The following is a 71,929-nucleotide window of genomic DNA, read 5'->3' on the forward strand; positions in this document are numbered from 1 at the left end:
CTGTTGACGCCAACTTCCATCATTTGCTGATGATCAAAAGTAAGATTGATGGGGCAGTAATTGGCAGCTTGGATTTGTCCTGCCTTGTGTAGACAGGAAATAACAGGACAATTTTCTGCTTTGCCAAGTAGATACCAGTTTCGTAGCTGTACTGGAACAGCTTGGCTAGTGGGCACAGCTAATTCTGGGGTACAAGTCTTCAGTACTGTTAGCCAGCATGTTGTCAGGGTCCAAAATCTTTGCAGCATCCAATGTCTTCAGCTGTATCTTAATATCATGTGGAGTGAATCAAATTGGTTGGAGACTGGCTTTTGTGACGGCTGGGGGGGGATCATTCACTCGGCACTTCTGGTTGCAAATGTTTAGTCCTTGTCTTTTGCACTGATATGCTGGGCTCCCCCATCATTGAGGATGGGAATATTTGTGAAGATTCCTCTTCCGGTTAAACTGTTCACCACCATTCATAAGTAGATGTGATAGGACTGCAGAGGTTAGATCTAATCTGTTCGTTGTAGGGTCACTTCACTCTATCACAGTGTTTTTCAAACATTTATGTCCGGGATCTATTTTTACCAACCACCTATCCTTCGTGACCCATGCTGCCTGAACTTCACGACCCACCATTTTCACTTAGCTTTAATATGACAGGTGAGCCTTCTTGGTCCTCACGATCTCACTTGTTTCGTTATTCAATTGTCCATCACCAAGTAACGCCACTAAAGATCGAGCTGGCCGAGTCCCAAAAGGCATAACTTCTAGACTGGATCTGTGACAGGTGGTGAGGGAACCAACAAGAGGGTAAAACCTACTTGACCTCACCCTCATTTTAAAAGGTATTTAAAAGTGGGTGTGGAATCATATGTCGGTCCGGCCAGGTTGAGAGGTTGCTTCTCCTTGTGGGGGAGTCTAGGACCAAAGGGCATAATCTCAGAGTAAGGGGGTCGCCAATTTAAAACAGAGATGAGGAGGAATTTCTTCTCTCAGAGGGTAGTGAATCTGTGGAATTCTTTACCACAGAGGGCTATAGAGGTTGTGTCATCAAGTATGTTCTCGGCTAAGACAGGCAGATTTTTTAATCAGTAAGGAATCAAGGGTTATGGGGATACGGCATGAAGTGGAATTGAGGGTTACCACATCAGATCAATTGTGATCTCATTGAATGGCAGGGCAGGTTCAATGGACCAAATGGCCTATTTCTGCTCCTTCACCTTAAGGTCTTATAAGGTTGCCATCCTGAAAATGTCCCTCTTATCCCAACTCTCTGTCTTCTATCAGTTATTCAATCCTCGATCCATTCTAATATACTATCCCCCACACCATGGGCTTTTATCCTATTAAGTAGCCATTTGTGCGACACCTCATGTTTTAAAAACATTTTTTATCCCATCCTTAAAGTTACAAAGCCAATGCACAGAGTGCCAGGACAAACCCTTAATTCATCTCATTGTTTGCTTCAAAAAACAATTCAAATTCAAATTGAAGCTAATTCATGAACTCCACAAGAGAGATTTACAAGATCTAAGCTGACAAGAAAAGGCATTGCACCTTATTTTGGGCTAGATCTGATGCTTGATCTTAGCCAAAAGGCCGAGTACTGATTGTGTAGTACCTTGTTGAACACTTTTTTGGAAATCCAAGTATATTACATCTATTGGTTCCCTTTTATCTATCCTACGCATTACCATCTCAAAACGTTCTAATAATTTATTAGGCATAATTTCCCCTTCATGAAGTCATGCTGACTCACTTGATTATATTATGTATTTCTAAATGCTCTGCTATTACATCTTCTATAATGGACTCTAACACTCACCCATTGATCGAGATTAAGCTAATTGGTCTATAAGCTAACTGGTCTGTGAAACAAAGGGAAAATAATCCCTTTAAAGTTGTGGAAAACTTTGAAGTAGATTTCTCACAGTCAGTTTCATTGGCCATTAAACTATGGAGGCATGTGAATATGCCTAGAATCCTAAAAGCTTTGAACTGCATTGTTTACATTCAATTTCATGCCCTAATGCCTTCTAAAAGCTTTCTGTCTGACAGGTTGAGGTAGTTTCAAAGTGAAGATTTAAATGGTTTATTTATATAGCTCTGCAGGGATCCATTACCTCAGGTGAACAGGTGTGCTCCTAACCATGTTTTTTTTATGGGGCTGCCTTTTTGTTCTCAAGTTTGCTAAAAAGAGCAGGGTCTGTCCCCACAGCTGCCCCCACCCCTCAGTGAAATGTTGACTCTGCCAAGGGGCAGAGTCAGCTGGAGCGAATGGGAGGCTGGAAGCATGGACTTGTAAGGTGAGGTAGGGGAATTAGAGGGGACTGAGGGAGGGCCTTGCCAGTGATTAGGATAGGGGGAGGTTGCCCTGCCAGCAATCCAGGGTGCTGCAGCACCATTTTGAGATCAGCAAACCTTTTAAGCATGATACCCTCGCCTCTGAGGTGCAGGGCCTGTCAGAGAGATTTGGCACTAGAGCTTGAGGCACTAGAGCTGTGGCCTAGCTGCTGTTTCATACCCAGCTCTTACATTCTGTGTCAGTTAGGGCAAGCATCCTGGGCGGGATTTTCTGTCGGTGGGATTCTCCGTTCTGCCAGTAATGCACCCAAGGATTCCCTGGCGGCGTGAGGTGGCCGGAACGGAGAATCCCGCAGACGGTGAGGACACACCGCCAAGGAACACACGGCTGGCAGACCGGAGAACCTCGCAGCCTGTATGCTTTCCTGACCATCTTATTGACCTGTCCAGCCACCTTCAGGGGTTTCTGAAGTCCAAGTCTTTATGCTTCTCAGTATCTGCCCATGTATTGTGTATTGTTCCTTTGCTATGTTAGTCTTCCCCAAATCCATTACTTCTCACTTCTCTGGGTTGAAATCCCTTTCCCACTGTTCAACCCACCTGACTAACACATTTGTGACCCCATACAGTCTACATTAGTCTTCTTCATTATGAACTACAAGGCTAATTTCTGTAATGTCTGCACAGATCTTCATCATCTGCCCACCTAGCAAGTCCAAATCATTGATCTGCACCACAAAAAGTAAGTGACTGAGTACTCAATCCTCTGCAACCCCCATGGAAACAGCTCTGCAATCAAAAAAACCCACAAACCAAACATTACCATTTGCTGTCGGTTTAGCTCAGTTGGCTGGGCAGCTGGTCCGTGGTGCAGAGCGAGGTCAACAGCATGGGTTCAACTCCTGTCCTGGCTGAGGTTATTCATGAAGGCACCGCCTTCTCAACCTTGCCCCTCGCCTGAGGTGTGGTGATCCTCAGGTTAAACCCACCACCAGTCAGCTCTCCCCCTCAAAGGGGAAAGCAGCCTATGGTCAGATGGGACTCTGGCAACTTTACTTTAACCACATGTCTGTCCTTGGCCTGCTGCACATTGCAATGAAGTCAAATGCAAACTGGAGGAACAGTACCTCATCTTCCAATTAGGCATGTTACAGCTTTCCGGACTTAACATTGAGTTCATCAACTTCAGACGGTAAAATCCACCCACACTCATTTTCATTTCTATCAAATTATTTTCATTTCTTCCATCGATCTGTCCTTTCCTTACCGCCATGCCTCTCTCTCCCCCACCCCACTCCACTAGGACCATTTGCTCCTTGTTCTAGTTGTCCTTTAACGCACTTTTTTTTCTGCCAATAACACATTCAAATCTCTTATTGTGCCGCTATCATATCAGCACCCTTCCTCGCCTTGATCACCACTATTTAAATGAAAGCATTTCACAATAACACTGTTTGCATCATTACATCAGTGTAGATTGGACAATAGGGTCCCATTGAAAATCTAGAAAGGTTGGCGTGCATGATTATTGAAGATTTATCATTTAGAGATTGTAGGTCAGGAGATATTTTAAAAATGGCGTGATGGTCTCTGCTATTTCCCGACGGGACTGAGTGACGAAAAGCACAGGGATGGTGCTTCTTCATGAAACGACCATCCCATTGAACGTTTCACCCTGCTGTGTTACAAATGACACACATAGTAAATTATTCAGAGGAACAGTTCAGGTCAATTTCAAACAGTTTCTTCACATTCAGCAGCTACTGGTGTCCCCAGTTAGGCTTCTGGACTCTCCTGTTAAGGCAGCAGTCTCTTTGGGCACTGAGTGGAGCAGCAACTGGGGAGGGGACAGAAAAACATAATGTCATCAATAGAAAGGATGACTATCTGTGTTTTTTACTTGGTGTTTCTTGTAGCAATCGATACATCAATGGAGTAGCTTTTCATTGAAGACTTCTTATCCTTAAATCATCCTACTGTTTCATGTTCTTGCTTTCATTTATAAATTACATTGTTCATCAACTTTTTAAAAGAACATCAGAGATTTTAATCAGGTTTTGGAGGCACTGAGATACTCAATTAAGATAAATGCAGTTACATTGGGAAAATCTTACATTTCAAAACTGTGGAACGTGTGAAACTGAAAATGGGAAATCCAAAGACAAAGGGATTTCCCTCTCACCGTGTACTCAGTTGCAACATGTGCCTGTGCAGGAGGGAATCTGCTGCAACATCCTAGTTTTAGGCAATTTACCCGGGTGCCTTCTTGGCACAGGAATCTCCACTTGGTCGGAACATTGTGCTGAGGTCATTAGGCCTTAATACAGATGGGTTCATCATGAAAATGTAGAAGTGACAGTAATATACAATACAACAAATACTTGTTCCTTCTGTAAAGCTTGGCACAAGCAGCATTTGTCTGTTCCTCGTCCTTAAGGGGGTTATGAGGTTTGGGTTGGGGACAGGTGTTGTTGTGGCTGACTGTTAAAGAAATTGATCACCAAACAATGCATCGCAATAGACGAGGATTTTTTTTAAAAAATCGCTCAAATGAAATGTTGCGATGTGCATGAGGTTGAGTAATCCTCTTTTCCACCCTCCAATATCTGGGCTGGGATGTTCCAAAAACGCGGATGTGTTGACGCCGGCGTAAACACTGGAGTGTTTCACGCCCGCGTCAACGGGCCCGAAAGCGCAGCGATGCTGCACGCCACAAGGGGCCAGCACGGGCGTGACGGGAAGCGTGGGGGCGCGGCCCCAGGCCGCAGCGCACACAAATAGATGCGACCCCCCACACACAGCCGACAAATGAAGATGTCCGGCCGCCGAGCAACGCCCCGGTTCATGGTCCGCGATATAGAAACGCTCCTGGATGCCGTCCAGGAGATGAGGGGGGTCATGTACCCCAGACTCGGCCGAAGGGTCGCAGCAAACGTCGCCCGGAATATGTGGAGGGAGGTGGGCCAGGCCATCAGCGCAGTCGGGGTGACACCCAGGACAGGTGAGCAGTGTCGTAAGAAGCTCAATGACCTACTCAGGGCAGCCAGGGTGCGAACCCAGCTCTGTGCCCATGGCACCAACCCCCCTACCCCCCCACACATGTGACACCGCCCTCCCATCCCCAGGGGACGCTACAACCCCAGCCGTGACCCACATGGCTGCACCCACCCATGCCAGCCGCATTGGCTGGGTGCCCTGTGCGCCTATGCCAACATAGACCCAACCGCCGTGCTGCATGCATCGGACCTCCTAACAATGCTGATGTTTGTGTGCCCCCCCACAGGAAAAGAGCACCCATAACCGGCGAGAGCGGGACAAAACCGGAGGGGATGCACCAGAATTGCAACCCCTCATCGTGCACAAACAGAGGGCACTGGAAGTAGCTGGCGGACCTGAGGAGCGGATGGTTGTCCATGCCAAGATCGGGGGCGCGCCATCAAATGAGACCCCACTGCCTGGCCCGGAACCTCACCCCTCACCTCACCCCAAACCTCAACCCACACCTCACCCCACCCCTGACCCCTCCCCCGTCTGCCTGTCTAACCATGCATGGTGTATTGTGTCTTGCAGGACCACCCGGCCCATCACGCGAACACCACCCCCGGCCAGTGCCAGCACAGCCACCCTCCAGGGACTCCAGCAGCGACGGGGAGGTCAGCCGCAACAACAGCCACGTCACCATGACTAAGGGGACCAACACGGAGGACACAGACACCACAACACAGAACACCAGCACACAGGGAACAGACACACATGACACCACAGGGAGGAGGAGGCGATGCGACCCATTCCGAGTCCCCTGGCAGGGGGGGTTCCGGAATACCGCGGCACCTCGGACTCCCCCCTACCGTCCCTGGTGCATCTGGTGTTAGTGGGCAGAACAGGTTGGCCGCACGCCATCCCAGTCGCCCGAGGCGCAGCCTGGCCCATCTAGGATGGGAAGCCCGAGGAAACGACTGCCAAAGTCACAGGGCAGGAGTCATAGCAGCCCACTTCCACTTCTGCTATATCGTCTGGGGAAACACCGAGACGTAGTCACAAGGTCCGTAAGGCCAGAAAGCTAGATGCTGAGTAAGTTGGCACGGGTGCAGGGCACAGATTAGTTATAGGGGCTGGGACACATGTACAGAGTGCCCATTATTAAACACACTGTTACACCTATGAACGCTGCCTCTGTGCTCTGTCCGATGCGAGCGGGGGTGGGGCGGGAACTGAGCCACTGTGGGTGAGGGGCAATGGAATGCTGACTTCCGGTGAGTGTGACGTACAGGCCAAGACCCCCCCCCCCCCCCTCCCCCCCAGGTGGAGGGTGCTACTGTGGCCATGAGTCAGACATTCTCTAATGATGTAGAGCCCAGAGCTCATCGCAGAGCGGGCTGTCATCATCCTCCATGCCAGGGACCAGACTCGCTTTCACCGGCAACCGTGTGAGCCCAGCTCATTGTGCCACAGGTGGATATGTAACGGAGGGGCGGTGATGCTCCTGTTGGAACAGACCTAGAGCTGGGTTTCCGATATTGAAGTGAACTTACTCTGAACTTGGAAAAGAACAAAGGTATCTCTACAGAAGATCTTCATTTAAGTACAAATGAGCCTTGGACTTTATTTCAAAGGAGAGCTGGGAATTCTTCCCAGTGATCTGGTCAATATTTGTTCCAAAATCAACATCAACAAGTCTGTTCAGTATCAATTGCTGATTGTGGGAGATCATTTCCAACAATTTACTACATTACAATGTCGGTTTGTAATGATGAAGGTGGGGCAGTGTCTCAGTCTAGACCGTGGCCAGGTAATAACTATTGTAAAGCCAACTGAATAAATACTGAAATATTTATTTTAAGTGATTGCACTGAAGGCTGCATTGATTTCGCTGGGTTAATTGTTGATTGCTGTTGGGTTAACTGTTGTGTTAACTGTTGATTCCTGTTGTATCATTTTTGGTTCCTGTTACCATTGAATACGATATCAGTGTAATAACTAATGTAAAACCAACTGAATAAATGCTGTAATCTTTATTTTAAGTGATTGCACTGAAGGCTGCGTTGATTTCGCTGCTGCAGAGCCGGTTTCTAACTTCATGCCTGGGTATGATCCCATTCAAATGCTGACTGCAAACTTTACCTTCATCAAAAAATAACATGAAAGAAAATTATTTGGGATGCTGGAATTTGAAACAAAAGCAAAAAATGCTGGACAATCTGAGCAGGTCTGACAGCATCTGCGGAGAGAGAAGGGAGCTATCATCTCGATTCTGAATGACTGTCAAATTACCAAACGCTTTTTGGAAATTGTGCTACTTTCACCGATCATTCAAAAAATGACATTGAATATTTATTACTGTTTTCATAGACATTGATTTTTCTGTAGGTTCAGACACACTTTGTGTCTTCCCAAAGCACTTTAAAGCTAATTAAGTATCTTGGACATGTTGGAATGGAGAAAACGCACCATGCAATTTCTGTATATGTATTAAAAAATTAAACCTCTCAACCCACCCACTGCTGCTCCTAAAGTAGGCGGGATAGGGAGCAGGTGACCGACTTAGAGGCGGGTCAGTTACTGGGATCTTTAAAAGGACCTGTGTGCCACCTGGCAGGTTACAGAAGACGGGAAGGACTGGATCAGCAGATTAGAGTCTCTACAGCATTGAGGTGAGGTGAGATTTCTTCACTCAAAGTCTTGTGAATCTTTGGCGTTCTCTACCCCTGAGGGTGGTGGATAATACACCAGTGAATATATTTCAAGCTGGGTTACACAGACTCTCAGGATTTAAGGGATTTGGGGAATGGATTTAAAAAATGGAGATAGAAGATTAGCTTTGTACGAAATGACGGAGTAAACTCAAGGAACAATATGGACCCTGGTAGCTCCTATCCCTTATGTCCTTGTGATGGGCTGGGAGGGGCAGAGATTTTCCTCCAGGCACCAAGTCAGCCTGAGAATCCCCTCCTGATATCTCTGTAGTCTTTCCAAACTCCCCATCGCTGACCCAACATCAATCTGCCTCTGACCACAATCCTCCCTCCATCCCCCGACCCCCATAATCTCCCTGCTCCTCAGCTACAGCTTTTGCCAGAGACTTTACCAGTCTAAAAATGTGCATTATAGGTGGATTGGTCATGCTAAATTGATTATTAGTATCCAAAGATGTCCAGGTTGGGTGGGGTTACAGGGATAGGGCGGGGAAATGGAACTCGGTAGGATGCTCTTTCGGAGGGTCAGTACAGAATCGACGGACTGAATGGCCTCCTTCTGCACTGTGGCGATACTATGGATTCTCCAGCAGCAGAAAAACGGAGATATGCAGAAACAGACAATATCATCGAGGTGTCAACAGTCAGTCTGAGTGTCAATGTTGGGTATGTGGTTGAAACCTCACCTCAATGTGGAGTGTGCAGGTTGCAAACAGTGTGGTTCAGCTTCAGGCAGTTGAGGGGGAGAGTGATTCATCACTTTAATCATTTTCCCGATAGTTGCGCTCTCTTTCCTACAAGGACAGCAGAGGAGTGAGTGTTCCAAATGTCTCGTGTGGAGAGGTGGGAGGGACAATATTAGTGGAGGGTGACTGTGAGGAATGGGAGTGAAAGGGGACAGGATGGTATCGGCTGTTCAGATGGGAATGTGAGGTGTCAGCAGACAGGGAGATGAGTGGATCTACAAGGTGTGTTTAGCTGAGGAGTTCTGGGCAGGAGACTCTGCCAGTCCGAGTGTGGGGGTTTGACACCTGAAAGTGTTTCTGTCACTCGCCCGTCAGCCCTCCAGAGTTCCTGGATCCTCTCAACTCTTCAGGTTGGAGGAACCTCACTCCTGCTGCTGACCTCCTCGGCCACTTCCATCCACAACTGCTCGGTTGGAGAGTTTGATTTCTCCCTCATGGCCATGTCAAACATCACCTCACTGCAGCCCCTCAGATCCTGCAGCAGGAACTCCGGGTGAGACTGAGAAACCCCGGGGAGCAGCTGTTCCCAGGACTCCTCTCCATTCCTGTGTTGCTGCAGCTGAAAGTTTCAATTGCTGCTGACCTAATGTAACCCATTGGTGACCTAATGTAACACATCAGGTGACCCATTGTAACCCATCTGGTGGTCCCAAAGTTAGAAATCCTTCCTTTGGCAGAATGGAGATGTCATCCCGCCAATCCTCCCTGAGTTATAATAATCTTTATTTGTGTCATAAGTAGGCTTACATTAACACTGAAATGAAGTTACTGTGAAAATCCCCTAGTCGCCACAGCGCTATCAAGCGGCACTTACTCGGCAATAACCTGCTCACGGACGCTCAGTTTGGGGTCCGCCAGGGTCACTCAGCTCCTAAGTATTAGCGAGAGGCAGCACGGTTTTGTGAAGGGGAGGTCGTGTCTCACTAACTTGATAGAGTTTTTCGAGGAGGTCACAAAGATGATTGATGCAGGTAGGACAGTGGATGTTGTCTATATGGACTTCAGTAAGGCCTTTGACAAGGTCCCTCATGGCAGGCTGGTACAAAAGGTGAAGTCACATGGAATCGGAGTGAGCTGGCATGGTGGATACAGAACAGGCCAGGTCATAGAAGGCAGAGAGTAGCAAGAGAAGGATGCTTTTCTGATTGGAGGGCTGTGACTAGTGGTGTCCGCAGGGATCAGTGCTGGGACCTTTGCTGTTCGTAGTATATAAAAATGATCTGGAGGAAAATGTAACTGGTCTGATTAGTAAGTTTGCAGATGACACAAAGGTTGGTGGAATTGTGGATAGTGATGAGGACTGTCAGAGGACACAGCAGGACTTAGATCGTTTGGAGACTTGGGCGGAGAGATGGCAGATGGAGTTTAATCCGGACAAATGTGAGGTAATGCATTTTGGAAGGCCTAATGCAGGTAGGGTATATACAGTGAATGGTAGAACCCTCAAGAGTATTGACAGTCAGGGACATCTAGGCGTACAAGTCCACAGGTCACTGAAAGGAGCAACACAGGTGGAGAAGGTAGTCAAGAAGGCATACGGCATGCTTGCCTTCATTGGCCGGGGCATTGAGTATACAAATTGGCAAGTTATGTTGCAGCTGTACAGAACCTTAGTTAGGCCACACTTGGAGTATAGTGTTCAATTCTGGTCGCTACACTACAAGAAGGATGTGGAGGCTTTAGAGAGGGTGCAGAAGAGATTTATCAGGATGTTGCCTGGTATGGAGGATATTAGCTATGAGGAGACATTGAATAAACTTGGTTTGTTCTCACTGGAACGACGGAGGTTGAGGGGTGACCTGTTCGAGGTCTACAAAATTATGAGGGGCATAGACAGAGTGGATAGTCAGAGGCTTTTTCCCAGGGTAGAGGGGTCAGTTACTAGGGGGCATAGGTTTAAAGTGCGAGGGGCAAGGTTTAGACCATAAGACCATAAGACATAGGAGTGGAAGTAAGGCCATTTGGCCCATCGAGTCCACTCCACCATTCAATCATGGCTGATTTCAACTCCATTTATCTGCTCTCTCTCCATAGCCCTTAATTCCTCGAGAAATCAAGAATTTATCAACTTCTGTCTTAAAGACACTCAACGCCCCGGCCTCCACCGCCCTCTGTGTCAATGAATTCCACAGACCCACCACTCTCTGGCTGAAGAAATTTCTCCTCATCTCTGTTCTAAAGTGACTCCCTTTTATTCTAAGGCAGTGCCCCCAGGTCCTAGTCTCCCCTGCTAATGGAAACAACTTCCCTACGTCCACCCTATCTAAGCCATTCATTATCTTGTAAGTTTCTATTAGATCTCCCCTCAACCTCCTAAACTCCAATGAATATAATCCCAGGATCCTCAGACGCTCATCATATGTTAGGCCTACCATTCCTGGGATCATCCGTGTGAATCTCCGCTGGACCCGCTCCAGTGCCAGTATGTCCTGCCTTTAGAGAATCCTGGACTGGGACTCCCAAGTCCCTTTGCACTTCAGCATTATGAATTTTGTCACCATTTAGAAAATAGTCCATGCCTCTATTCTTTTTTCCAAAGTGCAGACCTCGCACTTGCCCACGTTGAATTTCATCAGCCATTTCTTGGACCACTCTCCTTAACTGTCTGAACCTTTCTGCAGCCTCCCCACCTCCTCAATACTACCTGCCCCATCACCTATCTTTGTATCATCGGCAAACTTAGCCAGAATGCCCCCAGTCCCGTCATCTAGATCGTTAATATATAAAGAGAACAGCTGTGGCCCCAACACTGAACCCTGCGGGACACCACTCGCCACCGGTTGCCATTCCGAAAAAGAACCTTTTATCCCAACTCTCTGCCTTCTGCCTGACAGCCAATCGTCAATCCATGTTAGTACCTTGCCTCGAATGGGCCCTTATTTTACTCAGCAGTCTCATGTGAGGCACCTTATCAAAGGCCTTTTGGAAGTCAAGATAGATAACATCCATTGGCTCTCCTTGGTCTAACCTATTTGTTATCTCTTCAAAGAACTCTAACAGGTTTGTCAGGCACGACCTCCCCTTACTAAATCCATGCTTACTTGTCCTAATCCGACCCTGCACTTCCAAGAATTTAGAAATCTCATCCTTAACGATGGATTCTGGAATCTTGCCAACAACTGAGGTTAGGCTAATTGGCCTATAATTTTCCATCTTTTTTCTTGTTCCCTTCTTGAACAGGGGGGTTACAACAGCGATTTTCCAATCCTCTGGGACTTTCTCTGACTCCAGTGACTTTTGAAAGATCATAACTAACGTCTCCACTATTTCTTCAGCTATCTCCTTCAGAACTCTAGGATGTAGCCCATCTGGGCCCAGAGATTTATCAATTTTTAGACCTCTTAGTTTCTCTAGCACTTTCTCCTTTGTGATGGCTACCATATTCAACTCTGCCTCCTGACTCTCCTGAATTGTTGGGATATTACTCATGTCTTCTACTGTGAAGACTGACGCAAAGTACTTATTTAGTTCCTCAGCTATTTCCTTGTCTCCCATCACTAGATTACCAGCGTCATTTTGGAGCGGCCCAATGTCTACTTTTGCCTCCCGTTTGTTTTTAATGTATTTAAAGAAACTTTTACTATCATTCCTAATGTTACTGGCTAGTCTACCTTCATAATTGATCCTCTCTTTCCTTATTTCTCTCTTTGTTATCCTGTTTGTTTTTGTAGCCTTCCCAATCTTCTGACTTCTGACTCTTTGCCACATTATAGGCTTTCTCTTTTGCTTTGATGCATTCCCTAACTTCTTTTGTCAGCCATGGCTGCCTAATCCCCCCTCTGATAACCTTTCTTTTCTTTGGGATGAACCTCTGTACTGTGTCCTCAATTACTCCCAGAAACTCCTGCCATTGCTGTTCTACTGTCTTTCCCACTAGGCTCTGCTCCCAGTCGATTTTCTTCAGTTCCTCCCTCATGCCCCTGTAGTCACCTTTATTTAACTGTAACACCTTTACATCTGATTCTACCTTCTTTCTTTCAAATTGGAGATTGAATTCTACCATATTATGATCACTGCCTCCTAAGTGTTCCCTTACTTTAAGATCTTTGATCAAGTCTGGCTCATTACATAACACTAAGTCCAGAATGGCCTGTCCCCTCGTGGGCTCCATCACAAGCTGTTCCAAAAAGCCCTCCTGTAAACATTCAATGAATTCCCTTTCCTTGGGTCCACTGGCAGCATTATTTACCCAGTCCACCTGCATATTGAAGTCTCCCATGATCACTGTGACCTTGCCTTTCTGACATGCACTTTCAATTTTGTGGTACATTTTGTGCCCCTGGTCCTGACCACTGTTAGGAGGCCTGTACATAACTCCCATTATGGTATTTTTGCCCTTGTGGTTCCTCAACTCTATCCAAACAGACTCCACATCATCTGATCCTATGTCGTTTAGTGCTATTGATTTAATTTAATTCCTAATTAACAAGGCAACCCCGCCCCCTCTGCCCACCTCTCTGTCTTTTCGATAGGTTGTGAATCCCTGGGTGTTTAAATGCCAGTCCTGAACCCCCTGCAACCACATCTCTGTGATGCCCACCACATCATACCTGCCAGTCACAATCTGGGCCACAAGCTCATCTACCTTGTTCCGTACACTGCGCGCATTTAAATATAGCACCTGTAATTCTCTATTGACCGTCCCTTTTTGCTTTCTAAGTGTGGTGGACCTTGGTTCACTGAGCCTTTCCATACACTGTGTCATATTTTGTGAGATGGGAACTATCGTAACCTCTCCTGAGTTCTGTCTTTTCGTGCTTTTTTGTATTCCTAAGCAGCTACGCTTCCCACTGATTACTTCACCTCTTGGTTCCCTGACTTTCCCTTCCCCCCCAGTCTCTAGTTGAAAGTCCTATTGACCACCCTATTTACTCTTTTTGCCAGAACACTGGTCCCAGCTCGGTTCAGGTGGAGACCATCCCAACGGTATAGGTCCCCACTGCCCCAAAACTGATGCCAGTGTCCCATGAAAAAGGAACCCCTCTTTCCCACACCACTCTTTCAGCCGTGTGATAACTTCCCTTATTCTTGCCTCCCTATGCCAATTTGCATGTGGCTCGGGCAGTAATCCAGAGATTATGACCCTTGAGGACCTGTTTTTTAATTTGAATCCTAGCTCTTTATAATCTCTAAACAGGTCCTCTTTCCTAGACTTGCCTATGTTGTTGGTACCGACATGGACCACAACAACTGGATCCTCCCCCTCCCTCTCCAGTATCCTTTCAAGCCGGTCAGAGATGTCCCACACCCTAGCACCGGGCAGGCAACATATCATGCGGGACTCTTTATCCTGCTCACAAAGGCTACTATCTATCCTCCTGATAATAGGATCCCCTACAACTACAACTTGCCTATTTACTCCCTCCCCTTGAATGGCCTGCTGAACCATGGTGCCTTGGTCAGCTGACTCATCCTTCCTGCAGCCCTGTTCGCCATCCACACAGGGAGCAAGTGCCTCGTACCTGTTGGACAGGGTCAAGGGCTGAGGCTCCTGAGTTCCTGACTGCTGGTTCTCTTTACCTGCCTGACTTGCAGTCACACCCTGCTGTCCCTGGCCACTGGCAGGATTTAAACTACTTACTCTGACAGGTGTGACTGCCTCTTGAAACACAGTGTCCAGGTAAGTCTCCCCCTCCCAGATGTGCCTCAGTGTTTGAAGCTCAGACTCCAGCTCATCAACTCTGAGCCGGAGCTCTTCGAGCAGCCAACGCTTACTGCAGATGTGGTCGCTGCAGCTCGCAATGGGATCTGCCAGCTCCCACATCAAGCAGCTCAAGCACATCACCTGACCAGCCATCTCGAATTAATTACTTTGTTTAATTTAAGTTTACGAGTTTAGCTGTGTTTTTTTTAAAATTTGCGGCAGATTTGCTATCAACCAATCAGATCACAACTTCCCTCTGACATCACTTTGGGGAAAAAAAAGTGGAAAACAGGAAGTTATCGTTGGGTTTTTATACTCACACAGAGACTGCTCCTCCTCCTCCGAATGGCTCCCGAAACTAGGCCGCGATCCCCGGATTATAGTAGGCTTTTATACTCACACAGAGACTGCTCCTCCTCCGCCGAACGGCTCCCGAAACTAGGGAGCTTAGAGGAAATGTACGAGGCAAGTTTTTTACACAGAGGGTAGTGGGTGACTGGAATTCGCTGCTGGACGAGGTGGTGGAAGCAGGGACGATAGTGACATTTAAGGGGCATCTTGACAGATACATGAATAGGGTGGGAATAGACGGATACGGACCCCGGACGTGCAGAAGATTTTAGTTTAGATGGGCAGCATGGTCGGCACAGGCTTGGAGGGCCAAAGGGCCTGTTCCTGTGTTGTACTATTCTTTGTTCTTTGTTCTTTGGCCTCCTTACAGCCTTGGTTCAAACATGGACAAAAGCTGAATGCCAGAGGTGAGGTGAGAGTGACTGCCCTTGACATCAAGGCAGCATTTGACCGAGTATGACATCAAGGAGCCTCAGCTAAACTGGAGTCAATGGGAATCAGGGGGAAAGCTCTCCGCTGGTTGGAGTCATACCTGGCACAGAGTAAGATGGTTGTGGTGGTTGGAGGTCAATCATCTCAGTTCCAGGATATCACTGCAGGAGTTCCTCAGGATAGTGTCCTAGGCCCAACCATCTTCAGCTACTTCATCAATGACCTTCCTTCCATCATAAGGTCAGAAGTGGGGATGTTTATGGATGACTGCACAATGATCAGGACCATTCGCAGCTCCTCAGATAATGAAGCAGGCCATGTCTCAATGCAGCAAGCCCTGGACAATATCCATGCTTGGGCTGACCCTTCGAAAGAGCACTCTATGTAGCCACCTCCCCCCCCCCCCCCCCCCCCACCCCGTGCAATCCCACAACCCCACCTAACCCTTGCACACTAAGGGACAATTTAGCATGGCCAATCCACCTAACCTGCACATCTTTGGACTGTGGAAGGAAACCGGAGGAAACCTGCTTTATACTGGCGACGAGGGTGGGATTGGCCCGGCCGACCGTGGTCCAACTCAACATGGATTTCACGGGACCTTTCCAAAGAGCCATGTACTTGTCGTAGACGCTCATTCAAAGTGAATGGAGGTTCACCGCATGTAACAATAATAATAACCTTTTATTGTCACAAGTAGGCTCACATTAACACTGAAATGAAGTTACTGTGAAAATCCCTTAGTCGCCACATTGCGGTGCCTGTTCGGGTACACAGAGGGAGAATTCAGAATGTCCAATTCACCTAACAGCATGTCTTTCGGGACTTGTGGGAAGAAACGGGAGGAAACCCATGCAGACATGGGGAGAATGTGCAGACTCCGCACAGACAGTGCCCCACTCGGGAAATGAACCTGGGACCCTGGCATGGTGAAGCAACAGTGCTGACCACTGTGCTACCGTGCTGATAAAGAACCAGAGCTAAACACACACATTAATAGCTGGAGTTCCCGACCTGAACATTGTCTCCTCATTCCAGCAGGGAGGAAGTTGCCAAGTTTCCACCTGAATATCCCACAGGCTGGAGTTAAAACTCAAAGACAGTCAAAGAAATCCGCACATTCTGCATTCCAGACCATAACTCCGCCCCTTGCTCCCAAACCCCGTCTCATGACCCCCAAGCCACGCCCATTCTCCAAACCCCAGGACACTACACCAGGACATGAAGTTTGGAAAAGTTGTTCCCAGTTTTGGGTTGAGAGCAGCTCAGTCACAGGGGGCCGCTGAGACACTGGGCTGGATTGTCCGATTTGCAGACTAAGTGCTGACCCCAGTGTGGGAACAGTGGCGTTTTACACCCGGAAAAACGGTGCCAAAGCTGCACCAATGCTCCGTCTGGTGAGGGGCTACCAGGCACGCAGCGTAGAGCCGCTCTAGCTGTGGATGCGGCTGGAGAATTGCCGGGTTCATGGCTGCGCATGCGCACGGTGGCAGCCTGCAGAGGCCGCGTGCGGACCCGGCCTGCCAAATAATGCCCCCCCTTTGACTCGGCTTGCCACCCCCCAGACCACCCCCCACCAGTGCCCCAGGACCCGGCAAATACCCCCCCCCCTGCCCGCGGAACAGCTCCCATCCGACCGTGGCGGCGCTGGACTCAATCCGCAGCCGCCACGCCGGGTTCTCCCAAAAAAAACCACGGGCGTCATTCTCCGACCCCCCCCAGAGGGTCGGAGAATGGCCGTTGGCAGCCGTGAATCCCGCCCCCGCCGGTTGCCGAAGTCTCCGAAGGGAGAAAAGTCGGCGGGGCGTTAATGGCGCCGCTGCCGTCGGAGAATGGCACGGGTCTGCGCAAGGCAGCCGATTTTCGGCCTGCCGATATTCTCCCGTCCGGATGGGCTGAAGTCCCGTCGACGTGATGACCGTTCACGCCGACGTAAATTAAACCTCCTTTTCATCGGCGTGACCCTGTGCTCCAGGATCACGCCGACCAGCGTGGAGGTGAGTGACGGCCTGGGGGGTTGGCTCTGGGCAGGCGATGGCGTGCCCGCAGTCTGAATGTGTGAGGAGAGGTGTGTCTCGGGTTGTGTGTGTGTGTGTGTGTGCGGCGGGGGGGGGGGGGGGGGTGGTTAGAGTGGGCTGGGCTCCGGGGGAGTGCCGGGAGGGGGGTCTGTGCCGGGGAGGGGGATGCGGGGTCCGTGCCGGGGAGAAGGCTGGGGTCCGTGCCGGGGTGGAGGTTGGGGGGGGTCCATGCCGGGGTGGAGGTTGAGGGGGGTCCGTGCCGGGGTGTAGGTTGGGGGGGTGTCTGTGCCGGGGAGGGGGATGGGGGGTCCGTGCCGGGGAGGAGGTTGGGGTCCGTGCCGGGGAGGAGGTTGGGGGGGGGGGGGTCCGTGCCGGGGAAGGGGATGGGGGGTCCGTGCCGGGGAGGAGGTTGGGGTCCGTGCCGGGGAGGAGGTTGGGGGGGGTCCGTGCCGGGGAGGGGGATGGGGGGTCCGTGCCGGGGAGGAGGTTGGGGTCCGTGCCGGGGAGGAGGTTGGGGGGGGTCCGTGCCGGGGAGGGGGATGGGGGGTCCGTGCCGGGGAGGAGGTTGGTGTCCGTGCCGGGGAGGAGGTTGGGGGGGGGGTCCGTGCCGGGGAGGGGGATGGGGGGTCCGTGCCGGGGAGGAGGTTGGGGTCCGTGCCGGTGAGGAGGTTGGGGGGGGGTCCGTGCCGTGGTGGAGGTTGGGGGGGGGGGTCCGTGCCGGGGAGGGGGATGCGAGGGCAAGTGAGTTGGTCCACCTGGCCAGGTGCCAGCCTCCAACAGTTGGACCCATGCGGTCCATGCCACCTGGCTGGGGGGAGGAGGGGATATGGGCAATGATGACATGTCGTTGTTCCCCTCCCCCCCACCAGGCCGTCATGTTTTCCGATCATCCAGCGATGTTGGCCGCCGTGGCGGCAGCCGCTAATGTCTATGTTGCCCTGGATGAGGAGGAGGAGGAGGAGGAGGAGGAGGAGCGTGCCAGAGAGGCGGCGCAGGCTTCCGCAGAGGGGCAGGCGGCAGCCGCCCAGGCTGGAGGGACACCTGACCGACAGGACGAGGAGGGGGAGGAGGACGTCGCGGCCCCACGGCAACGGAGGCACCCGAGGGCGCCCCGTGTGTACCGGCCCCGGCAGTCATACCAGGACCTCACGGAACGGGAATGCAGGAGGAGACTCCGGATGAGGCGGGAAACCGTGGCACACATCTGCCACCTGCTGGCACACCTGTCACCGCGTGGCACTGGCGGGGGACACCCTCTCCCCGTGTCCGTCAAGGTTACGGTGGCCCTGAACTTTTATGCAACGGAGTCATTCCAGGCACCGAGTGGGGACCTGTCCGGCATATCGCAGACATCGGTGCATCGGTGCATCCGGGCAGTGACAGATGCCCTATATGCCATGGCGCACCGCTACATCTGCTTCCCCGTGGACCGGGCCAGCCAAGATGCCCGGGCCGTGGGCTTCTCTGCCGTGGCCGGGTTCCCCATGGTCCAGGGCGCGATTGATGGGATGCACGTCGCCGTGCGGCCACCTGCAGATAACAAGGCCGTGTTCACCAATAGGAAGGGGACCTATTCGATGAACATACAGGTGGTCTGCGACCACCGCATGATGATCCTGCACGTCTGCGCCCGTTATCCAGGCAGTGTACACGACTCATACGTGTTGTCGCGGGGATCCATCCCCGGCATGTACGAGGGACGCCATCCCCGGCTGAGGGGCTGGTTGCTGGGCGACAGGGGCTACCTATTGCGATCGTGGCTGATGACGCCTATACGGAGGCCACGCAATGAGGCGGAGAACCGCTACAATGATGCCCATGTAGCGACAAGGGGAGTGATAGAGAGGTGCTTTGACGTGCTGAAGATGCGTTTCAGGTGCCTGGACCTCTCTGGGGGCGCCCTCCAGTATCGGTCAGATAGGGTCGGCCGCATCATTGTGGTGTGCTGCGTCCTGCACAACATAGCCCAGCAGAGGGGCGATGTGCCGCAGGCAGAGGAGGGCGGAGTGGAGGAACAGCAGGAAGAGGCGCAGTCCTCCCCAGATGAGGGGGATGGGGGTAATGGTCAGGGCAGACGGGGTAGACACAGGCGGGTGGCTGTCCACCGTTACCGGCTGGCCCAGCGGGCACGGGACAGACTGATAGCCGCCCACTTCACTGACTAGATGGGCGTGGGAATCGGGTAGTATGGCCACAGACTGCACACCATGGCAACAGCCGACCACCCACACCCCCCCACCCATCCACCCACCCAGCACCCTCACCCCCCTCCCCAACCCCACCCACCCCACCCACATGCACACCACCCCCCCCCCCATTGCCGATCCACCTGCGGCACAACGGGCCGGGCTCACACAGTTGCGGGTGGACGCGTGTCTATCGCAGGCCATGGAGGATGATGACAACCCGCCCTGCGGTGGGCTCCTGGCTCTACATCATTGGACTATGTCTGACCCATGGCCACAGTACCACCACCCACCCGGACCATCCCTGCATGCGGCTGTGACACTGCAGCGCACGGTCCCGTCCTCTGCACGGGGGATGTTGATGGCGGCCCAGGGGGAAGGGGGCAGACTCACCTGGGGCTGAGGTAAGACCACCCCTCACACACACACTTGCGCTCAATGTACATGACACCCCCGCACACTTTGGACAGGGCACAAAGGCAGCTTCTGTAGGTGTAACATTGACTTTAATAACCAAAGGAGTTCATGCACGTGCCCTAGCCCCTAAAACTCATCTGTGCCCTGCACCCGTGCCAACTTACTCAGTGTCTAATTGTTTGGCCTTACGGGCCCTTTGACTACGTCTACGTGGTTCCCCAGACGGTACCGCAGAACTGGAGGTGGACCCCTGTGATTCCTGCCCTCTGACACTGGATCCCTTTGGCGGCCGTTTCCTGGGGCGTCCTGGCCTAGATGGGCCAGGCTGCGGTCCGGGCAACTGGGATGGCGAGCTGCCAGCCTGTCCTGCCCGTTGCCCACCCGATGCACCTGGGACGGAAGGGGGGGAGTCTGAGGTGTCGCAGTGTAACGGGACCTCCCCTACAGGGGGAGCCGGGACGGACCACACCACCTCCTCCTCCCTCGGGGTACCCAATGGCCCCCCAGGCCTCTACATGGGTGGGGGATGCGAACGGACTGGCCATCCGACGCCCCCCCGACATCTGTCGCTGCCAGTCCTGGAGGCCCGTGCTGGTATCGACAGGGGTCTGCAGGTTTGCAGCCATGGAGCCCAGGGGGTTGGCAAACCCTGTCTGTGACAGTGCGACGCCGGCTCGCACATGGCCACTGGCGCCGATGCCCTCAGCGATGGCCTGCAGAGGCTGGGCCATGGCCTGCAGAGGCTGGGCCATGGCCTGCAGAGACTGGGCTATGGCCTGCTGAGACTGGGCTATGGCATTGAGCGCCTCTGCCTTCTGGCGCTGGCACTGGCTCATGGCCTCCTGTGAGAGGGCAGCCATGTCCTGGGCCACAGACGCCGCCTGCACGGAAAGCCCCAGGCCTCGCAAACCGTTCCCCATGTCTGACACCGTCGCACCCATTGCCTCCACCGCGGACGCCACCCGTGCGGTGTCGGCATGGGTGGCACGTATGACCGGCACCACTCCCAGCTCCTGGACGTGGGTGGACTCCGCCACCTGCGACTGCAGCCGCCGCAAGCCGCCCGTCACCCTCTTCGCTCGTCTCCGGGTCGGTGGTTGCATCGGATCTATGTGTGGGTGTGGTAACTGCAGGAACCCGGGATCCATCTGGACGGCAGATGTTCGCTTGGCCTGGGCTGCCCTCCGACCGCCTGGTCCCTCTGCTGCTCCTACCTCCACCTGCTGTACCGGGACGGCTGTGTTGTGCGCACCAGTGAGTGTACCAGACGCCTCATCACTAAAGTGCCCAACCGAGGTGAGTGTTTCTGTGATGGTGGAGGGTGTTGGTGACAGCAGTGGCGTTGTGTCGTGCTCTTCGTCCCACTCTGAATCCATGGCACTTTGGGGTGGGGGTTCATCTCCACCCATCCACTCTGAGTCACTGTCCGGTATTTCGTCTTCCTGGGTAGTGCTGTCCCGGGTAGGGGTGTCCTGGGCAGTACTGTCCCGGGTAGTGGTGTCCCGGGTAGTGGTGTCCTGGGTAGTGGTGTCCTGGGTAGTGGTGTCCTGGGTAGTGGTGTCCTGGCTCGGATGTGATGGGGGCCTGTGGCTGCCCCCCTCGTCGCTGGCTGGTCGCTCCCGCACGTGACGGTTGTGTCGTCTCCCTGTTGCTCCAGGTCTCTCCGTCTCCCGTGGCCTCCGAGGGGCATCCTGCGGGCGTCGCATGCTGGAGGGTCCGTGTCTCTCCATCTCCCGTGGTGTGCGAGGGGCATCCTGCGGGCGTTGCATGCTGGAGGGTCCGTGTCTCTCCATCTCCCGTGGCCTCCGAGGGGCATCCTGCGGGCGGTCTGCATCTGCGGGGATGGGTGCCTGGACGTTTGGTCCTGCGATACACAATGAAGCATGCATGGTTAGACATCAGGCAGTGATCAGGTGATACCGGGGAGGGGGATATAGGGGAGGGGGGATATGGGGACGGGCTGTCGGTGGCTCACTTGCTAGTACGCCCCCGACCTCTGCATCAGCAACCTCCCGGTCGTCAGGTCCGCCAGCCAGTTCCAGGGCCCTTTCCTCGTGTACGGTCAGTGGCCTCTCATCAGCGGGGCCTCCTCCAGTCCTCACATGCTCCCTATTGTTGTGTGCGCGCTTATCCTGTGGGGGTGGGGGGGGGGGTGGCAGGGATAAAAGGCAACACTGTTAGGCAGGTATATGAATGCATGCCATCGGTTGCGCGTGCATTGCAGAGGTTAAGGTTAGGGCTGGATTCACTTGGGGATATGGGGGATATGGGGGAGGGGGGATATGGGGGATATGGGGGAGGGGGGGATATGGGGGATATGGGGGAGGGGGGATATGGGGGAGGGGGTATATGGGGGAGGGGGGATATGGGGGAGGGGGGATATGGGGGAGGGGGGATATGGGGAGGGGGGATATGGGGAGGCTCACCCTGCCTGCTCTGACGAGGTCGTTCACCTTCTTGTGGCACTGGGTGCCTGTCCGTGGTGTCAGGGCCGCAGCGGTGACGGCCTCTGCCACCTCCCTCCACAGACGCCGGCTGTGGCGTGGGGCAACTCTGCGGCCGTGCCCGGGATACAGGGCGTCCCTCCTCTGCTCCACCGCATCCAGGAGCGCCTCCACATCGCGTGACTCGAACCTCGGGGCTGAGCGACGGCCAGCCATCCAGTCGGGTGTTGCGGTCGGGTGTTCCGGTCGGGTGGGGGGGAGCTGCGCGGCCTTATGAGCCGTCACGCCATGCGGCGCGTATGATGCTGCACGGCGTGAACCACTGCGCAAGCGCGGATCCCGTTACGTCGCTGCTAGCCCATTTCGGGCCGGAGACTTTCGACCCATTTTTCCGACGTGACGCAAGTCGGATTTGCGCCGTTTTTTGCGCCGATCGGCGGACTTTCCGCCGATAATGGAGAATTTCGCCCATTGTGTCCCACGCCGCCGGGGACTCGGCCCAACGGGGGCGGAGCATCGCGGGTGGGCCGCAGGTGATATCCTGAGGCCGTCCCGACGGGGTCTGGTGTATACACCGGAGGGGGCGGAGTATCGCAAAAGTGGCGCCGTCCCTGATTCCGACACAAACGGGGATTCTCCGGCCGATCGACAAACGCCATTGCGCCGTCGCCGATTGGAGAATCCTGCCCACTGACTCCCCACTCCAAACAGCCGAGAATTCATTCACAGAATTCTCCCCCTGTCTCCAGCACCCAGTACTAATGAAATCGCTGCACAGGGATCTGCGTCTAAAAATTCCCAATTACAACAACAGCACTCATGCAATTTTCATTCCACCTCCCGACAAGATGCCCCGCACCCCGTCTCAGCTTTATCCGCTTAATTATTTAAACTCTGTATTGGAATGAGATCCCAAAGGGGCTCAATCTATGAACTTGCTTGACCTGAATGTTTTTACAATATAACAATGCAGCGTACTCTCTCTGCCTCGCTTCGGCCAACAGCAAAAAAGGGAAGTTAGAGCCCAGGGTCTTGGTCTCTCTGTCTGGCGACAAGTGTGGCATCGGTGAGCTGGCATTACTTTCCCACTAATAATAATGATAATCTTTATTGTCACAATTAGGCTTACATTAACACTGCAATGAAGTCACTGTGAAAAGCCCCTAGTTGCCACATTCAGGCGCCTGTTCGGGTACACCGAGGGAGAATGTCCAAATTACCTAACAGCGTGTCTTTCAGGACTTCTGGGAGGAAACCGGAGCGCCCAGAGGAAACCCACGCAGACGTGGGGAGAACATGCAGGCTCCACACAGACAGTGATCCAAGCCAGGAATCGAACCTGGGATCCTGGAGCTGTGAAGCAACAGTGCTAACCACTGTGCTCCCGTGCTGCACAACTACTCCTCTCTCTATCTGTGATAATGCCATCTTCTAGTACAAAATTGGGGAGGGTGGGGAGGGAATAATAGACTCGGAAATTAATGTACTGTCTGTTAGATAATTGCTGATCCATATGTCATTCACCGGTCCATTGTTTCATCTCCAATGCATTTTAAATTAATTTACGGAATGTGGGTGTCGCTGGTTAGGCCAGCATTTATTGCCCATCCTTAGTGGCCCTTCAGAAGGTGGTGGTGAGTTGCCTTCTTGAACCGCTTCAGTCCTTGAGGTGTAGGTACACCCACTGTGCTGTTAGGGAGGGAGTTCCAGGATGTTGCCCAGCGACAGTGAAGGAGGCGGTGTGGCTAGCACAATTGCTTCACAGCTCCAGGGTCCCAGGTTCGATTCCGGCTTGGGTCACTGTCTGTGCGGAGTCTGCACATCCTCCCCGTGTGTGCGTGGGTTTCCTCCGGGTGCTCCGGTTTCCTCCCACAGTCCAAAGATGTGCAGGTTAGGTGGATTGGCCATGATAAATTGCCTTTTGTGTGCAAAATTGCCCTTAGTGTTGGGTGGGGTTACTGGGTTCTGGGGTTGGGTGGAGGTGTTGACCTTGGGTAGGGTGCTCTTTCCAAGAGCCGGTGCAGACTCGATGGGCCGAAAGGCCTCCTTCTGTACTGTAAATTCTATGATTCTATGATATATTTCCAGGTCAGGGTGGTGAGTTACATGGAGGGGAACCTCCAGGTGGTGGAGCTCCCAGGTATCTGCTGGACTTGTCCTTCTAGATGGTAGTGGTCATGGGTTTGGAAGGTGTTGTCTAAGGAACCTTGGTGAGTTACTGCAGTGCATCTTGTAGATGCTACACACGGCTGTCACTGTTCATCGGTGGTGCAAGGTTTGAATGTTTGTGGAAGGAGGACTAATCAAGCGGGCTACTTTGTCTTGGATGGTATTGAGCTTCTTGAATGTTGTTGGAGCTCAAATCATCCAGGCAAGTGGAGAGTATTCCATTACACTCCTGACTTGTGCCTTGTAGATGGTGGACAGGATTTTGGGGGTCGCGCGTGCTCTCGGGGGCCTATCTTCTTGGTGCTGGCCCACAGTGTGGGTCGGCCATGTCGCGAGGGGTGGGGACATAGACGCATTATTGGAGAATCCCGTCCCTAGTCTTTGACATGCCCTGCTGGCCACAGTATTAACATGGCTAGTCCAGTTCAGTTTCTGGTCAATGAAAGTTCCCAGGATGTTGATTGTGGGGTTTCAACGATGGTAATGCCATTGAATGTCAAGGGATGTTGGTTTCATCCACTCTTGTAGAAGATGGTCATTGCCTGGCACTTGTGTGGCGCAAATGTAACTTGTCACTTGTCAGTCCGAGCCTGGATATTGTCCAGGTCCTGCTCTGACGGGTTGCGAATGGTGCTGACCATTGTGCTGTCATTCACAAACATCCCCACTTCTGACCTTATGATGGAAGGGAGGTCATTGATGAAGCAGCTGAAGAAGGTTGGGCCTAGGACACTATCCTGCGGAACTCCTGCAGTGATGTCCTGGAGTTGAGATGATTGACCTCCAACCACCACAACCATCTTCCTTGGTGCCAGGTATGACTCCAACCAATGGAGAGTTTTCCCCCTGATTCCCATTGACTCTAGTTTAGCTAGGGTTCCTTGATGCCATACTCAGATAAATGCTGCCTGATGTCAAGGGCGGTCACTCTCACCTCACCTCTGGCATTCAGCTCTTTTGTCCATGTTTGAACCAAGGCTGTAATCAGGTCAGGACCACCCTGGCGGAACCCAAACTGAGGATTTGTGAGCAGGTTATTGTTGAGAAAGTGCCACTTGATAACACTGTTGATGAGTCTTTCCATCACTTTGCTGATGATGGGAAGGTAGACTGATAGGGCGTTAATTGGCTGGGTTGGATTTGTCCTGTTTCTTGTGTACAGGACATGCCTGGGCAACCTTCCACATTGCCAGGTAGATGACAGTGTTGTAACTGTACCAGAACAGCTTAACTAGGGGTGCGGCAAGTTCTGGAGCAGAAGCCTTCAGTACTATCGCCAGGACATTGTCAGGTCCCATAGCCTTTGCATTATCCAGTGCCTTCGGTCATTTCCTGATATTGCGTGGAGTGAATCGTATTGGCTGAAGATTGACATCTGTGATGCTGGGGACCTCCGGAGGAGACCGAGATGGATCATCCACTCGGCATTTCTGGCTGAAGATTGTTGCGCATGTCTCAACCTTATCTTTTGCACATACGTGCTGGGCTCCTCCATCATTGAGGATGGGGATATTTGTGGAGCCTTCTTCTCCAGTGAGTTGTTTAATTGTCCACCACCATTCACGGCTGGATGTGGCAGGACTACAGAGCTTGGATCTGATGCGTTTGTTGTGGAATTTTTTAGCTGTCTATTACTTGCTGCTCATGCTGTTTGGCGCACAATTAGTCCTGTGTTGCAGCTTCACCAGGTCGACACCTAATGTTTCGGTATGCCTGATGTTACTCCTGACATGTTCTCTTGCACTCTTCACCGAATCAGGGTTGATCCCCTGGTTTGGTGGTAATGGTAGAGTGGGGGATGTGCCGGACCATAAGGTTGCAGATTGTGGTTAAATATAATTCCGATACTGCTGATGGCCCACAGCACCTCATGGATGCCCAGTTTTGAGTTGCTAGATCTGTTCGAAGTCTATCCCATTTAGCACGGTGGTAGTGCCACACAACACGATTGTGGGTATTCTCAATGTGAAGACGGGACTTTGTCTCCATATGGACGGTGCTGCTGTCCCAGTCTAGCAGCTATAACCTTTAGGACCCGGCCAGCTCAGTCTGTGTTGGCACTATCGAGCCACTCTTGGTGATGGGCATTGACGTTCTCCACCCAGAGCAGATTCTGCATCCATGCCACCCTCAGTGCTTCCTCTATGTGATGTTCAACATGGAGGAGTACTGATGCAGTAGCTAATGGTGGCCGGTCCATGGTAATCAGCAGGAGGTTTCCTTGGCCATATTTAACCTGAAGCCATGAGACTTCATGGGACTCCAGAGTCGATGTTGAGGACTCCCAGGGCAACTCCCTCCTGACTGTATACTACTGTGCCGATACCTCTGCCTGGTCTGTCCTGCCGATGAGACAGGACATACCCAGGAATGGTGATAGTGGTGTCTGGGACATTGTCTGTAAGGTATGATTCTGTGAGTATGCCTGTGTCAGGCTGTTGTTTAACTAAACACATTTGACCTGAGTAGGGTCAATTCCTCTTCATCATGTGCCAGGCTCAGCCTGATACAGTTTATGGTTATTCACAGAGCGCATATGACAGGGGCGAGGCTGAGTAGGTTCTTTGGGGTGGAGGACAGATGTGGGAGGTGCTCGGGAAGCCCAGCGAATCACGTCCACATGTTCTGGTCGTGCCCGGCACTGGATGGGTTCTGGAGGGGTTTCGCGAGGACTATGTCCAAGGTGGTGAAAGTCCAGGTCAAGCCGAGCTGGGGATTGGCATTATTTGGGGTGGCGGACGAGCCGGGAGTGCAGGAGGCGAAAGAGGCCGGTATTCTGACCTTTGCGTCCCTGGTAGCCCGGCGGAGGATCTTGCTATTATGGAAGGACGCGAAACCCTCCAGTGTGGAAGCCTGGATAAATGACATGGCTGGGTTCATTAAGCTGGAGAGGATAAAGTTTGCCTTGAGAGGGTCTGCGCAGGGGTTCTTCAGGCGGTGGCAACCGTTCCTAGACTATCTCGCGGAGCGCTAGAAGGAGCTCGGTCAGCAGCAGCAGCAACCCAGGGAGAGAGGGGGGGGGGTGAGGGGAGGGGAGGGGAGGGGGGTATTTCTTTCTGGGGGGGGAGGATATTTGGGCGGGTGGGGGAGGGGGTCTTTCCCAGGTGGTATTTGTAAAAGCATACGGGAGGGTTAATATGTGCGGGAGAAACCCATTGTATAAGTTCTGTATTATGTTTGATTGATATGTTTATGTTCTGTTCTGCTCTTTTTTCTTTTTCTTTTCTGTTACGGGGGGGGGGTTTAACTGGTTGAAAATTTTTGTTGGAAAAACTTTGAATAAACATATTTAAAAAAAACTAAACACATTTGTGTTTTATGTTTGTAGATGCCTGGAAGCCTGTTTCGCAATGCAACTCAAAACATTGCGAAAGAACTTGACCCTTACGGCAGCCTGATTCCCGCAACAATCTTGTGTGATGCAAAGAAGTACAAACTCCTTCATCTTGTCCGGGTAAAGAAGGGATTTTTATGGTTCACAAAAGACAAGTACTTCCCAACACCTGTCACACTGACTGACATCTTGACTGATGGCAAGGATTTGGATTTTGGTAAGCGTTCGCTGTTTATTTAAGTTTTGCTATTTCAATCTGAGTATGTTTGGTGCGGTTTTATGGTGCATTGCTTTACATCCTGAACACATTGGAACTGGATATTTCAACAGTGAGTCAATGTTGCATTGGTACTTCTCTGAGTTATCACCACAATGACAATCGAGTATCCCATCCAACAAGTCTCCTGACTAGGGGACTCTACAGGACAGGTTAATGAGAGAGGAAAAATAAGTCGCCAATAATTTTTTTTGAAGTATTTATATCATTCTATGCAAAAAAATGAATGTAAATTAATGTGGCGGGTTTGATTCTTTCTTGTTTGGAGAATATTTACACATAATGGGATCGATGACAAAAGCAAGGAAGTGATGATGAATCTTTATGAGACATTGGTTCCAGCTCAACCAGAGTGTTGTGTCCAGTTCTGGACACTGCCCTTTAGGGAGGATGTGAAGTCTCCAGATAGGATGCAGAAAAGATTTTACAGAATGGTTTCACGGGGTGAGTATTTCCATTACATGAATTAGTTGCAAAAGCAGCAGTTGTTCTATAGAGCAGGGAAGGTTGAGGGGAAATTTGATTGAGCAGTTCAGAATCATGAGGGGGTCTACACAGAGCAGGTAGAATGACGTTGTTTCCACTGAATGAAGGATCGAAAACCAGAGAGAACTGATTTAAGGAAGCAACTGAGGCAAAACCTTTTTTATGTAAGTAGTGGCCAGGATCTAAAAGGCACTGTCGGAGTGTGTGGTCACTGTTAAATTAATAAAGGGTCTCCACTCAAAACAGATGTGCCGAATTTCTTTCACTCAGAGGGTCATGCGTCTTTGGAACTCTCTCCCTGAAAATAATAATAATAATCTTTATTAGTGTCACAAGTACGCTTACATTACACTGCAATGAAGTTACTGTGAAAATCCCCTCATCGCCACACACCTGCTGTTCGGTACACTGAGGGAGAATTAAGAATGTCCAATTCACCTAACAAGCACATCTTTCGGGACTTGTGGGAAGAAACCGGAGCACCCGGAGGATTCGCAGCAGACACGGGGAGAACGTGCATAATCCACATAGACAGTGACTCAAGCCGGGAATCGAACCCGGGTCCCTGGCGCTGTGAAGCAACAGTGCTAACCACTTTGCTACCACGTCGTAAGGTGGTGCAGGCAGAGTCTTTGAATATTGTTAAGGCAGAGGTGGATAGATTCTGGGTAAGCAAGAGTGTGATAGGTTACCACGGATGGCGGCATGCAAATTTGAGGTTAATATCAGATCAGCCATGATCCTATTAAATTGGGGGGAACAGGGTGGAGGAGCTGAATGGCCCACTCCTGCTCCTTGTCAGTTTGTTCGTGTTGAAGACAGATTGAATCCTGGCTTTCAAAAGAGAATTGGTGAGTACCTGAAGAGAAAGAAAAATGCAGAGCCATGGGGGAAGGAGAAAGGTTTGGGGAGTTGGTCGAGCTGGACTATTCTTGCAGAGAGTCGGCATGGTCTCAATGTTGGAAACCTCCTTCTGCGCTGGCATCATTATGTGATTCTGTATCGATGACCCTGCATTCGGTTAAACACTCAGATATTTTCTCTGACCTTGTTGCACATTGAAATATGACAAGATTTTCTCCCGCTCAGTCCCTCTTTCCAGTCTTCATACCTCAGCATCTACAAAAGTGTCTGGACTAACTTTGCCAAGGCTAATTTCCATGTGTTATAAACATCATTTAGAATCCCTGTGGCATATTGAAGAATTTGTGAATCATTTTTAACTTTAACGATTGTGAAAAAGGCACCAAGGTGTCTCGGTCACCCATTAAACCTCCCAATGTCATTTCAACTGGTTTTAATGGCTGCACCCTCAATTAGTGATGAGTTGCATGACTGGAGTTTTTTCCTACAGTCTGAAATGAAATTTCTCCATCAGATCTGTTTGCTTCCAATTTCACCTCGCCTCCACACCTCTTTCCCTGCCTCCTGAAGATAATTGACTCCAACTGGGGCACAGTTATGGGGCTCCCCAGCACATGATCCGAAAGGCCATCTCCATACCTGAACAAGTTTTGGTAGCAGATTTGCAGATTAGTCCAATCACGTCAATACCTAACTCCCATAAATGATGGCATTACTTTGTTTTCTTAGAATTGCAAAGCTCACCCGTGGGCCGCTATGGAAAAGATGCTCAAATCTCAGGTTCTGCAGGTGTTGCAGTAAATGTCAGCAATGTTGATGCAGGAGCGGAGTTAGGAGGACACGTATCAAATACCATGACTCCTGTGGGAATGAAAAAGCAAGCAATCAACGAATTCACCCTATATAGAGCTGCCCAAAACAGGTATTTATATCCAAATTTCACTGCATTACAGAGAATGATAACTCTTACAGACTCAGACTGGCATGTGTCAAATTTATCATTTATCTACATCCATGACGTGATTGGCTTTATAGCCATCATTGGACAGCTGCTTTATACTAGCTGTCTTCATTTACTGATGTGCTTAACTTTGATGCCGGCGTCAAAACCGGTGCAAGCGGCGCCGCCGTCAACAGGCCTCCAGGCCCAGTCATTCTCCCCTTCCTCGGGGGCTAGTACGCCGTCGGAGTGCTGTGCGCTGCTACGGCGCCGAAAGCTGGCCCGACACGGGTCCACGCACGCGCGCCATAGCTGGAGCGGGTCAGCGCATGTGCGTGGGTTGCCGTCTCCCCGCCAGCCCCCGGGCAACATGGCGGAGCCCTACAGGGGAGACCACATTGGGAGCAGTGTTTTGGGCCCGGGATGTTAACTTCCCAGGCCCAAAACACTCATTCCAGGTTAAGCAGCGTTTCACTTGCATCTCTTCCAATTTGGTCAACTGCATTCGCTGCTCCCAATGTGGTCTCCTCTATATCGGAGAGACCAAACGCAGACTGGGTGATCGCTTTGCTGAGCATCTTCGGTCTGTGCGCATTCAGGACCCTGATCTTCCTGTTGCTTGCCATTTTAACACAAGACCCTGCTCCCATGCCCACATGTACGTTCTTGGCCTGCTGCAATGTTCCAGTGAAGCGCACGGCAAACTGGAGGAACAACATTGCATCTTCCGGTTAGGCATGTTACAGCCTTCCGGCCTGAACATCGAATTCAACAACTTCAGATGATCAGCTCTACCCCACCTCGACCCATTTGTTTTCATTTCATTTTAACTGTCTTTTCCAATTCTTTCTTTCTTAATATATATTTAATTCCCCCCCCATCTTATCCACCTTTCCTTCACCTTTCTCCTCTTTGCTTCCCCCTTCCCCTCCTCCCACATCTACAGTTCACCCTCTGATGTTAGTTTCCCTGCTGTTTGACCTTTGACATCTTTTGTCCTCTCTGGGGACTGCCATTAGCACTCTTCCCCCCCTGGTTTCTGTGGCCATTAGCACCCGGTTTCCCTGGGTTTCTGTGGCTATGACTCATCTTTCATTCTCACTCCACAGTATAAATATTTCCCACTTTCTCTGTCTGTTAGCCTTGACAAAGAGTCATCGGACTCGTAACATTCGCTCTTTTCTCCCCCTACAGATGCTGCCAGACTTGCTGAGATTTTCCAGCATTTTCTCCGGTCAGAATGGTGACTTGGAATGGGAGAGGGTTGGGAGACTGGTGAAGAGAATGGGTTGTTTGAGCACTTGTAGAGTTTAAAAGCGGATGTGGTGATGCTGTGGGAAATCTATTTGAGAGTGAAGGATCAGGTGAGGCTTAAGAAGAGGTGGGTGAGCCATGTGTTTCATTCGGGATTGGATTGTAGGGCTCGGGAAGTGTCGATCTTGGTGAGCAAGTGGGCTAAGGTTTCAGATGTAGAAGGTGGTGACGGATCGGGGGGGGGGGGTCGCAGGTAAGTGGCGGGTGAATTGGAGGGGAGGTTGGTGGCGCTGGTAAGCGTATATGGCCCCAATTGGGATGATGCGGGGTTTGTGAAGAGAGTGTTGGATGCCATCTTGGATCTGGATACCCATGAGCTGGTAGTAAGGGGGGATTTGGATACAGTGCTGAAGCTGAGGGTGGATAGGTCCCAACCGCGCTCGCTGACCCAGTTGGGAGGGGGGGGGGGGTGGCGAAGGCATTGGCTGGGCTTATGAGGTGGATGGGAGGGTGGTCCCATGGAGATTTTTACACCCACGGGATCAGGAGTATTCGTTTCTCTCCCTGGTCCACAAGGATTGACTTTTTTGTGGTGGGATAGGTGCTGTTGGTGAGTTAAGTGTACTTTGGCAATTGTGATCTTGGATCACGCTCCGCATTGGATCGATGTGGTATTGGAGACGGGGGTGAAGCCGGGGTGGAGAATGGATGTGGAGTTATTGGCGGGCCGGAGCTTCTGTGACGAGATATGGAAGGTGATTGAGGAGTATGTGGGGTTTAATGTGGGGGAGGTCTCGCGGTCGGTGGTCTGGGAGGTTCTGAGGCCAGTGGGGAGGGAGGATGTGATCTTGTTTAAGGCTAAGGTGGATAGGGAGGAGAGGGAGGAATGCCAACGACTAATAGAGGAGATTTTGGGGGTGGATGGGAGGTATGCGGGAGACCCGCGGAGCTCTTGGCAAAGAGGAAGGAGTTGCAGGCGAGGGTTGGCCTGTTATCCATGGGGAAAGCAGTGCGCCAGTTGAGAAGGGTGAGGTGGGCTGTTCATGAGTACGGGAAGAAGAGAGGGTGTATGCTGGCAGGTCAGCTCCGTAGGGAGGCTGCGGCGAGGGAGATAGTTCAGGTGCGGGATAGGACGGGGAGTTGGTGGTGGCTCCGGAACAGATTAATGAAGTGTTTGAGGAGTTCTAAAGGGACTTATATAAATCAGAGCCACCGGAAGAGGAGCGGGAGATGAGATAGGTTCTGGGTGGACTAGAGTGCCTGAGGTTGGGGAGGGTGGTGAGGAGCTGGTGGGGGAGGGGGAGGTGAAGGTGGTGATTGGGAGTTGCAGGCAGGGAAGGTGGTGGGGTCCAACGGATTTCTGGCTGAATTTTATAAAAGATTTAAAGATACGCTGATGCCGTTGATGGTGGGAATGTTTGAGGACGCAATGGACAGGGGTGTCTTGTCACAGACGATGGGGCAGGCCTCCATCTCATTGTTCTTTAAGAAGGACAAGGATCCAGTGGAGTGTGGGTCATATAGGCCCATATCTCTGCTGAATGTAGGCGCCAATATATTGGCAAAGGTGGGGAGGGGGGGCCTCATCTTAGGTTTTTGGGTGCGCAGGTGGCCCGGGAGCGGGCAGGGCTTCGGAAGTTTCATTTCACAAGGTTGGTGGGGAGGGTGAAGGCTGATTTGCTGAAGTGGGACAATTTCCCACTGCCGTTGGTGGGCCGGGTGCAGGCAGTAAAGATGAATGTTTTGCCGCGATTCTTGTTTTTGTTTCAATGCCTGCCGGTCTTTTTGCCCAAAGCATTTTTTAGGGGGGTAGACAGGCTGATCTCATTGTTTGTTTGGGTGGGGAAGATGGCTAGGATTAGGAAGTGATACTGCAGAGGGGACGGCAGGAGGGGGGCTTCGGGCTCCCAAACTTGATCTATTATTATTGGGCGGCAAATGCAGAGAAGATTCAGGGTTGGAGCAGGGAGGGTGGGACTTTGTGGGTGAGGATGTAGGTGGGCTATTGCAGGGGGATCGGAGTTGCAGGGGCTGGCAATAGGGGTAATCGTGGATTTGGGCCAGGGAGGATGGGCGCAAGGTTCCGGGGATGGGAAGAGAGGGGGATTAAGGAAATGAAGCATCTGCTTCTGCGAGAACGATTTGTGAGTTTGGAGGAGCTGGGCGAGAAGTTTGGGCTGGCGTGGGGCGAATGTTTCAGGTATATGCAGATGCGTGACTGTGCGAGGAAGGCCTTCCCAACCTTCCCGATAGCGCCTGCCTCCTCGTTGATGGAGGCAGTGCTGTCAGCAGGAGGGTTGGAGAGAGTGGTAGTCTCGGCGATTTATGAGAGGTTTTCAGAAGAGGATGGGGGGGGACCATGAAGACAAAGTGGGAGGAGTTGGAGGTAACGCTCGAGGAGGGACTGTGGTGTGAGGTGCTGTGGAGGGTAAACGCCTTGACTTTGTGCGCGAGGCTGTGGCTGATACAGCTGAAGGTACTGTACAGGCTGCACCTTACAAAGTCTAGGATGATCCAGCTGTTCGAAGGGGTGGGGGAATGCCGTGAGCGACGTGGGACAGACCCCTCGAACCGTATGCATATGTTTTGGTCCTGCCCAAACCTGGAAAGGTTCTGGAGGACGGTGTTCAGCACCATCTCGGGGGTCATACATGCGGATGTGGAGCCCAGTCCCCTAGAAACCATATTCAGGGTGTTGGACCGACCAGAAGGTGCGGGGCAGATGTTTTAGCCTTTGCCTCGCTGATTGCTCGTTGGTGAGTCTTGTTGGCGTGGAGCTCAGCTTCTCCACCCTGTGCCTCGGTGTGGCGGGAGGACCAGCTGGGATTGGGACCCTGGAAAAGATGAAATTTGCTCAAAGGGAGCCAAGTGATGGGTTTTACAATAATTGGGGTTTGTTCATCATACATTTTATGGAGTTGGTTACTGTTGCGGGAGGGGGCTTGGTGGCTTGGGGGGTTCTGTGGGACTCTTGTAAACTATAAAACTATTGAAAATTTGTCGGATAAAAATGCTTTAAAAAATAACACTGGCCTGATTCATAGGTTCTGTAAGTTAAAATGACAACACCATCATCTCCCTCTGCATCAATGAGTACTTTTCTAAATAAGTCTTTTTTTAAATTTATCTTTGCAGTAAAGTAGACAGAACACACGGTTTTCTGAGTACTCTGCCTGATGATGCCATTTATGTCATATTTGAAGTGGTAGAGACAGATGGAGAATGTTATCTAAAGAAGACTGCCGGTGGAAAATCAAAACTGAAAGTGCCCATTAAGTTCATACAGGGGAGTATAACTGCACTCAATTCCTGACCGATAACCTTATGTTTGCAATCTTAACTCACATGTAGATGATTTGAATTTATTATCCTTAAACATGGCAATGAAGTGATCTAGAGACATGAGTTCAAAACCCCACCATTGCAGCTGGGAATTTAAATGAAGTAAGTGAGTAAAACTGAATGAAAAATTTATTAAAAGTAATGATGGCCATAAAATTTCTGGGTTATTATAAAAATCTACCCGATTCACTAAGGATCCTTCCTGTTGATTCCCTTATTTCCCATTTCTTTCACTTTGTCATTTTCATTTTTTGATCCATGAATATTTAAGGGCATGTACCATAATAATAACAATAACAATTGCTTATTGTCACAAGTAGGCTTCAGGGAAGTTACTGTGAAAAGCCCCTAGTCGCCACATTCCAGCGCCTGTTCGGGGAGGCTGGTACGGAAATTGAATCCCCGCTGCTGCCTTGCTCTGCATTACAAGCCAGCTGTTTAGCCCACTGTGCTAAACCAGCCCCCTTAAGTCGAGCAGAGGAAGTGGGTCGCGCAGTTCGGCCGGCGTGGGTTGCGAAGGTCGGCCGGATTGGGTCCCGAAGGTTGGCCGGTTGGTAAAATTGGGTCCCCGGAAAAAAGGTTTGAAGAACACTGACTTAGAGGGTGAGTCTTTGGAACTCTCTTCCTGAAAGGGAGGAGGAAGCAGAATTTTTTGAATATTTTTTTGGCAGAGGTGGATTGACTCTTGGTAAGCAAGGAGGTGATAAGCTATCAGGGGTAGGCAGATTTGAGGTTACTAGCTGATCACTCATGATCTTATTAAATTGTCAAGGCGCCAAATGGCCTATTCCTGCTCCTTGTTCATAAGCTTATATAGATATGAAAATTTTAAAAAATGAAATGAAAATCGCTTATTGTCACAAGTAGGCTTCAAATGAAGTTACTGTGAAAAGCCCCTAGTCGCCACATTCCGGCGCCTGTTCAGGGAGGCTGGAACGGAAATTGAACCCCCACTGCTGCCTTGTTCTGCATTACAAGCCAGCTGTTTAGCCCACTGTGTTAAACCAGCCCCCTTAAGTCGAGCAGAGGAAGTGAGGAACTCAAAAGTTGCAAATCAGTACACTGTGCTATGTAGATTTAGATTGAAGAACTCAGACTTTCTGGCACCTGAGAGATCGGACGGGTTCAGTTGGATTGGTTAGCTGGTGGCCAGTGGGTTCGCCAAAGATCATATTTAGAAAGTGATTGGTTTCAGTCAGGTGGGAGGTTTTCAAAGGACCCGGGAAGGAGACAGAATTTCCTGGCACCAAGAGAAGAAGCTGTGAATTGCTCTCTCTCTCTCCATTCTCCAAAAAGGTTTCTTAGCCTGCTGCTTCTGAAACTGCAGAGAATTCTTGAGATCCCCCTGATGAATCTGCACTCAAAACCATTACAGATTGAAAGCAAAGACCTCACCCAACTGAAGGTCTAGCCAAAAGATAATCAAACTGGATGACGTTGATCTGAAACAAAGACTTTTAGCCTTTTACCTGTTGTATTATTTCTCTTTACACCCCTCTTTCCCTTCTGTGTTTGTCTGTCTTGTGTGAGAAGCCAGTTGCATTTGCTGCCTATTTAATTATAGCTATTGTTATTTTTTAAAATAGTAATTGTGTTTAAATTTACAAACCTGGGGCGAAATTCTCCGTTATCGGCGGAAAGTCCGCCGATCGGCGCAAAAAACGGCGCAAATCCCACTTGCGTCACGTCGGAAAAATGGGTCGATAGTCTCTGGCCCGAAATGGGCTAGCAGCGACGTAACGGGATCCGCGCTTGCGCAGTGGTTCACGCCGTGCAGCGTCATACGCGCTGCACGGCGTGACGGCTCATAAGGCCGCGCTGCTCCCCCCACCCGACCGGAACACCCGACCGCAACGCCCGACTGGATGGCTGGCCGTCGCTCAGCCCCGAGGTTCGAGTCACGCGATGTGGAGGCGCTCCTGGACGCGGTGGAGCAGAGGAGGGACGCCCTGTATCCCGGGCACGGCCGCAGAGTTGCCCCACGCCACAGCTGGCGTCTGTGGAGGGAAGTGGAAGAGGCCGTCACCACTGTGGCCCTGACACCACGGACAGGCACCCAGTGCCACAAGAAGGTGAACGACCTCGTCAGAGCAGGCAGGGTGAGCCTCCCCATATCCCCCCCTCCCCCATATCCCCCTCCCCCATATCCCCCCTCCCCCATATCCCCCCTCCCCCATATCCCCCCTCCCCCATATCCCCACCTCCCCCATATCCCCCATATCCCCCCTCCCCCATATCCCCCATATCCCCCCTCCCCCATATCCCCCCTCCCCCATATCCCCCATATCCCCCCTCCCCCATATCCCCCATATCCCCCCTCCCCCATATCCCCCCTCCCCCATATCCCCCCTCCCCCTTATCCCCCCTCCCCCATATCCCCCCTCCCCATATCCCCCTCCCCATATCCCCCATATTCCCCCCCTCCCCCATATCCCCCATATCCCCCCTCACCCATATCCCCCATCCCCCATATCCCCCCTCCCCCATATCCCCCATATCCCCCCTCCCCCATATCCCCCCTCCCCATATCCCCCATATCCCCCTCCCCCATATCCCCCCTCCCCCATATCCCCCATATCCCCCTCCCCCACATCCCCCCTCCCCATACCCCCCATATCCCCCCTCCCCCATATCCCCCATAACCCCCCTCCCCCATATCCCCCCTCCCCATATCCCCCCTCCCCCATATCCCCCAGAGACCCCCTCCCCCATATCCCCCCTCCCCCATATCCCCCCTCACCCATATCCCCCTCCCCCATATCCCCCCTCCCCCATATCCCCCCTTCCACATATCCCCCATATCCCCCCTCCCCCATATCCCCCCTCCCCCATATCCCCCCCTCCCCCATATCCCCCATATCCCCCTCCCCCATTTCCCCCACTCCCCCATATCCCCCATATCCCCAAGTGAATCCAGCGCTAACCTTAACCTCTGCAATGCACGCGCAACCGATGGCGTGCATTCATATACCTGCCTAACACTGTTGCTTTTTACCCCTGCACCCCCCCCCCCCACTGGAGAAGCGCGCACACAACAATAGGGAGCATGTGAGGACTGGAGGAGGGCCGGCTGATGAGAGGCCACTGACCGTACACGAGGAAAGGGCCCTCGAACTGGCTGGCGGACCTGAGGACCGGGAGGTTGCTGATGCAGAGGTCGGGGGCGTACTAGCGAGTGAGCCACCGACAGCCGGTCCCCATATCCCCCCTCCCCTATATCCCCCTCCCCCGTATCACCTGATCACTGCCTGATGTCTAACCATGCATGCATCATTGTGTATCGCAGGACCAAACGTCCAGGCACCCATCCCCGCAGATGCAGACCGCCCGCAGGATGCCCCTCGGAGACCACAGGAGACGGAGAGACCCGCACCCTCCAGCATGCAACGCCCGCAGGATGCCCCTCGGAGACCACAGGAGACGGAGAGACCCGCACCCTCCAGCATGCGACGCCCGCAGGATGCCCCTCGGAGACCACAGGAGACGGAGAGACCCACACCCTCCAGCATGCGACGCCCGCAGGATGCCCCTCGGAGACCACAGGAGACGGAGAGGCCCGCACCCTCCAGCATGCGACGCCCGCAGGATGCCCCTCGGAGACCACGGGAGACGGAGAGACCCGGACCCTCCAGCATGCGACGCCCGCAGGATGCCCCTCGCACACCACGGGAGACGGAGAGACCTGGAGCAACAGGGAGACGACACCCCCGTCACGTGCGGGAGCGACCACCCAGCGACGAGAGGGGCAGCCACAGGCCCCCGTCACATCCGAGCCAGGACACCACTACCCAGGACACCACTACCCAGGACACCACTACCCAGGACACCCCTACCCGGGACAGCACTACCCAGGAAGACGAAATACCGGACAGTGAGTCCGAGTGGATGGGTGGAGACGAACCCCCACCCCAAAGTGCCATGGACTCAGAGTGGGACGAAGAGCACGACACAACGCCACTGCTGTCACCAACACCCTCCACCATCGCAGAAACACTCACCACGGTTGGGCACTTTAGTGATGAGGCGTCTGGTACACTCACTGGTGCGCACAACACAGCCGTCCCGGTACAGCAGGTGGAGGTAGGAGCAGCAGAGGGACCGGGTGGTCGGAGGGCAGCCCAGCCCAAGCGAACATCTGCCGCCCAGATGGATCCCGGGTTCCTGCAGTTACCACACCCACACATAGATCCGATGCAACCACCGACCCGGAGACGAGCGGAGAGGGTGACGGGCGGCTTGCGGCGGCTGCGGTCGCAGGTGGAGGAGTCCACCCGCGTCCAGGAGCTGGGAGTGGTGCCAGTCATACGTGCCACCCAGGCCGACACCGCACGGGTGGCGTCCGCGGTGGAGGCAATGGGTGCGACGGTGTCAGACATGGGGAACGGTTTGCGAGGCCTGGGGCCTTCCGTGCAGGCGGAGTCTGTGGCCCAGGAAATGGCTGCCCTCTCACAGGAGGCCATGAGCCAGTGCCAGCGCCAGATGGCAGAGGCGCTCAACGCCATAGCCTAGTCTCTGCAGGCCATGGCCCAGTCTCAGCAGGCCATGGGCCAGTCTCTGCAGGCCATCGCTGAGGGCATCGGCGCCAGTGGCCATGTGCGAGCCGGCGTTGCACTGTCACAGACAGGGTTTGCCAACCCCCTGGGCTCCATGGCTGCAAACCTGCAGACCCCTGTCGATACCAGCATGGGCCTCCAGGACTGGCAGCGCCAGATGTCAGGGGGGCGTCGGATGGCCAGTCCGTTCGCATCCCCCACCCATGTAGAGGCCTGGGGGCCATTGGGCACCCCGAGGGAGGAGGAGGTGGTGTGGTCCGTCCCGGCTCCCTCTGTAGGGGAGGTCCCGGTACACCGCGACACCTCGGACTCCCCCCCTTCCGTCCCAGGTGCATCAGGTGGGCAACGGGCAGGACAGGCTGGCAGCTCGTCATCCCAGTCGCCCGGGCCGCAGCCTGGCCCATCTAGGCCAGGGCGCCCCAGGAAACGGCCGCCAAAGGGATCCAGTGTCAGAGGGCAGGAATCACAGGAGTCCACCTCCAGTTCTGCTGTACCGTCTGGGGAACCACGTAGACGTAGTCAAAGGGCCCGTAAGGCCAAACAATTAGACACTGAGTAAGTTGGCACGGGTGCAGGGCACAGATGAGTTTTAGGGGCTAGGGCACGTGCATGAACCCCTTTGGTTATTAAAGTCAATGTTACACCTACCGAAGCTGCCTCTGTGCTCTGTCCAAAGTGTGCGGGGGTGTCATGTACGTTGAGCGCAAGTGTGTGTGTGTGAGGGGTGGTCTTACCTCAGCCCCAGGTGAGTCTGCCCCCTTCCCCCTGGGCCGCCATCAACATCCCCCGGGCAGAGGACGGGACCGTGCGCTGCAGTGTCACAGCCGCATGCAGGGATGGTCCGGGTGGATGGTGGTACTGTGGCCATGGGTCAGACATAGTCCAACGATGTAGAGCCAGGAGCTCATCGCAGGGCGGGTTGTCATCATCCTCCATGGCCTGCGATAGACACGCGTCCACCCGCAACTGTGTGAGCCCGGCCCGTTGTGCCGCAGGTGGATCGGCAATGGGGGGGGGGGGGGCGGGGGGGGGGGGTGGTGTGCATGCGGGTGGGGTGGGTGGGGTTGTGGAGGGGGGGTGAGGGTGCTGGGTGGGTGGATGGGTGTGGGGTGTGGGTGGTCGGCTGTTGCCATGGTGTGCGGTCTGTGGCCATACTACCCGATTCCCACGCCCATCTAGTCAGTGAAGCGGGCGTCTATCAGTCTGTCCCGTGCCCGCTGGGCCAGCCGGTAACGGTGGACAGCCACCCGCCTGTGTCTACCCCGTCTGCCCTGACCATTGCCCCCATCCCCCTCATCTGGGGAGGACTGTGCCTCTTCCTGCTGCTCCTCCACTCCGCCCTCCTCTGCCTGCGGCACATCGCCCCTCTGCTGGGCTATGTTGTGCAGGACGCAGCACACCACAATGATGCGGCCGACCCTATCTGACCGATACTGGAGGGCGCCCCCAGAGAGGTCCAGGCACCTGAAACGCATCTTCAGCACGCCAAAGCACCTCTCGATCACTCCCCTTGTCGCTACATGGGCATCATTGTAGCGGTTCTCCGCCTCATTGCGTGGCCTCCGTATAGGCGTCATCAGCCACGATCGCAATGGGTAGCCCCTGTCGCCCAGCAACCAGCCCCACAGCCGGGAATGGCGTCCCTCGTACATGCCGGGGATGGATGACCGCGACAACACGAATGAGTCGTGTACACTGCCTGGGTGACGGGCGCAGACGTGCAGGATCATCATGCGGTGGTCGCAGACCACCTGTACGTTCATCGAATAGGTCCCCTTCCTATTAGTGAACATGGCCCTGTTATCTGCAGGTGGCCGCACGGCGACGTGCATCCCATCGATCGCGCCCTGGACCATGGGGAACCCGGCCACGGCAGAGAAGCCCACGGCCCGGGCATCTTGGCTGGCCCGGTCCACGGGGAAGCGGATGTAGCGGTGCGCCATGGCATATAGGGCATCTGTCACTGCCCGGAAGCACCGGTGCACCGATGTCTGCGATATGCCGGACAGGTCCCCACTCGGTGCCTGGAATGACCCCGTTGCATAAAAGTTCAGGGCCACCGTAACCTTGACGGACACGGGGAGAGGGTGTCCCCCGCCAGTGCCACGCGGTGACAGGTGTGCCAGCAGGTGGCAGATGTGTGCCACGGTTTCCCGGCTCATCCGGATTCTCCTCCTGCATTCCCGGTCCGTGAGGTCCTGGTATGACTGCCGGGGCCGGTACACACAGGGCGCCCTCGGGTGCCTCCGTTGCCGTGGGGCCGCGACGTCCTCCTCCCCTCCTCGTCCTGTCGGTCAGGTGTCCCTCCAGCCTGGGCGGCTGCCGCCTGCCCCTCTGCGGCAGCCTGCGCCGCCTCTCTGGCACGCTCCTCCTCCTCCTCCTCCTCCTCCTCATCCAGGGCAACATAGACATGAGCGGCTGCCACCACGGCGGCCAACATCGCTGGATGATCTGAAAACATGACGGCCTGGTGGGGGGGAGGGGAACGACGACATGTCATCATTGCCCATATCCCCTCCTCCCCCCAGCCAGGTGGCATGGACCGCATGGGTCCAACTGTTGGAGGCTGGCACCTGGACAGGTGGACCAACTCACTTGCCCTCCCATCCCCCTCCTCGGCACGGACCCCCCCCCCAACCTCCACCCCAGCACGGACCCCCCCCCCAACCTCCACCCCGGCACGGACCCCCCCCCCCAACCTCCACCCCGGCACGGCCCCCCCCCCCCCAAACTCACCCCGGCACGGACCCCCCCCCAACCTCCACCCCAGCACGGACCCCCCCCCAACCTCCACCCCTCCTCGGCACGGAACCCCCCCAACCTCACCCCGGCACGGACCCCCCCCCAACCTCCACCCCAGCACGGCCCCCCCCCAACCTCCACCCCTCCTCGGCACGGACCCCCCCCCAACCTCCACCCCGGCAGGACCCCCCCGACAACCTCACCCCGGCACGGACGCCCCCCCCCCAACCTCCACCCCAGCACGGACCCCCCCCAACCTCCACCCCGGCACGGCACGGACCCCCCCCAACCTCCACCCCGGCACGGACCCCCCCCCCACAACCTCCACCCCGACACGGACCCCCACCCCCAACCTCCACCCCAGCACGGAACCCCCCCAACCTCCACCCCGGCACGGCACGGACCCCCCCAACCTCCACCCCGGCACGGACCACCCCCCCCAACCTCCACCCCAGCACGGACCCCCCCCAACCTCCACCCCGGCACGGCACGGACCCCCCCCAACCTCCACCCCGGCACGGACCCCCCCCCACCTCCACCCCGGCACGGACCCCCCCCCCCAACCTCCACCCCGGCATGGACCCCCCCCCCCAACCTCCACCCCAGCACGGACCCCCCCCCCCAACCTCCACCCCGGCACGGCACGGACCCCCCCAACCTCCACCCCGGCACGGACCCCCCCCCAACCTCCACCCCAGCATGGACACCCCCCCAACCTCCACCCCGGCACGGCACGGACCCCCCCCTCCAACCTCCACCCCGGCACGGACCCCCCATCCACCTCCCCGTCACGGACCCCCTCCCGGCACTCCCCCGGAGCCCAGCCTACTCTAACCCCCCCCCCGCACACACACACACACAAGCCGAGACACACCTCTCCTCACGCATTCAGACTGCGGCCACGCCATTGCCTGCCCAGAGCCAACCCCCCAGGCCATCACTCACCTCCACGCTGGTCGGCGTGAGCCTGGAGCACCGGGTCACGCCGATGAAAAGGCGGTTTAATTTACGTCGACGTGAACGGTCATCACGTCGACGGGACTTTGGCCCATCCGGAAGGGAGAATGTCGGCAGGCCGAAAATCGGCTGCCTTGCGCAGACCCGTGACATTCTCCGCGGCAGCGGCGACATTAACGCCCAGCCGACTTTTCTCCCTTCGGAGACTTCGGCAACCGGCGGGAGCGGGATTCACGGCGGCCAACGGCCATTCTCCGACCCTCTGGGGGGTCGGAGAATGACGCCCCTGATGACTAGTTATTGGGCAGACAAAGACTAAAGACTTTGGGTATTTTCTAAGAATTAATTGTTAATTTCAATTGTGCTGCAATTCTGGGTCAAGAAGGACTAGAACTGACCGCACACTAGCAGCACAATGGTTAGCACTGTTGTTTCGCAGCTCCAGGGTCCCAGGTTCGATTCCAAGCTTGTCTGTGCGGAGTCTGCACGTTCTCCCTATGTTTGTTCTCCCTGTGTCCTCCAGGTGCTCTGGTTTCCTCCCACAGTACAAAGATGTGCAGGTTAGGTGGATTGGCCATGCTAAATTGCCCTTAGTGTCCAAAAAAAAGTTACTGGGTTACGGGGATAGGGTGGAGGTGTGGGTTTAAGTAGGATGCTCTTTCTGAGGACCGGTGCAGACTCGATGGGCCAAATGGCCTCTTTTTGCACTGCACATTCTACGATTACTATGATTACTAGCCAAGAGTGTCGTAACAGTACTAAGTGATTTTTACAAGCGTAATCTGTTGCCCTTTGTCTGATTTGGATGGAGCTGCTGACCCACGGTATTGCGACCCAGGGACCCAGATTCGATTCCGACCTCGGATGACTGTCAGTGTGGAGTTTGCACATTCTCCCATGTCTGTGTACGTTTTCCTCCAGATGTTCTGGTTTCCTCCCACAGGCCTGAAATGTGCCGATTAGGTGGATTAGCCATGCTAAATTGACCCTTGGTGTCCAATTCGGTGGGGTTACGGGATAGGGTGCGGAATTGGGCCGAGGAAGGTTGCTCTTTTGAGGGTCGGTGCAGACTCGATGAGCTGAATGGCCCCCCCACACTGTAGGAATTCTATGTTCCATGTACCAATATGCTTGATTCTTGAAATGTCTAGCCATTCAGCTGTTAAGGAAAGACAGAAGTTCTCGCCTTGCTGGTGATTCCCACATGGGAATGAATAAACCCCCCCAAAAAAAGACAATTAAAGAAAAACAACAGAATAACAAACAGAACAACAGAAGAAGTAACAAAATGCATTGAGATCAACTGTTTAAAAAACAGCAAACGGTAGAGCTGTCAAGACAAGCAGATGGGGTTTAACAGAACACTGAAACCATCATTGCAACAGGATTGATTGATCCTGCTTGACATGAATTGTATTCAAAACTGTGAGAATGATCAAGATTCAGATGAGATAATGAATGTCATAAAGAATAATCATGAGCTGTGTTTAGCTGGCTGTAAATGGAGTAAGCCGGGCATCGGCAAAGACTTTCTGTTAACCTATTAATTTCTGACCGCCTGTCATTAGATTCCTTTAAGGAATGGCTTTAATATTGTTAATTTGTAATCTATTTCCCTTCATTCCGGTATTTTCCAGATTGTCTGAGTGATAATTGACATTTGGGATGAGCAGTGCAACACTGAACTTTGAGCTACATTTTCTCTCTGACCTTCTGTTCTGTCTGATTCTGTCACTGGTTGCTGTATGGCCTCTTTCATTATTTATTAAGAGAAGAATGATATGGTTCTGAGGTGATATTGTATTGCACAACGCCGCTACAGTTCCCTTAGATTTCTTTTATAAATTTAGAGTACCCAATTAATTTTTTTCCAATTAAGGGGCAATTTAAGGGCAAACTACCTAAGCTACACATTTTTGGGTTGTGGGGGTGAGGCCCACGCAGACACGGGGAGAATGTGCAAACTCCACACCAAAAGTGACCCGGGGCCAGGATTGAACCCGGGTCCTCGGCGCTGTGAGCCAGCAGTGCTAACCACTGCACCACCATGCCACAGTTCCCTTAGCGTTTACATACAGAATACGGAATGCAAAATCAAAACAATTCCAGTTTGCCTCGTTCCATCAGATAACTGAAGTCCTTCAACCCTGCTTACTTTTTATTGAATCTCTTTCTAATCTGATCCCAACATTTTGACTTTCCTGCAAATTCCTTTGAAACATTAACTTTCAATATTAAATATAATAATTTTCCTTGTTGTATTAGGCTGAAGGAGGATTCAACGCAAGTACGGAGGAGTCGTTAACCTATCATGCTGGAACTACTGTTGCATTCAGGGTTTTAAAATTACGGATTGATGGAGATAGCTTGGGTATGTAAAAGGAGAGAAACAAGACTAAGAATTGACAGAAGATCTATGCAATAGTAAATTGCTGATGAATGGTTAATTAAACATTCATCAGTCGTTTGTCCTATCTCCATGTATTGAAGATTTGAGAAATACGTCGACTTTCGGATTATAGAATCATAGAATCATAGAAGTTTACAGCATGGAAACAGGCCCTTCGGCCCAACCAGTCCATGCCGCCCAGGTTTTTACCATTAAGCTAGTCCCAGTTGCCCGCACTTGGCCCATAACCCTCTATACCAATCTTACCCATGTAACCATCTAAATGCTTTTTGAAAGACACAATTGTACCCGCTTCTACTACTACCTCTGGCAGCCCATTCCAGACACTCACTACCCTCTGAGTGAAGAAATTGCCCCTCTGGGCCCTTCTGAATCTCTCCCCTCTCACCTTAAACCTATGCCCTCTAGTTTTAGACTCCCCTACCTTTGGGAAAAGATGTTGACTATCTACCTTATCTATGCCCCTCATTATTTTATAGACCTCTATAAGATCACCCCTAAGCCTCCTACGCTCCAGGGAAAAAAGTCCCAGTCTATCCAGCCTCTCCTTATAACTCAAACCATCAAGTCCCGGCAACATCCTAGTAAATCTTTTCTGCACTCTTTCTAGTTTAATAATATCCTTTCTATAATAGGGTGACCAGAACTGCACACAGTATTCCAAGTGTGGCCGTACATAGATGCAAATACAATACAAGCATGTCTGAAATTATTTGCCAACACTACTCAGGGTCTTTTGACTCTATCGAGAACAAAGAATTATGTATGATTTGAAACCGATACATCACCCGAATCATCCACTCCCTCCATCAGTGTTGGACCAGGGCTGCAGTGCATATCTCAAGGATGCGCTGCAGTAACTCACAAAGGTTCTTCAGCAGCATCTCCCACAGCTACAGCCTTCGCTAAGGACAAGGCGAACAGATGCCTGGGAGTGCCATCACCTCCATATTTCATTCCAAATCAACCATCATCCTGACTTGAAGATGTATCCATTGTTTCTTCATTGTCATCAGATCAGAGTCCTGGAATACCCTACATCACAGCACTGTGGGTGCACCTGCTGTTACAACCAGACCCAGGTGACGTTCCCCAAATGTTGTTGATCCAAGTGAGACCCCTTGATTTGTCACTATACGGTTGGGATACCCCACCACCACCCAAAATTATTACAAACCTTGGTGAGGAGAGATGACTGGCTCTGTGTCTTTATTTAACCCACGCTCTGCGGGTAGAAACAAAGGTTTAATCTAACAAGTTTCCCTTTTCCTTGGATATCTTTTCCAGACCCAATAGTTTTGTTTAAAATGGAGCCAATTTAACCAGGTTTTCTTGAGTTAAGATACAGTAAGTTTATTTACTAATAAAAAGGTAAGGAGAAATGCTAAAACACATGCATTTACATTCATATGGATTAGAAGTAAGAATTGACTTCAATAGTAATTAAATATTAATAAAAAGTGTAATGGAATAGTCCTTGAGTTGTAAGGAGTAGTAGACATTGAACATTTGACCATACGTATGGATTTAAGTTTAGTTGACTTCTGCAGACGAATAGTTGATTCTTCGGTTCAAACATTATTGATAATCAGCTATTGTCTTAAAATCACAATTTTTTTTGTTTCTTCAGATGTATATCATAAAACCCGAAGTCTAATAGGTTTGTTTTAATTTCATATTGCATTCATTTCTGTTATTCCAACATGTCACTAATCCAAACTTTATCATGATCTTAAAGAAGTGTTCAAAGTAAGGCATGAAAAAACATTAGTCTGTGGACTCAATGTGGTATTTATTTATTGATTCTTTATTTAGCTCAAAGTAAGATGAAACCAAGCTCCAATTTTATATTTTCTCAAAATAACAATATTAAACCAGGTTGTTAGCCATGTGATACGCACATTGGGTTGAATTTCCACGGTTGTTTATACTGTTATTCTGGGCTTTACGCTAATCTCCGAGCGAAACAATCCAAGGGAAATCTATAGAAACCCCCCACTGCCCCAGGGGAATTGTTGTTCGTCTATCACACGTCAAGGATCACACTTTTCGAACAACGTGGATGAGCAGAGGGATCTCGGTGTCCATGTACATAGATCCCTGAAAGTAGCCACCCAGGTTGATAGGGTTGTGAAGAAGGCCTATGGAGTTTTGGCCTTTATTGGTAGAGGGATTGAGTTCCGGAGTCATGAGGTCATGTTGCAGCTGTACAAAACTCTGGTACGGCCGCATTTGGAGTATTGCGTACAGTTCTGGTCACCTCATTATAGGAAGGACGTGGAAGCTTTGGAACGGGTGCAGAGGAGATTTACCAGGATGTTGCCTGGTATGGAGGGAAAATCTTATGAGGAAAGGCTGATGGACTTGAGGTTGTTTTCGTTAGAGAGAAGAAGGTTAAGAGGAGACTTAATAGAGGCGTACAAAATGATCAGGGGGTTAGATAGGGTGGACAGTGAGAGCCTTCTCCCGCGGATGGAAATGGCTAGCACGAGGGGACATAGCCTTAAACTGAGGGGTAATAGATATAGGACAGAGGTCAGAGGTAGGTTCTTTACGCAAAGAGTGGTGAGGCCGTGGAATGCCCTACCTGCAACAGTAGTGAACTCGCCAACATTGAGGGCATTTAAAAGTTTATTGGATAAGCATATGGATGATAATGGCATAGTGTAGGTTAGATGGCTTTTGTTTTTTGACTTCCCATGTCGGTGCAACATCGTGGGCCGAAGGGCCTGTACTGCGCTGTATCGTTCTATGTTCTATGTTCTATGTTCTATTAACTCTTGGAATACTGCTCTGAAATGTCGACGCTCCCATGGGATGTAAACATTTGTAGTGGGATCATTGCTACGTGTAGCCACCTGGATCAAGCTTCCTATAAGCCGCCGTTCCCAAATTTTGTGATGAAATTGGCCCTAGTTGAAATTGGCGGAGCAGGCGGCACGTGGCACAGTTGTTAGCACAGCAACCTACGGCGCTGAGGACCCGGGTTCGAATCCAGGCCCTGGGTCACTGTCCGTGTGGAGTTTGCACATTCTTCCCGTGTCTACGTGGGTTTCACCCCCACAACCCAAAGATGTGCAGAGTAGGTGGATTGGCCACGCTAAATTGCCTCTTAATTGGAAAAGAATAATTGGGTACTCTAAATTTATAGTAAAAAAAAGAAATTGGCGGGTCAAAGACCCATTTAATTGCATTGCAATTACAGAGCCAGGCTGTACTTATTACCTAGCTTTGACAAAGAGTCACCCAGACTCGAAACGTTAGCTCCGTTCTCACTCCACAGCCGCTTTCAGACCTACTGAGATTGTCCAGCATTTTCTGTTTTTATACTTGATACATCTAGTCTTTGCGCTTTTGATCAGATTGTTATAAAAACTCCTAATCATTATGTGCAACACCATTTGTGCCTGACATCACATTTTTGTCCCCTTTGGGTAAACGGGGGAGGATCCCACTGATTAAAATATCATTATCAGAGCCGTCTGTTCAAATCTCAACAGTAATCTCTTTTCATTAGAATCAACGTCTTCCCCGAAGAATCAACTCACTGGATTGGCTCAACTTTCTGAAGGCACGAGGCTCATTTTCCTCCAGACTTTCCTTGAGATTCTTAGCAGCTGTGATGATCTTCCAGATCTTGAGCTAATGGTTTGTATCTTAACTTTCTCAGTTTTAAAGTTGAAGATAGAATCATAGAATCCCTACAGTGCAGAAGGAGGCCATTTGGCCCATCAAGTCTGCACCAACCCTCGGAAACAGCACCCTACCTAGGCTCATGTCACCGCCCTATCCGCGTAGCCCCAACTAACCTTTGGATACTAAGGGGAATTTAGTATGGCCAATCCACATATTGCTGGCTATCTATGATATTTTGCGGTTTTCTCTTGTTAGGGATGGATCTTGGCTATGGTAAGTTCTCGAAAATAAAAATTGAGTAAGATATAATTGCGCGGCTGCCTCGATGTGGACGATCACGTTAGCCAGTGAAGCCCACATTGCTTGAATGATTAGAAATAAAATCCACACCATTAATTCCTAATGTTCTTGAATGTCAAAGTCTGACCAAGGCTGAACATTATTTCCATTCCTGGCCATCGTGTCCTGACAGAATATTCATACTTTTAGAAAACACAGTGTTTGATTATTCTCAAGAATGTGAAAAACATAAGAAATAGGAGTAATCTGGTCCCTTGTGTGATATTCTCTGATTTGCTTTACCTGGATGGCTTGGGTGCGTAATGTTGAACAAATAACATCATGCTTTGTTAACTAACAAAACTAATTTATTAACACTGCAAAATAAGATTCATACATATTCCTAAAGTATAAGGTTACTGAATTAAACTATGCTATCTCTAACTGCAGAACTCTCAAATACACAACAGTTCTACCTCACGCCTAATCACCTTCTCCCAGAATCCCAGGAGTCACATGATATTTCTATGACTGCTCTTGATTCCCATCTGGTGGTGAGATGTATTAACATGAAATTGTTAACCCTTTGCCTCCCACACAATATACATATTGTTACATCCCCCTTCATAGAACATAGAAACGTACAGCACAGAACAGGCCCTTCGGCCCTCCTTTGATGGCATTAGTGCCATCAAATGTGAACGTGGCATGATCTACACACACATCTATCTGTGTTATCTTGAATGGGAGATGTTTTCCAAACAATGTCCTGCAATCCATTGCTCATTTGCTGTCTGGATTGCTTTCCATATTGCATCCTTTGTCAAGTTTGACTGCAAGTCCCAAAAAACCGTACCTTTGTGCGAATCCTGTTGCTCTGTAGTTACTCTTTGTGTGCTCAAGGTCAGTTCCCTTTGGCATATCCGATTCATCTTTGAGCTTTTTAATATCAGTTCCCTTTGGCTTATCTGATGTGTCTTTGAGCTTTTTTACATCAGCTCCCTTTGGCTTATCTGATGTCTCTTTGGTAGTCTTCTTCTTCTCATCTAGAGTCAACTTCTTCAAGATGTCTTCAGTTTCTTGTTGGCTGTTCACAATTGATGTGCTCTCAACTGATTTTTTCACTGTCACACTCTTATTGTCTGCCTCTGCACAGTCCAGCTGAGAACTGTCACTCTTACCAGTGTCCTGCACAGCTTGTATGATACTTGTGATCACCTCGTCACTACTGGCAAATAAAGTAAATAGACCTTCATTGTCTGCCTCTTCTGGCTCATCGTCTGATTCTTCTGGCTTTCTGGAACATATTTCTTGTACAGCTCTTTGTTGCGAATTCATCCCTGTTCTGCACTGCGAGGCAAAATGGTGAAGTCTGCTGCACTTCGCGCAGGCTTTGCCGAAGGCTTGGCATTTTTTCGACGGGTGGGCATGGCCGCAACGTGCGCACCTCATGACACTCGTGACGCCATGCGCAAAACGGTCAACTTTTTTCAAGTGCACCTGCACAAAATGGCCACTGTCCGGAGCACACTGATTTTTAGATGCGCCACAGCATCAATGGCGTTAGCCACATTGTCCATTTCTGCGCCACATTCCCAAATCAATATTTCGGAATATTGATTTTTAGCATTTTCGCTTGCATAGCACATATTAATAGCTTCTTCTGGCATTAGTTTTGGTTGACTGAGCAGTCTATCATGGAACTTCTCATTTTTAACACCAAATATAATCTTATCACGCAGAAGGGAGTCTAATAATACTGAAAAATTACAGGTCTTCGCTTTGAGCCTGAGATCAGTAATGAACAATCAATAGTTTCACCTGCTTTTAGAACTCTTTTTTGAAATATATATCGTTTGAACGGTTCATTAATTTGCAGCTCACAGTGTCTGCCAACATGTCTATGACTTTGTCATATTTCTTTTTCTCAACCTCATTCTCGAAATGAGTTATATATTTCTAAAGCCTGCGGTCCAGCCATTGTAAGGAACAGCACTACCTTTTGTTGACCACTGGGCCAAGGCTGAGAGATAAAGCTCAAACTGGTGTTTGCAAATTTTGCAGTTGGCATCTACTTTACCCGATGTCCTGAATGGCTTTGGAGTCTGAAGACCCTCCATGAAACTTCGACTGGGTAATTTTTTTTCCGACGCTACTGGTCGTTGCGATCGGAGTCTGGTTGAGATATTTTCCCACAAGATTTTCTTTCTTTCTTTGAACAGAGATTTTTACTTTCCCCCTAAATCTTACTGTTCTAGTTTAGGTACCATGTGATGTTCTCTGTTTTGCTTTACCTGGATGCTTGGGTGCGTAGTGTTGAGAACACCAAATTTTGTTAACGAACAAAACTATTTTTGTTAACCAGGGGCTGGTTGAGTACAGCGGGCTAAAGAGCTGGCTTGTAAAGCAGATCAAGGCCAGCAGCGCGGGTTCAATTCCCATACCAGCCTCCCCAAACAGGCATCGGAATGTGGCGACTAGGGGCTTTTCACAGTAATTTCATTTGAAGCCTACTTGTGACAATAAGCAATTTTCATTTCATTCATTTCATTTCAATTTATTAACACTACTAAATAAGATTCATACATATTCCTAAAGTATAAGGTTACTAAATTAAACTATGCTATCTCTAACTGCAGAACTCTCAAATACACAATTGCTCTATCTCATGCATAAACACCTTCTCCCAGAATCCCACGAGTCATATGATATTTATATGACTGCCCTTGATTCCCATCTGGTGATGAGTAGTATTATCATGAAATTGTTAACCTACACAATATACATATTGTTACACCTTGAGCCTGCTGCACCATTCAACGTGGCTGATCTTGTACCTGAGTTCCACTTTCGTTCTATTACTACATCTTTTGGTTGACGTCAGTTCATCAGTATGTTATTGATCTCATTCATGTTTTAAAACACCGATAATGTCATTTCCCATAGTAATCTGCACATTGAGTGGCATGGTAGCACAGTGGTTAGCACTGTTGTCTCACAGCGGCAGGGCTCCGGGTTTGATTCCCGGATTGGGTCACTGACTGTGTGGAGTCTGTATGTTCTCCCCATGTCTGCGTGCGTTTCCTCCAGATGCTCCGGTTTCCTCACACAAGTCCCGAAAAACGTGCTGTTAGATGATTTGGACATTCTGAATTCTCCGTCAGTGCACCCGAACAGACGCCGTCGTATGGCAACTCGGGGGTTTTCACAGTAACTTCATTGCAGTGTTAATGTAAGCCTACTTGTGACACTAATTATTATTAGTTGGTTACCTGTAAGTGTGTGAGTTGCCAGTGAGACTGAGGTCATGTTGGGATTACGAATTGGGAATTGGGTTGGATTTGTCATGGGAGTTTGGCCTGCTTGGGAATTCATAAAATTTTCAACGGTCTTTTTGGCTGAAGTCTTTGGAGTAATTTCTCAGTTTAATTGTTTGAGAAAGAAAGAGCAGCATCGTTGCAAGCAGACCTCGAGTAGTAGGGAGTGATAGGGTGGTCATTGATTGGCTGCCTCATGACTATATATTCACCACACATCTTTGAAGTTGCAAAATTGATTTAATAAGTTCAAGTGATGAATGGGGCTGTGAGATCACAGGATTGTTTTAAAAACCCAACAGGTTCCTTTAAGGGAAGGGAACGCTACATCACATTCATTATAACCCTCTATCTACCACTTCAATTTAAACTTTTTGTCCCACTTTAGTTCCTTTCAAAGTGGCCTTAAAACAAACAAACAGAAGTAATTTATTTGCGAATTCGGAGTGCAGGCAGCGGGGAATATTTCAGTTTTTGTTAGTGCCAGTATTGAGGGATTCACTGCAGTGTCAATTCAAAGAACAAAGAACAATACAGCACAGGAACAGTGCCCTCCAAGCCTGCACCTACCATGGTACCTGCCTAAACTAAAACCGTCTGCACTTACAGAGTTCGTATCCTTCCATTCCCACCATATTCATTTATTTGTCTAGATGTCCCTTAAATGCCGCTGTCATACCTGCTCCCAGCACCTCCCCAGGCAGCGCGTTCCATATATTTACCACCCTCTGTGTAAAAAACTTGCCTCGCACATCTGTTCTAAACTTTTCCTTGCGCACTTTAAACCTATGTCCCCTAGTACTTGACTCTCCTACCCTAGGAAAGAGCATCTGACTATCCACTTTGTCCATGCCACTCATAATCTTGTAGACCTCTATCAGGTCGTCTCTCAACCTCCGTCATTCCAGTGAGAACAGACCAAGTTTATCCACCTCCCTCATTGCTAGTGCCCTCCATACCAGGCAACATCCGAGTAAACCGCTTCTGTATCCTCTCGAAAGCATCCACATCCTTCTGGTAGTGTGGCGACCAGTATTGTACACAATATTCCAAATGAGGCCCAACTAAGGTCCTGTACAGCTGCAACATGACATGCCAATTTTTATATTCAATGCCCCGACCGATGAAGGCCAGCATGCCATATGCCTTCTTAAGTCCATCATTAATAAGTCCATTTGTTTCCAAATGTGAGTAAATCCTATCTCTAAGAATCTTTTCCAATAGTTTCCCTACCACTGTCGTAAGGCTCGCCGACCTATAATTTCCTGGATTGTCCCTGCTGCCCTTCTTAAACAATGGAACAACATTGGCTACTCTCCAGTCCTCTGGAACTTCACCTGTAGCCAATGAGGATACAAAGATTACTGTCAAGCAATTTCTTCCTTATCCACATGCGTTGCCACTTTCAGTGATCCCAGATCTCTCTACCTGTCAGTACTTGCAAGAGTGCTACCATTTATTGTGTAATTCCTACATGCATTGGACCTTCCAAAGTGCATTATCTCATACTTGTCCGGGTTAAATGCCATCTTCCATTTCTCCGCCCAAGACTCCAACCAGTTTATATCCTGCTGTATCCTCTCACAATCCTCTTCACTATTTGCAACTCTGCCAATTTTTGTGTCGTCTGTGAACTTACTAATCAGACCAGCTACATTTTCTTCCAAATCATTTATATACACCATGAACAACAAAGACCCCAGAACTGAGCCCTGTGGAACACCGCCAGTCACAGTCTTCCATTCACAAAAGCACCCTTCTACTGCTACCCTCTGTCTTCTGTGCCCAAGCAAGTTCTGTCTCCAACTTGCCAGTTCTCCTCTTATCCGGTGCTGGATTCTGCGCCCCGCCACGCCTCATTTTGGCCTCGACCCGTCGGCTGGATTCTCCATTACGCCAGCCAGTCAATGGGGTTTCCCATTTTGGGGCAGCCCCACGCCATCGGGAAACCCCCGGGCACCGGCGAAACAGAGAATCCCGCTGTCGGAGAATCCCGCCCCACATGTGACTTCACCTTTTGTACCAGTCTACCATGAGGTACCTTGTCAAAGGCTTTACTGAAGTCCATGTATACAACTTCTACTGCCTTTCCCTCATCTATCATCTCTGTCACTTCCTCAAAAAACTCGATCAAATTAGTGAGGCACAACCTCCCCTTCACAAAACCATGCTGTCCATCACTAATAAGTCCATTTGTTTCCAAATGTGAGTAAATCGTATCTCTCAGGATCTTTTCCAATAGTTTCCCTACCACTGACGTAAGGCTTGCCGGCCTATAATTTCCTGGATTGTCCCTGCTGCCCTTCTTAAACAATGGAACAACATTGGCTACTCTCCAGTCCTCTGGAACTTCACCTGTAGCCAATGAAGTTACAAAGATTACTGTCAAAATCAATTATTTCTTCCCTTGCCTCCCGCAGTATTCTGGGGTAGATCCTATCAGGCCCTGGAGACTTATCTACTTTAATGCTTTTTAAGATGCCCAACACCTCTTTATTAATATCAACATGACTCAGAATATCTACACACTCTACCCTATACTCCTCATCCACCAAGTCCTTCTCTTTGATGAATACTGAGGCAGAGTATTCATTTAGTATCTCTCCCATTTCCTCTGGTTCCATATGTAGATTCCCTCCAATATCCTTGAATGGACTAACCCTTTCTCTGGCTTCCCTCTTGCTCTTAACATTTGTATAAAACGCCTTGGGATTTTCATTAATCCTGTTTGCCAAAGACATTTCATGACCCTTTTAGCCTTCCTAACTCCTACCTTACGTTCTTTCCTACTTGCCTTATATACTTCAAGGGCTCCATCTGTCCTAAGCCTTTTAGACCTTACAATTCTCTTTCACCAGGGTCAGCACTGGAGCAGGTACTCACCAGGGCCAGCATCGAAGCAGGTAATCACCAGGGTCAGCATTGAAGCAGGTAATCATCAGGGTCAGCATTGAAGCAGGTAAAGATCAGGGCCAGGATTGAAGCAGGTAATCGCCAGGGTCAGCATTGAAGCAGGTAATCACCAGGGTTAGCATTGAAGCAGGTAATCGCCAGGGTCAACATTGAAGCAGGTAATCACCAGGGTCAGCATTGAAGCAGGTAATCATCAGGGTCAGCATTGAAGCAGGTAAAGATCAGGGCCAGGATTGAAGCAGGTAATCGCCAGGGTCAGCATTGAAGCAGGTAATCACCAGGGTTAGCATTGAAGCAGGTAATCGCCAGGGTCAACATTGAAGCAGGTAATCGCCGGGGTCAGCATTGAAGCAGGTAATCTCCAGGGTCAGTATGGAAGCAGGTAATCACCAGGGTCAGTATGGAAGCAGGTAATCGCCAGGGTCAGCATTGAAGCAGGTAATCGCCAGGGTCAGCATTGAAGCAGGTAATCGCCAGGGTCAGCATTGAAGCAGGTAATTGCCAGGGCCAAAATTGAAGCAGGTAATCATGAGGGTCAACATCAAAGCAGGTACTCACCAGGGCCAGTATTGAATCAGGTAATCAGCAGGGTCAGTATTGAAGTAGGTAATCGCCAGGGCCAGTATTGAAGTAAGTAATCGCCAGGGCCAGTATTGAAGCAGGTAATCATGAGGGTCAGCATCAAAGCAGATACTCAACAGGGCCAGTATTGAAGCAGGTAATCACCAGGGCCAGCATTGAAGCAGGTAATCATGAGGGTCAGCATCAAAGCAGGTACTCCCCAGGGTCAGCATTGAATCAGGTAATCACCAGGGCCAGCATTGAAGCAGGTAATCATGAGGGTCAGCATCAAAGCAGATACTCGCCAGGGCCAGTATTGAAGCAGGTAATCACCAGGGCCAGCATTGAAGCAGGTAATCATGAGGGTCAGCATCAAAGCAGGTACTCCCCAGGGCCAGTATTGAATCAGGTAATCACCAGGGTCAGTATCGAAGTAGGTAATCGCCAGGGCCAGGATTGAAGCAGGTAATCGCCAGGGTCAGTATTGAAGCAGGTAATCGCCAGGGCCAGGATTGAAGCAGGTAATCACCAGGGTCAGCATTGAAGCAGGTAATCTCCAGGGTCAGTATTGAAGCAGGTAATCTCCAGGGTCAGTATTGAAGCAGGTAATCACCAGGGTCAGCATTGAAGCAGGTAATCACCAGAGCCAGTATTGAAGCAGGTAATCACCAGGGCCAGTATTGAAGCAGGTAATCGCCAGGGCCAGTATTGAAGCAGGTAATCGCCAGGGCCAGTATTGAAGCAGGTAATCACCAGGGTCAGCATTGAAGCAGGTAATCTCCAGGGTCAGTATTGAAGCAGGTAATCACCAGGGTCAGCATTGAAGCAGGTAATCACCAGGGTCAGCATTGAAGCAGGTAATCACCAGGGTCAGTATTGAAGCAGGTAAACACCAGGGTCAGCATTGAAGCAGGTAATCTCCAGGGTCAGTATTGAAGCAGGTAATCACCAGGGTCAGCATTGAAGCAGGTAATCACCAGGGTCAGCATTGAAGCAGGTAATCGCCAGGGTCAGTATTGAAGCAGGTAATCGCCAGGGTCAGTATTGAAGCAGGTAAACACCAGGGTCAGTATCGAAGCAGGTAATCCGCAGGGTCAGCATCGAAGCAGGTAATTAAGTGCCAGGATTGAAGCAGGTAATCACCAGGGTCAGTATTGAAGCAGGTAATCTCCAGGGTCAGTATTGAAGCAGGTAATCTCCAGGGTCAGTATTGAAGTAGGTAATCACCAGGGCCAGTATTGAAGCAGGTAATCACCAGGGTCAGTATTGAAGCAGGTAATCTCCAGGGTCAGCATCGAAGCAGGTAATTACCAGTGCCAGGATTGAAGCAGGTAATCTCCAGGGTCAGGATTGAAGCAGGTAATTACCAGGGCCAGTATTGAATCAGGTAATCACCAGGGTCAGTATCAAAGTTGGTAATCGCCAGGGTCAGTATTGAAGCAGGTAATCGCCAGGGATAGGATTGAAGCAGGTAATCGCCAGGGCCAGTATTGAAGCAGGTAATCACCAGGGTCAGTATCGAAGCAGGTCATCACCAGGGCCAGTATTGAAGCAGGTAATCACCAAGGCCAGTATTGAAGCAGGTAAACACCAGGGTCAGTATGGAAGCAGGTAATCACCAGGGTCAGTATTGAAGCAGGTAATCTCCAGGGTCAGGATTGAAGCAGGTAATCGCCAGGGCCAGGATTGAAGCAGGTAAACACCAGGGTCAGTATTGAAGCAGGTAATCGCCAGGGCCAGGATTGAAGCAGGTAATCACCAGGGCCAGGATTGAAGCAGGTAAACACCAGGGTCAGTATTGAAGCAGGTAATCGCCAGGGCCAGGATTGAAGCAGGTAATCACCAGGGACAGCATTGAAGCAGGTAATTACCAGGGTCAGTACTGAAGCAGGTAATCACCAGGGCCAGGATTGAAGCAGGTAAACACCAGGGTCAGTATTGAAGCAGGTAATTACCAGGGTCAGTATTGAAGCAGGTAATCACCAGGGCCAGGATTGAAGCAGGTAAACACCAGGGTCAGTATTGAAGCAGGTAATCGCCAGGGCCAGGATTGAAGCAGGTAATCACCAGGGTCAGTATTGAAGCAGGTAATCTCCAGGGCCAGTATTGAAGCAGGTAATCGCCAGGGCCAGGATTGAAGCAGGTAAACACCAGGGTCAGTATTGAAGCAGGTAATCGCCAGGGCCAGGATTGAAGCAGGTAAACACCAGGGTCAGTATTGAAGCAGGTAATCGCCAGGGCCAGTATTGAAGCAGGTAATCGCCAGGGCCAGGATTGAAGCAGGTAAACACCAGGGTCAGTATTGAAGCAGGTAATCACCAGGGCCAGGATTGAAGCAGGTAAACACCAGGGTCAGTATTGAAGCAGGTAATCGCCAGGGCCAGGATTGAAGCAGGTAATCACCAGGGTCAGTATTGAAGCAGGTAATCACCAGGGTCAGTATAGAAGCAGGTAATCTCCAGGGTCAGTATTTAAGCAGGTAATCTCCAGGGTCAGGATTGAAGCAGGTAATTACCAGGGCCAGGATAGAAGCAGGTAAACACCAGGGCCAGTATTGAAGCAGGTAATCACCAGGGTCAGCATCGAAGCAGGTAATTTCCAGGGTCAGTATTGAAGCAGGTAATCTCCAGGGTCAGTCTTGAAGCAGGTAAACACCAGGGTCAGTGTTGAAGCAGGTAATCACCAGGGTCAGCATCGCAGCAGGTAATCTCCAGGGTCAGTATTGAAGCAGGTAATCTCCAGGGTCAGTCTTGAAGCAGGTAAACACCAGGGTCAGTGTTGAAGCAGGTAATCTCCAGGGTCAGTATTTAAGCAGGTACTCTCCAGGGCCAGGATTGAAGCAGGTGATCTCCAGGGTCAGTATTTAAGCAGGTAATCTCCAGGGTCAGGATTGAAGCAGGTAATTACCAGGGTCAGGATAGAAGCAGGTAAACACCAGGGCCAGTATTGAAGCAGGTAATCACCAGGGTCAGTATTGAAGCAGGTAATCTCCAGGGTCAGTCTTGAAGCAGGTAATCTCCAAGGTCAGTATTGAAGCAGGTAATCACCAGGGCCAGGATTGAAGCAGGTAATCTCCAGGGTCAGTCTTGAAGCAGGTAATCTCCAGGGTCAGTATTGAAGCAGGTAATCGCCAGGGCCAGTATTGAAGCAGGTAATTGCCAGGGTCAGTATTGAAACAGGTAAACACCAGGGCCAGGATTGAAGCAGGTAATCACCAGGGTCAGCATCGAAGCAGGTAATCTCCAGGGTCAGTATTGAAGCAGGTAATCTCCAGGGTCAGGATTGAAGCAGGTACTCACCAGGGTCAGTATCGAAGCAGGTAATCACCAGGGCCAGTATTGAAGCAGGTAATCGCCAGGGTCAGTATTGAATCAGGTAATCACCAGGGTCAGTATCGAAGCAGGTCATCGCCAGGGTCAGTATTGAAGCAGGTAATCACCAGGGTCAGCATTGAAGCAGGTAATCACCAGGGTCAGTATTGAAGCAGGTAATCGCCAGGGTCAGTATCGAAGCAGGTCATCGCCAGGGTCAGTATTGAAGCAGGTGATCTCCAGGGTCAGGATTGAAGCAGGTAATCACCAGGGTCAGTATGGAAGCAGGTAATCTCCTGGGTCAGCATCGAAGCAGGTAATTACCAGTGCCAGGATTGAAGCAGGTAATCACCAGGGTCAGTATTGAAGCAGGTAATCTCCAGGGTCAGGATTGAAGCAGGTAATTACCAGGGCCAGGATAGAAGCAGGTAAACACCAGGGCCAGTATTGAATCAGGTAATCACCAGGGTCAGTATCAAAGTTGGTAATCGCCAGGGATAGGATTGAAGCAGGTAATCGCCAGGGCCAGCATTGAAGCAGGTAATCACCAGGGTCAGCATTGAAGCAGGTAAACACCAGGGTCAATATTGAAGCAGGTAATCACCAGGGTCAGTATTGAAGCAGGTAATCTCCAGGGCCAGGTTTGAAGCAGGTAATCACCAGGGTCAGTATTGAAGCAGGTAATCTCCAGGGTCAGGATTGAAGCAGGTAATTACCAGGGCCAGGATTGAAGCACGTAATCTCCAGGGTCAGCATCGAAGCAGGTAATCTCCAGGGCCAGTATTGAAGCAGGTAATCTCCAGGGCCAGTATTGAAGCAGGTAATCACCAGGGCCAGTATTGAAGCAGGTAATCTCCAGGGCCAGGATTGAAGCAGGTAATCGCCAGGGCCAGTATTGAATCAGGTAATCACCAGGGTCAGTATTGAATCAGGTAATCACCAGGGTCAGTATCAAAGTTGGTAATCGCCAGGGATAGGATTGAAGCAGGTAATCGCCAGGGCCAGCATTGAAGCAGGTAATCACCAGGGTCAGCATTGAAGCAGGTAATCACCAGGGTCAGTATTGAAGCAGGTAATCATGAGGGTCAGCATCAAAGCAGATACTCACCAAGGCCAGTATTGAAGCAGGTAATCACCAGGGCCAGCATTGAAGCAGGTAATCTCCAGGGCCAGGATTGAAGCAGGTAAACACCAGGGTCAGTATCGAAGCAGGTCATCGCCAGGGTCAGTATTGAAGCAGGTAATTACCAGGGCCAGGATTGAAGCAGGTAAACACCAGGGCCAGTATTGAAACAGGTAATCGCCAGGGTCAGTATTGAAGCAGGTAATCACCAGGGTCAATATTGAAGCAGGTAATCTCCAGGGTCAGTATTGAAGCAGGTAATCACCAGGGTCAGTATTTAAACAGGTAATCTCTAGGGTCAGGATTGAAGCAGGTAATCACCAGGGCCAGCATTGAAGCAGGTAATCTCCAGGGTCAGGATTGAAGCAGGTAATCTCCAGGGTCAGTATTGAAGCAGGTAATCACCAGGGTCAGCATCGAAGCAGGTAATCTCCAGGGTCAGTATTGAAGCAGGTAATCTCCAGGGTCAGCATCGAAGCAGGTAATCTCCAGGGCCAGTATTGAAGCAGGTAATCGCCAGGGTCAGTATTGAAACAGGTAAACACCAGGGCCAGGATTGAAGCAGGTAATCACCAGGGTCAGCATCGAAGCAGGTAATCACCAGGGTCAGCATCGAAGCAGGTAATCACCAGGGCCAGCATTGAAGCAGGTAATCTCCAGGGCCAGGATTGAAGCAGGTAAACACCAGGGTCAATATTGAAGCAGGTAATCACCAGGGTCAGTATTTAAGCAGGTAATCTCCAGGGCCAGGTTTGAAGCAGGTAATCACCAGGGTCAGTATTGAAGCAGGTAATCTCCAGGGTCAGGATTGAAGCAGGTAATTACCAGGGCCAGGATTGAAGCACGTAATCTCCAGGGTCAGCATCGAAGCAGGTAATCTCCAGGGCCAGTATTGAAGCAGGTAATCTCCAGGGCCAGTATTGAAGCAGGTAATCACCAGGGCCAGTATTGAAGCAGGTAATCTCCAGGGCCAGGATTGAAGCAGGTAATCGCCAGGGCCAGTATTGAATCAGGTAATCACCAGGGTCAGTATTGAATCAGGTAATCACCAGGGTCAGTATCGAAGCAGGTCATCGCCAGGGTCAGTATTGAAGCAGGTAATCACCAGGGTCAGTATCGAAGCAGGTCATCGCCAGGGTCAGTATTGAAGCAGGTAATTACCAGGGTCAGTATTGAAGCAGGTAATCAGCAGGGTCAGTATCGAAGCAGGTCATCGCCAGGGTCAGTATTGAAGCAGGTAATTACCAGGGCCAGGATTGAAGCAGGTAAACACCAGGGCCAGTATTGAAACAGGTAATCGCCAGGGTCGGTATTGAAGCAGGTAATCACCAGGGTCAATATTGAAGCAGGTAATCTCCAGGGTCAGTATTGAAGCAGGTAATCACCAGGGTCAGTATTTAAACAGGTAATCTCCAGGGTCAGGATTGAAGCAGGTAATCACCAGGGCCAGCATTGAAGCAGGTAATCTCCAGGGTCAGGATTGAAGCAGGTAATCTCCAGGGTCAGTATTGAAGCAGGTAATCACCAGGGTCAGCATCGAAGCAGGTAATCTCCAGGGTCAGTATTGAAGCAGGTAATCTCCAGGGTCAGCATCGAAGCAGGTAATCTTCAGGGCCAGTATTGAAGCAGGTAATCGCCAGGGTCAGTATTGAAACAGGTAAACACCAGGGCCAGGATTGAAGCAGGTAATCACCAGGGTCAGCATCGAAGCAGGTAATCACCAGGGTCAGCATCGAAGCAGGTAATCACCAGGGTCAGTATTGAAGCAGGTAATCTCCAGGGTCAGGATTGAAGCAGGTAATCACCAGAGCCAGTATTGAAGCAGGTAATCTCCAGGGTCAGGATTGAAGCAGGTAATCGCCAGGGCCAGGATTGAAGCAGGTAAACACCAGGGTCAGTATTGAAGCAGGTAATCGCCAGGGCCAGGATTGAAGCAGGTAATCACCAGGGCCAGGATTGAAGCAGGTAAACACCAGGGTCAGTATTGAAGCAGGTAATCGCCAGGGCCAGGATTGAAGCAGGTAATCACCAGGGACAGCATTGAAGCAGGTAATTACCAGGGTCAGTATTGAAGCAGGTAATCACCAGGGCCAGGATTGAAGCAGGTAAACACCAGGGTCAGTATTGAAGCAGGTAATTACCAGGGTCAGTATTGAAGCAGGTAATCACCAGGGCCAGGATTGAAGCAGGTAAACACCAGGGTCAGTATTGAAGCAGGTAATCGCCAGGGCCAGGATTGAAGCAGGTAATCACCAGGGTCAGTATTGAAGCAGGTAATCTCCAGGGCCAGTATTGAAGCAGGTAATCGCCAGGGCCAGGATTGAAGCAGGTAAACACCAGGGTCAGTATTGAAGCAGGTAATCGCCAGGGCCAGGATTGAAGCAGGTAAACACCAGGGTCAGTATTGAAGCAGGTAATCGCCAGGGCCAGTATTGAAGCAGGTAATCGCCAGGGCCAGGATTGAAGCAGGTAAACACCAGGGTCAGTATTGAAGCAGGTAATCACCAGGGCCAGGATTGAAGCAGGTAAACACCAGGGTCAGTATTGAAGCAGGTAATCGCCAGGGCCAGGATTGAAGCAGGTAATCACCAGGGTCAGTATTGAAGCAGGTAATCACCAGGGTCAGTATAGAAGCAGGTAATCTCCAGGGTCAGTATTTAAGCAGGTAATCTCCAGGGTCAGGATTGAAGCAGGTAATTACCAGGGCCAGGATAGAAGCAGGTAAACACCAGGGCCAGTATTGAAGCAGGTAATCACCAGGGTCAGCATCGAAGCAGGTAATTTCCAGGGTCAGTATTGAAGCAGGTAATCTCCAGGGTCAGTCTTGAAGCAGGTAAACACCAGGGTCAGTGTTGAAGCAGGTAATCACCAGGGTCAGCATCGCAGCAGGTAATCTCCAGGGTCAGTATTGAAGCAGGTAATCTCCAGGGTCAGTCTTGAAGCAGGTAAACACCAGGGTCAGTGTTGAAGCAGGTAATCTCCAGGGTCAGTATTTAAGCAGGTAATCTCCAGGGCCAGGATTGAAGCAGGTGATCTCCAGGGTCAGTATTTAAGCAGGTAATCTCCAGGGTCAGGATTGAAGCAGGTAATTACCAGGGTCAGGATAGAAGCAGGTAAACACCAGGGCCAGTATTGAAGCAGGTAATCACCAGGGTCAGTATTGAAGCAGGTAATCTCCAGGGTCAGTCTTGAAGCAGGTAATCTCCAAGGTCAGTATTGAAGCAGGTAATCACCAGGGCCAGGATTGAAGCAGGTAATCTCCAGGGTCAGTCTTGAAGCAGGTAATCTCCAGGGTCAGTATTGAAGCAGGTAATCGCCAGGGCCAGTATTGAAGCAGGTAATTGCCAGGGTCAGTATTGAAACAGGTAAACACCAGGGCCAGGATTGAAGCAGGTAATCACCAGGGTCAGCATCGAAGCAGGTAATCTCCAGGGTCAGTATTGAAGCAGGTAATCTCCAGGGTCAGGATTGAAGCAGGTACTCACCAGGGTCAGTATCGAAGCAGGTAATCACCAGGGCCAGTATTGAAGCAGGTAATCGCCAGGGTCAGTATTGAATCAGGTAATCACCAGGGTCAGTATCGAAGCAGGTCATCGCCAGGGTCAGTATTGAAGCAGGTAATCACCAGGGTCAGCATTGAAGCAGGTAATCACCAGGGTCAGTATTGAAGCAGGTAATCGCCAGGGTCAGTATCGAAGCAGGTCATCGCCAGGGTCAGTATTGAAGCAGGTGATCTCCAGGGTCAGGATTGAAGCAGGTAATCACCAGGGTCAGTATGGAAGCAGGTAATCTCCTGGGTCAGCATCGAAGCAGGTAATTACCAGTGCCAGGATTGAAGCAGGTAATCACCAGGGTCAGTATTGAAGCAGGTAATCTCCAGGGTCAGGATTGAAGCAGGTAAACACCAGGGTCAATATTGAAGCAGGTAATCACCAGGGTCAGTATTGAATCAGGTAATCACCAGGGTCAGTATCAAAGTTGGTAATCGCCAGGGATAGGATTGAAGCAGGTAATCGCCAGGGCCAGCATTGAAGCAGGTAATCACCAGGGTCAGCATTGAAGCAGGTAATCACCAGGGTCAGTATTGAAGCAGGTAATCATGAGGGTCAGCATCAAAGCAGATACTCACCAAGGCCAGTATTGAAGCAGGTAATCACCAGGGCCAGCATTGAAGCAGGTAATCTCCAGGGCCAGGATTGAAGCAGGTAAACACCAGGGTCAGTATCGAAGCAGGTCATCGCCAGGGTCAGTATTGAAGCAGGTAATTACCAGGGCCAGGATTGAAGCAGGTAAACACCAGGGCCAGTATTGAAACAGGTAATCGCCAGGGTCAGTATTGAAGCAGGTAATCACCAGGGTCAATATTGAAGCAGGTAATCTCCAGGGTCAGTATTGAAGCAGGTAATCACCAGGGTCAGTATTTAAACAGGTAATCTCTAGGGTCAGGATTGAAGCAGGTAATCACCAGGGCCAGCATTGAAGCAGGTAATCTCCAGGGTCAGGATTGAAGCAGGTAATCTCCAGGGTCAGTATTGAAGCAGGTAATCACCAGGGTCAGCATCGAAGCAGGTAATCTCCAGGGTCAGTATTGAAGCAGGTAATCTCCAGGGTCAGCATCGAAGCAGGTAATCTCCAGGGCCAGTATTGAAGCAGGTAATCGCCAGGGTCAGTATTGAAACAGGTAAACACCAGGGCCAGGATTGAAGCAGGTAATCACCAGGGTCAGCATCGAAGCAGGTAATCACCAGGGTCAGCATCGAAGCAGGTAATCACCAGGGCCAGCATTGAAGCAGGTAATCTCCAGGGCCAGGATTGAAGCAGGTAAACACCAGGGTCAATATTGAAGCAGGTAATCACCAGGGTCAGTATTTAAGCAGGTAATCTCCAGGGCCAGGTTTGAAGCAGGTAATCACCAGGGTCAGTATTGAAGCAGGTAATCTCCAGGGTCAGGATTGAAGCAGGTAATTACCAGGGCCAGGATTGAAGCACGTAATCTCCAGGGTCAGCATCGAAGCAGGTAATCTCCAGGGCCAGTATTGAAGCAGGTAATCTCCAGGGCCAGTATTGAAGCAGGTAATCACTAGGGCCAGTATTGAAGCAGGTAATCTCCAGGGCCAGGATTGAAGCAGGTAATCGCCAGGGCCAGTATTGAATCAGGTAATCACCAGGGTCAGTATTGAATCAGGTAATCACCAGGGTCAGTATCGAAGCAGGTCATCGCCAGGGTCAGTATTGAAGCAGGTAATCACCAGGGTCTGTATCGAAGCAGGTCATCGCCAGGGTCAGTATTGAAGCTGGTAATTACCAGGGTCAGTATTGAAGCAGGTAATCAGCAGGGTCAGTATCGAAGCAGGTCATCGCCAGGGTCAGTATTGAAGCAGGTAATTACCAGGGCCAGGATTGAAGCAGGTAAACACCAGGGCCAGTATTGAAACAGGTAATCGCCAGGGTCAGTATTGAAGCAGGTAATCACCAGGGTCAATATTGAAGCAGGTAATCTCCAGGGTCAGTATTGAAGCAGGTAATCACCAGGGTCAGTATTTAAACAGGTAATCTCCAGGGTCAGGATTGAAGCAGGTAATCACCAGGGCCAGCATTGAAGCAGGTAATCTCCAGGGTCAGGATTGAAGCAGGTAATCTCCAGGGTCAGTATTGAAGCAGGTAATCACCAGGGTCAGCATCGAAGCAGGTAATCTCCAGGGTCAGTATTGAAGCAGGTAATCTCCAGGGTCAGCATCGAAGCAGGTAATCTTCAGGGCCAGTATTGAAGCAGGTAATCGCCAGGGTCAGTATTGAAACAGGTAAACACCAGGGCCAGGATTGAAGCAGGTAATCACCAGGGTCAGCATCGAAGCAGGTAATCACCAGGGTCAGCATCGAAGCAGGTAATCACCAGGGTCAGTATTGAAGCAGGTAATCTCCAGGGTCAGGATTGAAGCAGGTAATCACCAGAGCCAGTATTGAAGCAGGTAATTACCAGGGCCAGGATTGAAGCAGGTAATCACCAGGGTCAGTATTGAAGCAGGTAATCTCCAGGGTCAGGATTGAAGCAGGTAATCACCAGAGCCAGTATTGAAGCAGGTAATTACCAGGGCCAGGATTGAAGCAGGTAATCGCCAGGGCCAGTATTGAAGCAGGTAATCACCAGGGCCAGTATTGAATCAGCTAATCACCAGGGTCAGCATTGAAGCAGGTAATCGCCAGGGCCAGTATTGAATCAGCTAATCACCAGGGTCAGCATTGAAGCAGGTAATCGCCAGAGCCAGTATTGAAGCAGGTAAACACCAGGGTCAGTATTGAAGCAGGTAATCACCAGTGCCAGGATTGAAGCAGGTAATCACCAGGGTCTGTATTGAAGCAGGTAATCACCAGGGTCAGCATCGAAGCAGGTAATCGCCAGGGTCAGTATTGAAGCAGGTAATCTCCAGGGTCAGCATTGAAGCAGGTAATCGCCAGGGCCAGTATTGAATCAGCTAATCACCAGGGTCAGTATTGAAGCAGGTAAACACCAGGGCCAGTATTGAAGCAGATAATCGCCAGGGCCAGCATTGAAGCAGGTAATCACCAGGGTCAGTATTGAAGCAGATAATCGCCAGGGTCAGTATTGAAGCAGGTAATCTCCAGGGTCAATATTGAACCAGGTAAACACCAGAGCCAGGATTGAAGCAGGTAATCACCAGGATCAGCATCGAAGCAGGTAATCACCAGGGTCAGTATTGAAGCAGGTAAACACCAGGGCCAGTATTGAAGCAGGTAATCGCCAGGGCCAGGATTGAAGCAGGTAATCGCCAGGGCCAGGATTGAAGCAGGTACTCACCAGGGTCAGGATTAAAGTAGGATTGGGGAGCTTTATTGTGGTTTCGGCCATCTTATTGAAGAATGCTAGATGCCAACAGTGAACATTTATTTGGAAATGTTCTCATCTCCTGCACAATATCCCTTGTCGCTCTGTACACAAAAGTTAATATTTTTCTAATTCCATCCCCTACCCACAATATGTTCACAGCTTTACCAGATGCACGAAGGTCTCCAACCCGATCTCCAAGCGTTGCATCAGATGGAAGACAAGAACAGAGCAAGTATTGAAAGGTTGCTGGATTTATTGGGAATTCGGAAGGCTGATCCATCGGGACAGCCCCTCACCTTGTCTCCCCAACAGAATGGAATCATAGAGACTGTAGCCACTCTCATCCAGTCACTCAATGGTATAAAACAAAACGTATTTCAACAACACTTATTCATAGCGTAATTAACAAATCAACTTCTGCCTTCAGCTGTCTAGACCCTTAACTTTGGAATTTCCTCTCTAAGCCTCTCAGTCTCTCGACCTCTCCCTCCTCCTTTATTATATTGTTTAAATCTATATTTTTTACCAAACGTTTGGCCACCTGTTCTAATGCCTGCATCTCTGGCACAGTGTAAAATTGTTTGCGATAAGCCAACTATGAAGTGAGTTGGATATTTTATCATATTAAAGGTCCTATATAAATGCACATTATCGTTTTGATTCTATAAAACAGCTGACAGTAATATTAACAGATCTAGTTAGTTAATTGCTACTGATGCTGGTATAGACTGTGATCTGTGCTATATCACAATAGATTATTTCACTGTCAAACCTATCAGTGTAGGTGAAGATATTTCAGCTAGAGACTTCTAATAGAGACTCTTGTTGAACACTGAGAGGGAGATACCTTGAATCACACCCTCAACAATTGATCGTGTTAGTAAGGCATGTGAAGCAGAGGCACAAGGGACAGATTGGAGAATGGGAGGCTTGAACATGGGCGTTTCAAACAGATTCTGATCCAACTTTTTTGGTTGTCTTATGGTTTTTGTGATACTGCCTCAAAAGGCCTTTTACAAACAGATGGATGCCGTTGTGACATTACCACAGAGTTCAACATGTGTGGTGTATCAGTTTGCATTAATACTGCATGTTTATATTTGGTGTGGAGGCACTTCCATTTTGCACTGACAGTGCAGTGCACGGTTTGACTTGACTCAGAGGATTTTCACAGTAACTTCATTGCAATGTTAATGTAAGTCTAGAACATAGAACATAGAACTGTACAGCACAGAACAGGCCCTTCGGCCCTCGATGTTGTGCCGAGCATTGTCCGAAACAAGATCAAGCTATCCCACCCCCTGTCATTCTGATGTGCTCCATGTGCCTATCCAATAACCGCTTGAAGGTTCCTAAAATGTCAGACTCCACTATCACAGCAGGCAGTCCATTCCACACCCTAACCACTCTCTGAGTAAAGAACCTATTTCGGACATCCCTCCTATATCTCCCACCCTGAATCTTATAGTTATGCCCCCTTGTAACAGCTACATCCACCCAAGGAAATAGTCTCTGAACGTCCACTCCATCTATCCCCCTCATTATCTTATAAACCTCTATTAAGTCGCCTCTCATCCTCCTCCGCTCCAAAGAGAAAAGCCCTAGCTCCCTCAACCTTTCCTCATAAGACCTATCCTGCAAACCAGGCAGCATCCTGGTAAATCTCCTTTGCACCCTTTCCAATGCTTCCACATCCTTCCTATAATGAGGTGACCAGAACTGCACACAATACTCCAAATGTGGTCTCACCAGGGTCATGGATAGTTGCATCATAACCCCGCAGCTCTTAAACTCAAGCCCCCTGTTAATAAACGCCAACACACTGTAAGCCTTCTTCACGGCTCTATCCACTTGAGTGGCAACCTTCAGAGATCTGTGGACATGAACCCCAAGATCTCTCTGTTCCTCCACATTCCTCAGAACCCTGCCGTTGACCCTGTAATCCGCATTCAAATTTTTTCTACCAAAATGAATCACCTCGCACTTAGAACATAGAACATTACAGCGCAGTACAGGCCCTTTGGCCCTCGATGTTGCGCCAACCTGTGAAACCACTCTAAAGCCTTTCTACACTATTCCCTTATCTTCCATATGTCTATCCAATGACCATTTGAATGCCCTTAGTGTTGACGAGTCCACTACTGTTGCAGGCAGGGCATTCCACGCCCTTACTACTCTCTATATATCTAGCTCCCCTCAATTTAAAGCTATGTCCCCTCGTGCGAGACATCACCATCCGAGGAAAAAGGCTCATAAGATCTTATCTGGGTTAAACTCCATCTGCCATTTTTCAGCCCAGCTTTGCATCCTATCAATGTCTCTTTGCAGCCTACAACAGCCCTCCACCTCATCCACTACTCACCAATCTTGGTGTCATCAGCAAATTTACTGACCCACCCTTCAGCCCCCTCCTTCAAGTCATTGATAAAAATCACAAATAGCACTTGTGACAATGATAAAGTGAACTCAAACGAGACTCGCTGGCGGAGGATGACCAACACTGATCAGTTTGACACTTCATGGAGGTAATGTCCAGGCCAGTGTCAAATAATAATAATCTTTATTATTGTCACAAGTAGGTTTACATTAACACTGTAATGAAGTTACTGTGAAAAGCCCCTCGATGCCACACTCCGGCACCTGTTCGGGTACACTGAGGGAGAATTCAGAATGTCCAAATTACCTAACAGCCGTCTTTTGGGACCTGTGGGAGGAAACTGGAGCACTCACTGGAAACCCACGTAGACACGGGGAGGACGTGCAGAATCCGCACAGACAGTGACCCAAGCCGGGAATCGAGCCTGGGACCCTGGCTCTGTGAAGCAACAGTGCTAACCGCTGTGCTACTGTGCCGCCCTTTCCAGTTCGCAATGTGTTCAAGGTTTGTTTGGCACTTGGAAATGTATAAAACGCTGATTAGGCTGGTTAGTGGAGTATTACGTGCAGTTTTAGTCACCACGTTATGGGAAGGATGTGCAGGGGGGGCGGGGGGGGGGGGGGGGGGGGGGCGTTTGCGGTGGAGGTGCAGAGGAGATTTACCAGGATGCTACCTGGGCTGCAGGGACTGAGTTCTGAGGAATTTTGTATAATTTGGAGCTGATTTCATTGGAGCAGCAACGGATGAGAGGGGACCTGATCGAGGTGTATAAGATTATGAGGGGCATAGATAGGGTGGATAGGAAGGCACTTTTTCCGTTAGTAAATGGGTCAATAACCAGCGGGCATAGTTTTAAGCTCAGATGTAGAGGGCTAAGAGGGGAATTGAGGAGAAACCTTTTCACCCAGAGGGTGATAGGGCCTTGAACCCACTGCCTGAAAGGGTGGTTGAGTCAGAAACTCTCACAACATTTAAGAAGTATTTAGATATTCACTTGCACTGCTGTAACCTCCAAGGCTCTGGGGCCAAGCCCTGAAAAATGGGATTGGTGCAGTCAGCTCTTTGTTGACCGGCATGGACATTATGGGCTGAGTGGCCTCACTCTGTGCTTTGAACATCTATGAGTTTATGAGGCACTTTGTTTTCATCTATCTGACACTATTTTAAATAACTTAGAGCGCTGCATATCTACCCCCTTCTGCTCTCTAAACATTAAAATACTTTTTATTAAAAGAGCTGCACACATGTGTATATCCAGACTAATGCAGAATTGTTGCTGGAGCAGGATATTTAAGCTTCTAGCCAGGCGGGTGGCAAGCAACGCTGTGGCTCACTAAAACATGTTCCTGATTTTTACCACATTAAAAGCAACATAAAAAAATACGTATTTGCTGTTGTTGTTCAAACATACAAAGTGCAACTCAGTGGAATCTTCAACACAAGGTGGTCTGAATTGTTCTGTTTCCTTTTCAGTACTTCATCCAGACACTGCCATACAATTGGCTACTAGTATTGAGATGAAGATTTTACCCATACAGTTAAAGCTGGTAAGAAATATACTTTGTTATTGATTGAAGTGAAAGAGAATGAATTAGGTTGATTTCTAGCTGATAGCCAGGATCTGAAATTCAAGGCTCCTGAAAACAGAGGTTATTGAATGGAGTTAATTACAATATCAGAATTGTTTCAATTGTTTCAAGTACAGGGGGTAGAAATTACTGTCACTTATGTTATTATACAAATATTCAAATAATTTGTAACAAACTCTTCTCTACTTTAACAGATTTTAAAACCAGAATTTGATGGGATTGTTTAAGCACACCCATAAAATAACATTGGTGACAGTGATTTCTCTTGTTGTGTTCTTTTGCCAATTATCTATGTAAATGTGATGCATTAGTGTTCAATCGTCTCACTTGATGGCCATTCTGGACACGATGAACTAGTCTGAGACTGAGACAATTATTCTGTCCAGGTTGAGTGCTTCCTGGGTGTTATTGACTTATTTTTAGTC

The 71,929-nt window shown here is 50.3% G+C and overlaps 1 protein-coding gene across 1 annotated transcript; it reads left to right on the forward strand.

Moving 5' to 3' along the window:
* Positions 1-7,919: 7,919 nt before the first annotated feature.
* Positions 7,920-55,737, forward strand: LOC140398073 (gasdermin-D-like). Its single transcript, XM_072486282.1, has 8 exons — positions 7,920-7,948; positions 27,721-27,943; positions 30,083-30,275; positions 34,683-34,831; positions 45,405-45,512; positions 47,182-47,211; positions 49,069-49,199; positions 55,642-55,737. Exons 2-8 carry the CDS (start codon positions 27,721-27,723, stop codon positions 55,735-55,737), a joined length of 930 nt encoding a protein of 309 aa, XP_072342383.1. The 5' UTR covers positions 7,920-7,948.
* The last annotated feature ends 16,192 nt before the right edge of the window (positions 55,738-71,929 follow it).

This window comes from Scyliorhinus torazame, chromosome 21 (genome assembly GCF_047496885.1).
Source record: "Scyliorhinus torazame isolate Kashiwa2021f chromosome 21, sScyTor2.1, whole genome shotgun sequence".
Classification (NCBI taxonomy): Eukaryota; Metazoa; Chordata; class Chondrichthyes; order Carcharhiniformes; family Scyliorhinidae; genus Scyliorhinus; species Scyliorhinus torazame.

Excerpts from the sequence above, each read along its gene's own strand:
- LOC140398073 (XM_072486282.1), top strand. The coding sequence starts at position 27,721 with ATGCCTGGAAGCCTGTTTCGCAATGCAACTCAAAACATTGCGAAAGAA. Across the intron at positions 27,944-30,082 it reads TGGCAAGGATTTGGATTTTG|AATTGCAAAGCTCACCCGTG; the intron begins GTAAGCGTTCGC and ends TTGTTTTCTTAG. Across the intron at positions 34,832-45,404 it reads AGTGCCCATTAAGTTCATAC|AGGCTGAAGGAGGATTCAAC; the intron begins AGGGGAGTATAA and ends CCTTGTTGTATT.